The sequence below is a fragment of the Elaeis guineensis genome, chromosome 13, assembly GCF_000442705.2.
Source record: "Elaeis guineensis isolate ETL-2024a chromosome 13, EG11, whole genome shotgun sequence".
Lineage (NCBI taxonomy): Eukaryota > Viridiplantae > Streptophyta > Magnoliopsida > Arecales > Arecaceae > Elaeis > Elaeis guineensis.
The window spans coordinates 68313778-68385866 of NC_026005.2; the positions used below are offsets into that span (position 1 = coordinate 68313778).

A 72089-nucleotide genomic window follows, 5' to 3' on the forward strand; every position below is an offset into this window, starting at 1 on the left:
TGGGTCGTACAACTACTCCCAAGCTTCTCTCTCGCGTATCTCCTCCATCTGAACTTTGTTTGGATTGTTCTTAGGCTCGTTGGACTCCGTTTGTTGTCCTAGATCTCATTTTTAGATTATTATGGATCAAATCTCGAAGTATTCTTTCAACAATCTTTATCTCGACTCGATATTCGACCTCCTCCTAGCTCTAAGAACTTCTGGATCTTCTCACCCATTATCCTGGGACAAATACCCACTGATCATGGATGGACAAACATGAAAGTCGAGCCAGGCCGCTCGATCTCATCTCCATTGTATGATGTTCTCCTCCTGATCCAAGACCTGCTCGGAGTAGCCTCCTGCAGCAATAAGAACCTCACCTTGCGATATCGCCTCTCATCCTCCCGAGTTTTGCATCTTGTGCTCAATCCATCTCCACTTGAAACTCCACCTCGCTCTGGGCTCCCCCTGACTCCTGAAGCTCCACCTCGCATTGGGCTCTCTGTTAGGTAGTAATATTTTCTCATCTTTTTCTTTCCCTCCCATATCATCCTATCACCGTGCAAAATTTTCAGGATTCCTCCATCAGCTCTCCACCTTTAGTCGATCGAATGCAATATGCTCAGTGAGTTAAGATTCTATTTAAAATCGGATATGTATCAAACCTCCTCCAATCTCCTTACTATACTATCATGTGTCCTCCAGCTAATCATATCGATATCTCTGGTCGCACAGGAACAGTGCCCTCACACTCTCTAAGGAGTCAAACAGCTTCTCTCTACAACATACACGATAGGTGTATGCAAAATCTAAAATCTACTGTGGGAAAGAAGTAGATATCTCATCAGATATCACTAGGACATCATCCTCTGACTCGCTACTAGCCGTCGCTGCAGTAGCCCTCGTCCAATCTTTTTGTTGTGGGCAATCTTTGACATGATGCCCCAACTCGTCGCACCAGTAGCATCTGATTTTGCTCAAGTCCCTCTCTATAGACTTGGACCATCCATCTTACGATCTCTTGCCACTCTGTCTGCCACCACCTGCTCCTTCAGAAACTGTCAAAGCTGAGCTACCGTCGTCTGAGCTCAAAGCTAGGTTCTCCCACCTGAGAATCTCATTCTGGAGAATTATTATAGTGACCTCATCCATCTTGATGGTGCTCTTCCCCACTAGAAGAGTAGTCACCAATGATTCATACGAAGGAGGAAGCAACGCTAGAAAGATCAGTGTCCTGGTCTTTTCCTCAACCTTCTCATCTATACTCAAAAGATCGACAAAAATTTTTGAAAGTAGCTAAGATGATCCTGCATGCTTTGTCTCTCATCCAACCACAGTTGGTAGAACTACCTTCAGAAGAACAGAGTGTTGGTGAGAGACTACGTCATGTACAACTTCTTGAGCTTTGACCACAACATCGTCAAGAAAATTTCTCTAAGTATATGAATCACCACCTCATCCATCACGTACAAGCAGACGATACTCACCGTCTGCATCTGTAGCCACTCCCAGATCTTTTTTTCCTCCATGGTGGCCGGCTTCTTCTCATACAAAGGAATGCTGATCAACCTATTGCCCAGCTATGCAACCCAAGAGGGGGGGTGAATTGGGTTTCTAAAAATTTTAAGCTTAACTAATGACTTATGAAAAAAGTTTGTCAATAGCTAAATGAATGAGGAGAATAACCTAAGTTCAAGATTAATTGCCTAAAGCAAGAATGCAAGGAAATAATGAAGAGTTAAAGAGAAGCAATTATGCACACCACAAACACAAGGATTTATAGTGGTTCGGTGCCAACCTTGCACCTACATCCACTCCCCAAGCTCCTACTTGGGAATTCCAATCCACTAAACTTGTATTCAACCCGAATACAACATCGGAAGCTCCGACACTAGCTATCCCAAGCTAGTCCACTTATTTTCCGGGTACAAGCCAACCCAATACACTCCGATTTCAGGTTCGGATCAACCTTCCCTTATTTTGGAACCCCTCCAAAACAAAAACAATCACTCAAAAAGAGTAAAACAGTTTATAGCACAAATAAGTACAAGAAAAGCTCCTTTAATGAGCGAATATAACTTTAACTACACTTTACTCAGGAGAAGAAGCCCCTTTTTGGATTTCCTCAAAGTGGATGAAGAATTGATTGAACGCTTGAGGAGTTAGTGAGCTTAGATTGATGGCTTCTTGAAGGCTTTAAATGAGCTCTTGATTAGGGCTGAAAAGTTGGCTTGAGAAACCCTTTCTCTTTTGAATGCTCTTGAATGCTCTCTTGAATGCTCTACTTTTTCTTTTCAATCTCTTTCTTTCTCTTCTTAATCTCTTCTTTGTTTCCCACCTTTTGAATCCTTTTATAGCTTTAAGAAATAGAGGAAAACATTCTAGGAAGAAAAAAAGCCGTTAGAGCACATTAAATGAGCATTAAAAGCACTTAAAACGGGTTAAAAACTAACCGTTGCGGACAAATCCCGTCGCAGGGGTCGACTCATGCCTCAGGGGTCGACTCATGAGTCGACCTCTGTTGCAACAACCAGAAAACAGGTTTCTGTGACTTTTGGCCTAAAACCGCAGGAGTCGACTCATGAGTCGACTCATGCCTTGAGAGTCGACTCATGAGTCGACTCACAGGCCGTGCCAAGCCAAAAATACAGCGTGCCAAACTGCTCATTGTGCCATGAGCTGACTCATGAGTCGACTCATGGAATTCAAACATGCATAACTTCAAAAATACAAGTCCAAAAATAATGAAATTTTCGCCAATAGATTACAAATCTTTTGTTCTACCAAATGATACTATTAAATAAGGATTTTGGTAAAATTATGATTTTGCCCCTGAAGAGCACAAAGATTTTTTCAAATAAAAAATATTGGTACCCCTTCAATCTGCTTTGTAATCATCAAAATCAATCTAGGAGCAACACAACCCATGTTGGATGAGCATATTCTTCACCCTCACTTGCCATAAAGAAAAATTACTCTTTCTATCGAACTGATTGATCTCCATCTTGATTGTGCTTGTCTTTTCCATCTTCAATTTTGATTACCATTGCTGCAACCTGCACTTTGGGACCACCTAGCTCTGGTACTACTTATTGTGCAAGGATCTGATACCACTCCTTGTAGCAGAAAAGAAAAAAAATAAAATAAAGACTATAATTAAATACGTGGATCAGCCAAAAGGTCATCTCCATGGAGCATGCAAGCTTCATTATGACAAAAAAATTTACAAAAGGAAATCACACCCTCAACCCTTGTACACTAATCCCTCTCTCTCAACAAAAAGCTCTCCCTCACAAAGCTCTCTCTCTAGGAGATCTCTTGAATTCCTAAAACGATCATTATTCACTGCTTGATAGTCTGCTTGAAGCCTCTGCTTCTGCTCTCTGTCGGAGCTTACCTTCAGGGTCTACCATTGTTGCTACTGTCGAACTTGCTGCTATTGCATCTAGGCCTCTGTCGAACCACACCACTACCCTGTTGCATCCACAGGGTTGTTTATAGCCCTAAATCTAAGCCCAAATCGGAGATTGGCACTGATTAAACCTCAAAAAACCTCCCTAATTGTTCGATCAAGATCGCAATCCCCTTCGGACCGTCCGATGTGCATCGTTCCATGAGAAACCCTATAGACCGCAAGAAACCCCATGGGGAATGGTGCCAGTCCACCATAGACTGTGTAAAACCTAGGAAAAATGGGTGCTCAGTCCACATGCCCTCCCGTGCACCGTCGGTCCACTGTGGACCGCAGTATATGGGCCTGCACGCTCGTTGGGCTACCTCCGCATGTGCTCGTGTGTGCCTGCGCTTCCCCTGGGCTGGTTCGGATGCCCATGTGCCTGTGGCTGGCCGCCCACGTGCTCCCGCTCCACCACCGGCCTACACCGACCCGTGGGCCCCTCCGACGGCCTGTGGGTCGTACAACGACTTCTGGATTTCTCTCATACGTATCTCCTCCATCCGAACTCCGTTTTGGCTGTTCTTGGACTCATTGGATTCCGTTCATAATCTTGGATCTTGTTCTGGACTTATTGTGGACAGAATCTCGAGGTATTTTTCTAACAGACCTAAATATACATCAAACCAGCAGTAGAAATAGAGACGACCAAAGGACGAACAGGGTACCAAGCAAGATCTATAAGAGCTTCTTTAGGTCCTTCTAGGATTTTAACAAGATACCCAGCCCTGTCCCATATGTATAATTTATGCTCTCCTTTGCTAGCAGAAGCACCAATAACCCACTCACAATCACCACTAAAAACATGGTGCTTTCCATTGTATCTTCGTCACCGCGTCTTTTTTTGGCAGAAAGGATGAAACTGTATTAAGCTTAGAGTTGAAAATATGATACAAGAAAACCCTGAAACCCAAAATAGATATACAACTTCAAAAGAAAGAAGACAACTTTACACCAAAAAGCTATCCCGATGCAGGAAATATAACGAAACAAGAGTACAAGGCCAACAGCATGAATACATTATAAAATGCAACCAGCAACTGTAACTGGAGCCATCCCGATGCAGCGAAGATAAAAAAACAGAGTACACAACCAACAGCAGGAGAACATTATAAAATGTAACCAGAACCTGGAACTGAGAGAATCGTTATATATTGATCTTATTGTTGCAGAAGACCTGAAAAGTGGAACCCGGCACAAGTAGTCATCCCCTTGATACATGATATAGGGATTTATGTGCTGGAACCCCAGATTCCATTCCATCAAATATTCAGAATTTATTTGCTGCGTCTCAGAGTGGAAGAAGTCATCAAGCATGCCTGCAACATCAGAAGTAAAGTACCAAAAGAAATTTGTTTGCTATAGAAATAGTTGGAAGGAACATCTAGCAACCACTATAAACAGGCTGTGCCGGATAGGGAACCTTATGTGCCACAGTTTGAACCAGAAGGAAGAGTGAAATTTGAGCCAGGAGAAAGAAATGAACCTCCCATATATGCATACAGAGCTCACCAGCTGATAGTAATACCATGAAGCCATTAACCAATTATGAAACAGAGAAAATATTTCATAAAAAAGTACTAAATCAGCTTTAGGTGAACAATGAATGAAGAACACATTAGCCTCCTCCCGTAAAGAAAGCAAACTACTGATCAGTTGAGCAGCAATAATTATGTGAATTAAAAGAAACAAAAGAACCATGAGGTAGGTATCTAAAAAAAACTAACTGTGTCTTTCATAGATAACCCCAATAGCATCCGCATGCAATATAGCGCCCAACTGAGCTGATAAAGGATCAAGTTGAGAAAATTGCAAACCTCCCAAAATGGATCTGGAGGCCAACCAATCAGCTGCTTGGTTAGCCTCTCTAAAGATACGTGAGATGTTCCAAGGATGTGAAGTAGCTTTCCAAGTCAGAACATCCCTCAGTATGGGTCATAAAGAGTTCTCTTGAGAATTGGAAGGGGCAATCCAGTTAATAACTACGGAAGAATCACCCTCTATCCACAGTTTATCAGCATGCAAAGAGAATAAAGCTTCATGAATATGCATCCAAATACCAACCATTTCAGCAAATGGGACAGAACACGGTGGCAAGTGGTAACCAGCCGTTTAATGAGATGGCCTTGCCAATCTCTAATAATAAAGGCATAGCTGCACCCTCATTCGACACAGCGTCATCAAATTTAACTTCAACACTCCTAAGGGAGGGGGCTGCCAAGCAACAGGGATAAAGACAGCTGTCTTTGGGTCACAGGATATAGGCAGTTCCAGTTTCTTAATGGAGCTGAAGCTGTGGTGAGAATATTGGGGGCAAAATTATGGCGCATCACCATCAACTGACGCATAACATCATGTGGAGTGGTCGGAACATTCTCAAAATGCGAACATTGCGAGCATTCCATATAAGCCAAATTAACAAAACACATTAAGAGAGGTAACCCCTGCTGTAATAACCCAGATATAAAAAATAAAAATAAAAAATAAAAAAGAAAGAAACGAAGAAGACTCCTGTTGGGAGTCTTCTTCCACCTGAGTCACCGGAGGAGAAGTTGGAATCCGAGGGAGATTCGATCTCTCCTCCACTCTATAAGACCCCCCTCTTCCCCTCCTAAACAACCCATGGTGATCACCGATCTCTCTCTCTCCTTTCTCCTTGTCTTCTCCAGTTGAAGTCAAGGCTTCCCGTACTTGTGCTCGCCGAAAATTGGAGCTGACGACGTTGCCGGAGCTGGAGGTAAGCCCCTCCCCTTCTTCCTCTCCCTCTTCCCTTTCTCTCCTGGCCCAAGACCTCACCGCCGGCCATCGATTTTGCTGGAAATAAATTCCAAAGAAGATCCCCTATTTTTCGGAGAAAAAAAAAACAGAAAAAGAAGAAGAGAGCCGCCGGCCGAACCCCATCGCCGGCCGTTGTCGGATCTCCGGCCAAGCCGCCGGAGCCCGAGCCACTGAGGGGGGGACCTCACGGTCTTCCCCTGTTTCAGCCAAGGGAGGCCGCGGGAAGAAAAGAAGAAGGAGAAAAGAAAAAGGAAAAAGAAAAAAGAAAAGAAAAAGGAAAAAGAAAAAAAAGAAAAAAAAAGAGAAAGAAAAATAAAATAAAAAGAAGAAGAAGAAAAAAAAATTTTCTCTCTCTAGATTTTTTCTCTCTCTTTATGGATTTTATCTCTCTAGTGTCTTTCTCTCTCTCTGATTTCATCACGGACCCTAGGATAAAATTGAGATGAAAATAAGATGATCCGAGATTGCTTTGAAATTTGTGTGGTAGATCTGATCCCAGTCTTATTCTATTTGAAATTTGTAACACTTGATTTATGTTAAGTCACCCTGATAGGACCTCTGATGATCTTGACCATGATTGCCTCATCGGAAGAATACGAAGATTTCTCTCACCACTTTCTCTCTCTACTTTCTCTCTCTAAAATTTTCTCTCTTCATGGATTTTCTCTCTCTAGAAGTCTTATAGATCAGTGAAGGATTTAGATACTTAGATAAATCTTAATTTTGATTTAATCCTGAGAGAAGTCCTCGATCTGTGTTATTAGGATCGATTATCGGTAATTTTCTCCATATATGATCTTTATATTTGATCAGGGTTATGAAGAGATGATTGTCTGTAAATGATATCGAGTGAAATATTTTGTTAAAGAAATTCATAAGTCAAAGAAGAATATTGATTTCTGTGCTCGGATCAGTCACTGGTAAAGGTAAGAATCCCTGTACATGATCATCATTATATATGTTATTTTACCGTTGGTTTTATCTCATTGATTTTGCATCGTTGGATTTGAGATCGATGAATTTGTTATATCTGAGATACTATTATTTATTTATGTGATTTTGAGCATGAGTATGTTATATCAATTCATATGTATCAGCGATTGATAGCATGATTATATGGGTATGACATATTTATTATACTGCAAAATTTGAATTGATTAATGAAGTCAAATATTATAGTTTCATGAAAAATAAAGAGAAAGAGAAATATGATTTGGACTGGCCTTGTCATGTGGAATAGCCTGCCAGGAGCTTATACCTGGGACAGCCCCCACAGGCTTATGTATGGAAGAATCTGATCCGAGAAAGATCATGAATGATTTGATCCGAGAAAGATCATGGCCACTTTGATCCGAGAAAAATCATGAATATTTCGATCCGAGGAAGATCACAGAAATCGATCTGAATAAAAGATCATCGCATGATCCTGGTAGTCCAAAGCCAAAGCCAAAGCCAAAGCTAAAGCTAAAGCCAAAAAGAAAGGTTTAAAGATGATGTGATAATAGAAAAAAATAGAAAGATAAGACATGAAACAATCGTTGAATAAAATTATTTCTCTTATTAACATATGATGATGCATCTCTTTTGATGAAACAGATAATCTATAAATATTTGCAGTATTTTGGACAGTGAACATCGACTTTTACGTGTTATTGCCTATCATTATTTTCAGATAATATTATTATATTGGTGTGATATGAAAATTCTTACTGGGCTGTAAAGCTCACACCCCTTCATTTTTTTTTCTTCTCAGAGTTACAAGATATCCATGGTTGGCTATGGTATGGATTTGTGAGTGAGCGGATGCATAGATAGAGTACCGTTGATACCTGATCAGAGGAGTGAAGGAATGTTAATTGTAATTATGCAAGTTTTATGAATTATTATTGAAATTAAATATTATGGTTGATAAGGTTGTAATGATTTAATTTGGCCTTGCATATTCTTTAGGGCTTGCTCTAAGGAGTGTGCGGCCATCACGTATCCGACCCGGGTGTTGGGTTCGGGGCGTGACAGAATGGTATCAGAGCTTAGGTTATGATCATTGGAGATTACGATATAAATGATTAGGATATGATAGAATAATATCATAGCTCAGGTTTAAGATCACCAGAGATTATGAAGAGATATTAAAACTTTATATAAGATCTGTAGGATGTGACAGAGTGGCATCTGAGCTTAGAGGTTAGGTTACGTTTAATTGGAGATAATGATACAAGTAATTAGGATATGACAGAACAGTATTAGAGCCCAAGTTTAAGGTCACTAGGGATTGTCATATAAATGATATCAAAACTTGAGATTATAATCGATAGAGTCAGAGTTTAAGGCTATAATCATTAAGGATGTAGTAGAATGATATTATAGTTCAGGTTATGAGCATTAGAAAATATGATTTAAATGGTATTTAAGCTTAAGATTATAATTATTTGAAATTATGACTTTAGTGATATTTAAACCTAGGTTATGATCATAAGGAACATGATTGACATAAAAGAAAGGAATCAATATTTGGATTTTGAAACAATAAATACCATGATGAAACTTTATATATAAGTGGTATATGATGTCTATAATAAAATTGATGAGTACATATTAGATTTCAATTAGCAAGGTTGACCTAAGTATGAAAAGAGTTGACCTTGGAATAAAGTGGGAGGTGTTGATAAGTTATGTTAAGTATACTAGATGATTTAGAAATGTAAAACTTATATAATTGAAGATCATGATACTTTTTTTAATTTCGATGATAATTGATTGAGCATTATGAATTTTGGACTTATCAAAAGAAAGTTAATTAGGGTATGGTCTAAGAAGAAATTATATCATATGAGAGAGAAATATTTTTGAACACTGAACCCATAAGAGGTCATATATGAAACTCAATCTTAGATGAAAAATATACTTAAATTTTATTATGAGAATATGAGATACACATTTTGGTGAAATCTTTGGTTACTCAAAATATCATATTCTGAATAGGATTCCTTGATCTTTCAAGTTGCATTGAATTTCAAGTCAAAAGTTTATTTTTCTAAGTGGATCAAAAGTATTTTGATATTGTTGTTAAATTAAAGAAGAAAATTGATTTTGTCAGAGTATGATATATAGGTTATGATGAAATCTTTAATAATTCGTATTACTATCTTTGGATTACATTTTAATTTTTCTTGTGATTGTTGAAGATGGTGAAGTGTATTAATTATTCAAGTCAAAGTTTGGATTATTTTTTTAAATTGAACTAAGACATTTTGTTAGTGTTAAATTTTGAATAACTTATACAAGGGACAAGATTTTGTATGGATTTATTGATTAATATTAAGGGTTGTGATGAAGGGAGCTCTATAAGAAATAATCAAGTTGATTCTACTTAAGGATGTTGGCTTGAGTTCTTCTAGTTTGTTCAGTTAAAATTAATTCTTTTAAAAAGAAAGATTGATTTAGAAATCATCTAAATGATTGTAAGGTAAATCTAAGGTTAACTCCGATTGATTCTAGATATGTTGGATTCTTGAAGAATGATGAAACTTATACAATAATTTCAAACATAGAAAGTGGATCAAGATTTAATATGCTATACCCAAAGGTAGTAAAGATAAAGAAACTTAAAATTTTACCGTAAGTCTTATATGAAATTTGAAGATTGGATCTATCATGGATTGATCTAACATATAAGGATATTTTTATCTTTGATAGATTTATATAATTTGATAAATTAATATCAGAGTGTACAACAAAGCATGGTGGATTAAATTGATTATAAATATTAATCTTTTAAATCAAAAGATATTAGATGAAATACATTAGTTGCAAATAAAGAAATATTTTATTGATAATGAAAGGATGCTACAGATTTTGATCTAATCCGATCATAGCCGGATAATCTTGTCAGTAGATTGCTTCATTGTAGATAATGCCAAAAAATTTTAGATATCTCAAGTTTATTAACAGTTTGATAGTTCTGATATTAGTTCAAACTTAGAATGTCCTGACATACATCTCATATATATATATTTTTTAAATTTAATATTGTTACTTGAACTGATATAGAAGATTGAGATTTTTCTTAAGATGAGAGTCTACATATAAAATTTATTGGAAGGTCAAGAGAAGAAAGAAATCGATGATTGTGAAGAGTGACCGATGTTTGATCTTTATTTATTTTCTATCAAGGGTAGCCTAAGATAATTATGAATTTTGAGTGAAATGTATTAGACAAATAACGGTGGTATATTAATACAAGTCTAAAATGTTACGGATCTTCGAAAAAGTTGAGAAATCAATAAGAGAAGATGAATTTGAAATTTCAAATAATTTTGTTATAACAAGATCATGAGAAATAAAAGACATTATTGTAAGTTTGAGAATGACATGAAGAATGTATACTTTGAAATATATCTTAAACAACATAACCTAATTTCGAGGATGAAATTATTTTAAGGAGGGGAGAATGTAATAACCCAGATATAAAAAAAAATAAATAAAAAAAAAGAAATGAAGAAGACTCCTGTTGGGAGTCTTCTTCCACCTGAGTCACCGGAGGAGAAGTTGGAATCCGAGGGGGATTCGACCTCTCCTCCACTCTATAAGACCCCCTCTTCCCCTCCTAAACAACCCATGGTGATCACCGATCTCTCTCTCTCCTTTCTCCTTGTCTTCTCCAGTTGAAGTCAAGGCTTCCCGTACTTGTGCTCGTCGGAAATTGGAGCTGACGACATTGCCGGAGCTCGAGGTAAGCCCCTCCCCTTCTTCCTCTCCCTCTTCCCTTTCTCTCCTGGCCCAAGACCTTACCGCCGGCCATCGATTTTGCTGGAAATAAATTCCAAAGAAGATCCCCTGTTTTTCGGAGAAAAAAAAACAGAAAAAGAAGAAGAGAGCTGCCGGCCGAACCCCATCGCCGGTCGTTGTCGGATCTCCGACCAAGCCATCGGAGCCCGAGCCACCTAGGGGGGGACCTCACGGTCTTCCCCTGTTTCAGCCAAGGGAGGCCGCGGGAAGAAAAGAAGAAGGAAGAAGAAGAAAAGAAGAAGAAGAAGAAAAGAAAAAGGAAAAAGAAAAAAGAAAAGAAAAAGGAAAAAGAAAAAGAAAAGAAAAAAAAAAGGGAAAAAGAGAAAGAGAAAAATAAAAATAAAATAAAATAAAAAGAAGAAGAAGAAAGAAAAATTTTCTCTCTCTCCTCTCTCAACCTTCTCTCTACATTTTCTCTCTCTAGATTTTTTCTCTCTCTTTATGGATTTTATCTCTCTAGTGTCTTTCTCTCTCTCTGATTTCATCACGGACCCTAAGATAAAATTGAGATGAAAATAAGATGATCCGAGATTGCTCTGAAATTTGTGCGGTAGATCTGATCCCAGTCCGATTCTATTTGAAATTTGTAACACTTGATTTATGTTAAGTCACCCTGATAGGACCTCTGATGATCTTGACCATGATTGCCTCATCGGAAGAATATGAAGATTTCTCTCTCCACTTTCTCTCTCTACTTTCTCTCTTTAGAATTTTCTCTCTCTTCATGGATTTTCTCTCTCTAGAAGTCTTATGGATCAGTGGAGGATTTAGATACTTAGATAAATCTTAATTTTGATTTAATCCTAAGAGAGGTCCTCGATCTGTGTTATTAGGATCGATTATCGATAATTTTCTCCATATATGATCTTTATATTTGATTAGGGTTATGAAGAGATGATTGTCTGCAAATGATATCGAGTGAAATATTTTGTTAAAAAAATTCATAAGTCAAAAAAGAACATTGATTTCTGTGCTCGGATCAGTCACTGGTAAAGGTAAGAATCCCTGTACATGATCATTGTTGGTGCAAAAATTTGCTTGCGCCGGAGAAGCTGGAGTTGAGGAAGCCGCGGTCGCCGTCGGGACCTGCAAAGGAAGTCCAAACTGGAGGTGGGGTTGCTCCGGCAAGACCCTCTGACGCTCAAGTCAGTTCTCTGCCTCAACAAGAATGGAGTGCTCGAACGGAGAATTTAGCAGAGTTTTTGAGATAAGAAATGAGCTTATAGAATAACGTATCTGGGTCCCCCTTTTATAGGCGAAGGAAGCAACGGATTGATGGCGACGTTTGTAACCGTCTGGCAGCGGACTGCCCAAGGTCAGGCGGAGTTTGCTGCGAAGCGTAGTGGAACGGACCCGTGGCTATCGCTGGGGCGTGCCACGTGGAGTCTGCCGCACGAAGTGGGGCGGTGTTTGTCGTCGTGACTTGCCAGTGGATGGGAGAATCGCGCAGTATCCGTTGCATGAGGTGGAGCAGGATCGTGGCCGTTTATCGTGGCTGGTCAGGTAGTAATGGAGCTGCGCGGGATCCGTCATAGGGAGTGGAGCAGTGCTGCGATCGTTACTGCGGCCTGTCAGGGGGTGGTGGGGCTGCGCGGAATCCGCCGCAGGAAATGTAGCAGAATCGTGGCCGCGATTGTGGCCTGGGAGTGCTGATCTGTCGGCTGAAGTTCGGCAGTGGTCAGAGTCCGGCCACCGTAGAGGTCCAGACGAAGACCGTCTGCAGCCGTTGGAGTCGGGGACGAAGCTCGGCTCCCGTAGGAGTCCGGGGGAAGTTTTCCTGCAGTCAAGGTTAAAGGCGAAGTCTGGCTCCCGTAGGAGTCCGGGCGGGGCTTACCAGCAGTTGACGTTGAGGACGGAGCCCGGCTCCCGTAAGAGTCCGGGCGGAGCTGTCCTGTAGTCGATGTCGGCGGCGGAGCCCGGCTCCCGTAGGAGTCCGGGCGGAGTCTGCTTGTGGCTGAAGTTGTTGATGTCGAGGATGAAGCCCGGCTCCCATAAGAGCCCGAGCTAAGTCTCCCTGCAATTAAAGTCAGAGGGGAGGTCCGGCTCCCGTAGGAGTCCGAACGAGGCCTACCAGCGGTTGAAGCTGAGGACGGAGCCCGGCTCCCGTGGGAGTCCGGGCGGAGCTGTCCTGTAGTCGATGTCGGCGGCGGAGCCCGGCTCCCGTAGGAGTCCGGGCGGAGCTGTCCTGTAGTCGATGTCGGTGGCGGAGCCCGGCTCCCATAGGAGTCCGGGTGGAGCTGTCCTGTAGTCGATGTCGGCGGCGGAGCCCGGCTACCGTAGGAGCCCGGGCGGAGCTGTCCTGTAGTCGATGTCGGCGGCGGAGCCCGGCTCCCGTAGGAGTCCGGGCGGAGCTATCCTGTAGTCGATGTCGGCGGCGGAGCCCGGCTCCCGTAGGAGTCCGGGTGGAGTCTGCTTGTGGCTGAAGTTGTTGATGTCGAGGATGAAGCCCGGCTCCCATAAGAGCCCGAGCCAAGTCTCCCTGTAATTAAAGTCAGAGGGGAGGTCCGGCTCCCGTAGGAGTCCGGACGAGGCCTACCAGCGGTTGAAGCTGAGGACGGAGCCCGGCTCCCGTGGGAGTCCGGGCGGAGCTGTCCTGTAGTCAATGTCGGCGGCGGAGCCCGGCTCCCGTAGGAGTCCGGGCGGAGCTGTCCTGTAGTCGATGTCGGCGACGGAGCCCGACTCCCGTAGGAGCCCGGGCGGAGCTGTCCTGTAGTCGATGTCGGCAGTGGAGCCTGGCTCCCGTAGGAGTCCGGGCGGAGCTGTCCTGTAGTCGATGTCGGCGGCGGAGCACGGCTCCCGTAGGAGTCCGGGCGGAGTCTGCTTGTGGCTGAAGTTGTTGGCGTCGAGGATGAAGGAGCCCGGCTTCCGTAGGAGCCCGGGCTAAGTTGTCATGTAGTCGATTCCACTGAGGACTTCGGCTGTGGGTATTTTATACCCAACACCAGTCCCCCTACTTCCGAGTTTAAATTTCAAACGAAGGAAGTACACAGAGAGAGAGATGGGCACATCCGAAACCGTCCCTTCGAATCCTGCGCACTGCCACCTCCGGATATTTTGGCATTAAATGTGCGCGTGCCGGAGTCTTTTCGAATTGGAGCGGTACGAGGGGACGCTTCGAAATTCCTGCAGGTACACTGGCCTAGGTATGGCGCAATTATGATCCTGCCAACCGTCAGCCGCTTTAGCCGTCTGTCAGGGGGGGTGGGACACGTGTCGGATGCGGACTGGCTCGGGGAATTCGCGATCATTATGGCGTCGGATCCCAGGGTCTATTTAAACCTGTCCTTCTTCCTTTAGGTGTCCTACTCCATTCCTGAGTTTTCACTGGTGTCTGTCTTCTCTTCGAGAGCCCTGCTTTAGTGAGCGTCTTCTCGAGCCGTAGGCGCCTCCCGTTTTTCGTCCCTCACAGTTCCGAGAGTTCTTCTGCTTCAAACCCCCAGGTCCCTGTCTCTGTGGACGAACCCGCGTCCGGGGCTGGGCCCCGCCCGGTTTTCGCATCGGGCGCAATTCCATGTTCCTCGACTCCGGAGGAACTCCTTCTGATAAGGGTTCAGTATGGGGTTCCTCTGGAGTACGACCTAGAGCTACCTGGCCCCTCTGACCGGGCCAGCACTCCTCCTCCTGATCATTTTTGTTTGTATCAAGAAGCGTTTCGAGCCGGACTCCGGCTTCCGCATCCTGCCTTTGTCGCTGCCTTCTTCCGCTTCTTCGACATCTCTCTCGCTTCCGTGGCCCCGAATTCTTTTAGGTTTTTGATAGGGTTTCTCTCCCTCTGTCACGTAGTCGAGGTTCAGCCGTCTCTTTCCTTGTTTAGGTATTTTTATACCTTCAAACGCCATCCTTCGACGAAGGACTGGTGGTATTTCTCCCCCCAGTTTGGTAAGAAGGGGTTGCTGAAAGGCGCCCCTTCTTCGATTCACAATTGGAAGAGAAAATACCTTTTCGTCCACTGCCCGTCCCTGGAACTGGGCCTGCCCCCTTGGGGTTCTCTGAGGGATTCCGTCCGTCGGGCTCCCAGCGTGGGGGAGGACGACCTCCAGGCCGCCCAGAAGCTTCTAACTTATCCCGCTCCTTCCCTTCCTAATCATCTGAGGGAGCAGCTTCTTTTCAACATCGGCCTGAGCCCCCAGGATCCAGCGAGTATTCATCTTATCTTTTCTTTTCTTGCCTTCCTCTTCTTCTTCTCTTTACTTCTTTTTCCTTCCCACTCTCTTCTTTTTCTTTCTCTTTTTCTTTTTTTTTTTTTTTTGACTCTTGATTGACCGGTGTTGCTTCTTTTTCCCCTTTTTCTTCTTTCTTCTCTTTCTTTTCTTTCTTTTTCTTCTCTTTTTTTTTTTTTTTTTTTTAGCAATGGACGTCGAAGCAACGCGGATGCTCGCCAGGGGCATGAGAGCTCAAAAGAGAAAGGGCGCGGCGGCCTCCGGATCGACGAAGAGGGCCAGGGCGGAGGAGACGAGCTTGGCTGCGCCCGTCCAGGCGGCCCCGGCCATCGACATTCCTTCAGATGCCGAGCCAGTGGCTCCCCGGGCCTCCTCGAGGAGCCCGCCGACTGGGGCCCCCGCTCTGGGGGTTCGCCCCACGGAGGCGCCCGCCGTGGGGAGGAGGAGGAAATCGGTGGCTCGCAGGGTGAGTAGCCATCGAGCTGCTGTAAACGAGTCCGTCTGCTCTGAGGAGGGATCGGAGAATCCCTTCAACGATAGAGACTTGATCAGGCGGTTGATCGACGGCTGCATCCTGTCCGACATCGTGGGGAGGATCGACCGCGCCGATCCTGAGCAGCGGGCTTGGGACTCTTTGGGGTCCTTTCTCGAGGTAAATGGATCTTTATTTAAACGGTCACTCGACCTCTGTCGTAATTCTCTATCCATCCTTGCAGATTGGGCACCAGCTCTTTGCCTATATCGAGGCGGTGAGCCGCATGAGAAGGGACATCCTTCAGGCGGAGGAACGCTGCCAAGCCGAGGTTGCCCGCCTTCAAGCGAAGTCGGCTGAAGTAGCCGCCCTCCAGGAGGCCCTGGAAAGAGAGAAGCGGGCCCGGGAGGAGGAGAGGGAGATCTTGGAGGAGTCGGCGAGGAAGGCGGAGGCCGAGGTCGCCCATTTGGTCGAGCAAACTCCGGTCCTGGTCTCGGAGGCCAGGGCCCTTGCGGTGGAGGAATTCAAGGCCTCCGCGGAGATGAGAAACCTGAATGTCCAGTTCGGCCAGGAGGCGTTCACCAAGGGGTTCGAGCTCTGCCAGGAGAAGGTGGCCAGCAAATTCCCCGAGCTCGACCTCGGCTTCCTCGAGGAGTCCGAAGACGAGGCCGGCCCCTCGTCTGCCGCCACCGTGGTCGCACCCCCCGCGTCGGGTTCTCCACCTCCCGCCCCTGAGGTCTGAGACCTCTGATCTTGTGCCCTTATTTTGTCGCAATATTTCCTTTCTGTTTGTCTTCATAATTATTCAATCAATAAAGTCGAATTTCTTGTTGTGGATGGCTTCTCCTTCCCCCTCCTCCTTCTTTCCGCTTTTCTCCTTGCAATGAGTCGTTCCCTGATGCTCTTGCCTTTCGATGGCAGTGCCCTGCAGAAGCACTCCCCTTGCCCCTGGGGGTCCCGCTGAAATCGACAATCCAGCGGTTGAAAAAGGAGGTCCTCCACCTGACGAAGAAGTTGAAGAAGTCGGAAGGCGAGCTCCGCAAATCGAGAGAAGGCCATTCTGAAGCCGCCGCTGAGGCCGCCCACTTTCGGGGTCTCCATGTGAAGGCGATCATGGATTACAGTCGGAGGAAGGCGAACTTCGCAAAGGAACTCGAGGAGTGCAAGAAGAGCACCAGCGACCGTATTTGGGCTCAAGAAGCCAGGATCAGCGCCCTTAAGGTGGAACTGTCGGCTGCGAAGAGGAAGATCGGCCAGCTGGAAGGAAATTCATTCCGGCTCTTGACCCGGGTCGATGATGAACAGAGATGGTCGCAGAAGGTCTCCGACCTTCAGAAGCAGCTTCAAGATGCCGAGATGAGCCATGACGTGCAGCGGGCTAGCTGGCGCAGGCAGGTGGAAGAGTACAAAGGGAGATTCTGGACGGCGGCCGATGAAGTCGTTCGTCTTCAGAGGCAGCTGGCTAACAGGGCGCAGCTTACTTTCGCCCAAGATTCTGAAGAGCTTCAAGCACTGAGAGGCACTGTTGAGGGGATCTCTGTCTCCCTCAGGGAGAAGACAGCCGAGTTGCAACAAGTGAAGATCCAACTGGCACTTGAGCGGCGGGCCGTCGCGGATGCGGAGGCGGAGTCCGAAGTTTTGAGGAAGAGGCATCGAGAGGCGGAGGCTGAGAGCCAGCGACTCCGTCGGGCGGTCCAGGACGTGCTGCAGAAGAGGGAAGAGCTAGAAGGAGAAATAGAGAATTTGAGGCAGTCCTGTTTGAGGGATGGAGTAGATAACTCTAGGTCAAAGGGAGCAGGGCCTCCTTAGAGCTCTTTTGTCTTTCTGTCTTATCATGTAGTTACTTCCTTTCTGTCGTTTTGTCCTTCTTTCCTTGGCCATCCTGGCCTTGTAGTGTGTATATCGGAAATGGAATAAAAAGAGCGTTTTGCCTTACCTCATCTATGCGTTGCACTGGTATTGTTGTCTGCTGAACTTTTCTTGTCGTTTGACTTGTCTGATGTAGACGTCATCGGGGGGGGCTTTTTCCCTTCATCCGATCTTATTAGGCGGTCGGGTTTCGCCACCGTTAACCCCCGCTGCAGAAGTCGTGGATGGAGCCCGGCTCCTGTAGGAGTCCGGGTGAAGACTTCCTTGTAGGCGGAACCCGGCTCCCGTAGGAGTCCGGGTGAAGTCTTCCTTGTAGGCGGAACCCGGCTCCCGTAGGAGTCTGGGTGAAGTCTTCCTTGTAGGTGGAACCCAGCTCCCGTAGGAGTCCGGGTGAAGTCTTCCTTGTAGGCGGAATCCGGCTCCCGTAGGAGTCCGGATGAAGTCTTCCTTGTAGGCAGAACCCGGCTCCCGTAGGAGTCCGGGTGAAGTCTTCCTTGTAGGTGGAACCCGGCTCCCGTAGGAGTCCGGGTGAAATTTTCCTTATAGGCGGAACCCGGCTCCCGTGGGAGTCCGGGCCTTCCATTTTGCTCGAGTCAGTGGGAGGTTCTCCTCTCGTTACCAGCCTGGTTGCGGGGGCGCGTTAGGGCGCTGTATGGCCTCTCCCCCCATCCGGTCTAAAAGAATCGGGCCTTCGACTTTGCTCATGTCAGGATGAGGTTTTTCTCCTGTTCCTGACATGGCTGTGGGGGCACATTTGGGCGCTGTAAGGCCTCTCCCCCCATCCGGTCTAAAAGAACCGGGCCTTTGACTTTGCTCATGTCAGGACGAGGTTCTCCTCCTGTTCCTGACATGACTGTGGGGGCACATTTGGGCGTTGTAAGGCCTCTCCCCCCATCTGGTCTAAAAGAACCGGACCTTTGACTTTGCTCATGTCAGGACGAGGTTCTCCTCCTGTTCCTGACATGGCTGTGGGGGCGCATTAGGGCGTTGTAAGGCCTCTCCCCCCATCCGGTCTAAAAGAATCGGGCCTTTGACTTTGCTCATGTCAGGACGAGGTTCTCCTCCTGTTCCTGACATGGCTGTATTTTTGGAGGGATCATATCCAGTCACAATAGATCCACGCCAGGTGGGAAGAGCACGTTAAGTAGAAAGGAAATTAGATTCAAGGTGGAATCGGAAGTGATACATTTACAGTTTTCTCGCTCCTCCTTGAGGCCCTCCGGTGATGGAGTCGATGGTCCCGATGGGGGGCCGGTCCCCGGGCTGTTCCTCCCTTCTCTGTGGTTCAGGCTGTGGGAGGGCTCTTGGCCGGTCTCCTCTACCCTCAGGCCTGCGGTGGATGAATCTGTCGAGCCGACCTCGCCGAATGAGCTCCTCGATCTCATCCTGGAGCTGGATGCATTCCTCTGTGTCATGGCCGTGGTCGCGGTGGTAGAGGCAGAACTTGTTAGGGTTGCGCTTCCCGGGGTGTGTGCGCATCCTCTCCGGCCTAGGGAGCTGCTCCCTGACCTCCATTAATACCTGGGCCTTCGAGGCGTTGAGGGGGGCGTAGTTACGGAATCTCCTTGGTGGGGAACCCCGTCGAACCCCGCGGTCCGGGCTTCTCTGCCTGTGCGCCCGGGGTGGAGTACGGGCGTGCTTATGTCCAGGAGGGGATCGGGAACGCGGCCGGGCTTCCTTTGGCCTTTTCTCAACTGCGGGCTTACTCGAATCTCCCGCTTGACGCTCCCTTGCTGTCTCTTCGTCCTTCATTTTGAAGGCTTCTTTCGCTCGGGCATATCCTTCAGCCCGAGCCAGTAAATCGGCAAAATCCCTGGGGTACTTCTTCTCCAGGGAGAACAAAAGATCATTCTTCTGAATGCCACCTTTCAGGGCGGCCATGGCAACTGATTGGTCCAAGTTTCGGACCTCCAACGCCGCGATGTTAAAGCAGTTGACGTAGGCCCGTATGGACTCCCCTTCCCTCTGCTTGATGTTGATGAGGGACTCTGAACCCTTCCGAGGATGCCGGCTGCTGACAAAATGGGCCACAAATTGATGGCTCATTTGATCGAAGAAAAAGATGGTACCCGGCTTCAGAGCCGAGTACCAGTTCCTCGCTGCTCCCTTCAAAGTAGACGGGAAAGCCCGGCATAAGATGGCGTCAGGAGCACCGTGAAGCAGCATCATCGTCCGGAAGGCCTCCAGATGATCAACCGGGTCCGAAGTCCCATCGTAGCTTTCGAACTGGGGAAGCTTGAAGTTTGGCGGGATCGGTTCCTGCATGATCATTTGAGAGAAGGGAGGGTCAGTGCAAATATCCTCACCATAAGCGGGGGGCGCGTGGCGGAGTTCTTCAATCCGCCGGTTCATCTCCTAGAGCCTCCGGTCTAGGAAATCCTCTCGACTTCGAGTCTCGAGGGTCCTTTGGCAGAACGGGGGCAGGGATCTTCCAGGGGTGGAGTCGTGATCCGATTGAGGGCTCTCTACCCTCGGATTGGTTTTCCCGGGAAGGACGGGGTGGCTGGCCCAGGTGGCCCGCCCCGCCGCCGGGTTCTGGCATTCCGGAGATGCCCCTTCCGGATGCGCCGACGCCTGCGGTTGCTGCTGCTGCATTGCTTGTACAGCTTCGACGAGGCCTCTGACCTGCTGTGCCAGCAAGTCAAATTGCTCCGCGCCGACCGCCGCCGCTGGAGGAGGAGGAGGAGGCTGAGAAACAGGAGGGGAGGCCAGAGCCTGAGACCTGGCCGCGGAGGCCGTGGACCGTCGTGTGGACGCCTTGCGTGGAGGCATCGAGTGTGGATCCTGCGGGGGAAAACAAGGAGTGGGTGTCGGAGAGACGATCGGAGGTGGCTCCGTTGAACACTCCTTTAAGAACAAGGATACTGTGGAGGTTCGTGCCCCTCCTTCTAGCGCCAATCCTGTTGGTTCAAAAATCTGCTTGCGCCGGAGAAGCTGGAGTTGAGGAAGCCGCGGTCGCCGCCGGGACCTGCAAAGGAAGTCCAAACCGGAGGTGGGGTTGCTCCGGCAAGACCCTCCGACGCTCAAGTCAGTTCTCTGCCTCAACAAGAATGGAGTGCTCGAACAGAGAATTTAGCAGAGTTTTTGAGATAAGAAATGAGCTTATATAATAACGTATCTGGGTCCCCCTTTTATAGGCGGAGGAAGCAACAGATTGATGGCGACGTTTGTAACCGTCTGGCAGTGGACTGCCCAAGGTTAGGTGGAGTTTGCTGCGAAGCGTAGTGGAACGGACCCGTGGCTATCGCTGGGGCGTGCCACGTGGAGTCTGCCGCACGAAGTGGGGCGGCGTTTGTCGTCGTGACTTGCCAGTGGATGGGAGAATCGCGCAGTATCCATTGCAGGAGGTGGAGCAGGATCGTGGCCGTTTATCGTGGCTGGTCAGGTAGTAATGGAGCCGCGCGGGATCCATCATAGGGAGTGGAGCAGTGCTGCGATCGTTACTGCGGCCTGTCAGGGGTGGTGGGGCTGCGCAGAATCTGCCGCAGGAAATGTAGCAGAATCGTGGCCGCGATTGTGGCCTGGGAGTGCTGATCTGTCGGCTGAAGTTCGGCAGTGGTCAGAGTCCGACCACCGTAGAGGTCCGGACGAAGACCGTCTGCAGCCGTTGGAGTCGGGGACGAAGCTCGGCTCCCGTAGGAGTCCGGGGGAAATTTTCCTGCAGTCAAGGTTAAAGGCGAAGTCCGGCTCCCGTAGGAGTCCGGGCGGGGCTTACCAGCAGTTGACGTTGAGGACGGAGCCCGACTCCCGTAGGAGTCCGGGCGGAGCTGTCCTGTAGTCGATGTCGGCGGCGGAGCCCGGCTCCCGTAGGAGTCCGGGCGGAGTCTGCTTGTGGCTGAAGTTGTTGATGTCGAGGATGAAGCCCGGCTCCCATAAGAGCCCGAGCTAAGTCTCCCTGCAATTAAAGTCAGAGGGGAGGTCCGGCTCCCGTAGGAGTCTGGACGAGGCCTACCAGCGGTTGAAGCTGAGGACGGAGCCCGGCATCCGTGGGAGTCCGGGCGGAGCTGTCCTGTAGTCGATGTCGGCGGCGGAGCCCGGCTCCCGTAGGAGTCCGGGCGGAGCTGTCCTGTAGTCGATGTCGGCGACGGAGTCCGGCTCCCGTAGGAGTCCGGGCGGAGCTGTCCTGTAGTCGATGTCGGCGGCGGAGCCCGACTCCAGTAGGAGCCCGGGCGGAGCTGTCCTGTAGTCGATGTCGGCGGTGTAGCCCGGCTCCCGTAGGAGTCCGGGCGGAGCTGTCCTGTAGTCGATGTCGGCGGCGGAGCCCGGCTCCCGTAGGAGTCCGGGCGGAGTCTGCTTGTGGCTGAAGTTGTTGATGTCGAGGATGAAGCCCGGCTCCCATAAGAGCCCGAGCCAAGTCTCCCTGCAATTAATGTCAGAGGGGAGGTCCGGCTCCCGTAGGAGTCCGGACGAGGCCTACCAGCGGTTGATGCTGAGGACGGAGCCCGGCTCCCGTGGAAGTCCGGGCGGAGCTGTCCTGTAGTCGATGTCGGCGGCGGAGCCCGGCTCCCGTAGGAGTCCGGGCGGAGCTGTCCTGTAGTCGATGTCGGCGGCGGAGCCCGGCTCCCGTAGGAGCCCGGGCGGAGCTGTCCTGTAGTCGATGTCGACGGTGGAGCCCGACTCCCGTAGGAGTCCGGGCGGAGCTGTCCTGTAGTCGATGTCGGCAGCGGAGCCCGGCTCCCGTAGGAGTCCGGGCGGAGTCTGCTTGTGGCTGAAGTTGTTGGCGTCGAGGATGAAGGAGCCCGGCTTCCGTAGGAGCCCGGGCTAAGTTGTCATGTAGTCGATTCCACTGAGGACTTCGGCTGTGGGTATTTTATACCCAACACCAGTCCTCCTACTTCCGAGTTTGAATTTCAAACGAAGGAAGTACACAGAGAGAGAGATGGACACATCCGAAACCGTCCCTTCGAATCCCGCGCACTGCCGCCTCCGGATATTTTGGCATTAAATGTGCGTGTGCCGGAGTCTTTTCGAATTGGAGTGGTACGAGGGGACGCTTCGATATTCCTGCAGGTACACTAGCCTAGGTACGGTGCAATTATGATCCTGCCAACCGTCAGCCGCTTTTAGCCGTCTGTCAGGGGGAGTGGGACACGTGTCGGATGCGAACTGGCTCGGGGAATTCGCGATCATTATGGCACCGGATCCCAGGGTCTATTTAAACCCGTCCTTCCTCCTTTAGGTGTCCTACTCCATTCCTGAGTTTTCGCTAGTGTCTGTCTTCTCTTCGAGAGCCCTGCTTTAGTGAGCGTCTTCTCGAGCCGTAGGCGCCTCCCGTTTTTCGTCCCTCAGGTTCCTCAGAGTAATATAGGTTAGTGCCAACCTTCCTCTCACCGCCTAGGGGCTTCTTTTCTTATCATTACTTTTGTGCATCCCTCTGAGTTAGCCTTCGGCCTTTCATTCCCCTTTCGGTCCGTCTTTTAGGGTTCTTTAGATCCCCCCTTCGAAACTACTCAAAATATCCTCTGGCTCTTCTGCTCCCGGCAGTTCCGAGAGTTCTTCTGCTTCAAACCCCCAGGTCCCTGTCTCTGTGGACGAACCCGCATCCGGGGCTGGGCCCCGCCCGATTTCGCACTGGGTGCAATTCCATGTTCCTCGACTCCGAAGGAACTCCTTCTGATAAGGGTTTAGTATGGGGTTCCTCCGGAGTACGACCTAGAGCTACCTGGCCCATCTGACCAGGCCAGCACTCCTCCTCCTGGTCGTTTTTGTTTGTATCAAGAAGCGTTTCGCATCGGACTCCGGCTTCCGCTTCCTACCTTTGTCGCCGCCTTCTTCCGCTTCTTGGATATCTTTCTCGCTTCCGTGGCCCCGAATTCTTTTAGGTTTTTGATAGGATTTCTCTCCCTCTGCCACGTAGTCGAGGTTCAGTCGTCCCTTTCCTTGTTTAGGCATTTTTATACCTTCAAACGCCATCCTTCGGCGAAGGACTGGTGGTACTTCTCCCCCCAGTTTGGTAAGAAGGGGTTGCTGAAAGGCGCCCCTTCTTCGATTCACAATTGGAAGGGGAAATACCTTTTCGTCCACTGCCCGTCCCTGGAACAGGGCCTGCCCCCTTGGGGTTCTCTGAGGGATTCCGTCCGTCAGGCTCCCAGCCTGGGGGAGGACGACCTCCAGGCCGCCCAGAAGCTTCTAACTTATCCCGCTCCTTCCCTTCCTAATCTTCTGAGGGAGCAGCTTCTTTTCAACATCGGCCTGAGCCCCCAGGATCCAGCGAGTATTCATCTTATCTTTTCTTTTCTTGCCTTCCTCTTCTTCTTCTCTTTACTTCTTTTTCCTTCCCACTCTCTTCTTTTTCTTTCTCTTTTTTCTTTTTTTTTTTTTTTTTTTGACTCTTGATTGACTGGTGTTGCTTCTTTTTCCCCTTTTTCTTCTTTCTTCTCTTTCTTTTCTTTCTTTTTCTTCTCTTTTTTTTTTTTTTTTTTTTTAGCAATGGATGCCGAAGCAACGCGGATGCTCGCCAGGGGCATGAGAGCTCAAAAGAGAAAGGGCGCGGCGGCCTCCGGATCGGCGAAGAGGGCCAGGGCGGAGGAGACGAGCTTGGCTGCGCCCGTCCAGGTGGCCCCGGCCATCGACATTCCTTCAGATGCCGAGCCAGTGGCTCCCCGGGCCTCCTCGAGGAGCCCGCCGACTGGGGCCCCCGCTCTGGGGGTTCGCCCCATGGAGGCGCCCGCCACGGGGAGGAGGAGGAAATCGGTGGCTCACAGGGCGAGTAGCCACCGAGCTGCTGTAGACGAGTCCGTCTGCTCTGAGGAGGGATCGGAGAATCCCTTCAATGATAGGACTTGATCAGGCGGTTGATCGACGGTTGCATCCTGTCCGACATCGTGGGGAGGATCGACCGCGCCGATCCTGAGCAGTGGGCTTGGGACTCTTTGGGGTCCTTTCTCGAGGTAAACGGATCTTTATTTAAACGGTCACTCGGCCTCTGTCGTAATTCTCTATCCATCCTTGCAGATTGGGCACCAGCTCTTTGCCTATATCGAGGCGGTGAGCCGCATGAGAAGGGACATCCTCCAGGCGGAGGAACGCTGCCAAGCCGAGGTTGCCCGCCTCCAAGCGAAGTCGGCTGAAGTAGCCGCCCTCCAGGAGGCCCTGGAAAGAGAGAAGCGGGCCCGGGAGGAGGAGAGGGAGATCTTGGAGGAGTCGGCGAGGAAGGCGGAGGCCGAGGTCGCCCATTTGGTCGAGCAAACTTCGGTCCTGGTCTCGGAGGCCAGGGCCCTTGCGGTGGAGGAATTCAAGGCCTCCGCAGAGATGAGAAACCTGAATGTCCAGTTCGGCCAGGAGGCGTTCACCAAGGGGTTCGAGCTCTGCCAGGAGAAGGTGGCCAGCAAATTCCCCGAGCTCGACCTCGGCTTCCTCGAGGAGTCCGAAGACGAGGCCGGCCCCTCGTCTGCCGCCACCGTGGTCGCACCCCCCGCGCCGGGTTCTCCACCTCCCGCCCCTGAGGTCTGAGACCTCTGATCTTGTGCCCTTATTTTGTCGCAATATTCTCTTTCTGTTTGTCTTCATAATTATTCAATCAATAAAGTCGAATTTCTTGTTGTGGATGGCTTCTCCTTAAGCGGGGGGTGCGTGGCGGAGTTCTTCAATCCGTCGGTTCATCTCCTGGAGCCTCCGGTCCAGGAAATCCTCTCGACTTCGAGTCTCGAGGGTCCTTCGGCAGAACGGGGGCAGGGATCTTCCAGGGGTGGAGTCGTGATCCAATTGAGGGCTCTCTACCCTCGGATTTATTTTCCCGGGAAGGACGGGGCGGCTGGCCCAGGTGGCCCACCCCGCCGCCGGGTTCTGGCATTCCGGAGATGCCCCTTCTGGATGCGCCGACGCCTGCGGTTGCTGCTGCTGCATTGCTTGTACAGCTTCGACGAGGCCTCTGACCTGCTGTGCCAGCAAGTCAAATTGCTCCACGCCGACCGCCGCCGCTGGAGGAGGAGGAGGAGGCTGAGAAACAGGAGGGGAGGCCGGAGCCTGAGACCTGGCCGCGGAGGCCGTGGACCGTCGTGTGGACGCCTTGCGTGGAGGCATCGAGTGTGGATCCCGCGGGGAAAAATAAGGAGTGGATGTCGGAGAGACGATCGGAGGTGGCTCCGTTGAACACTCCTTTAAGAACAAGGGTACTGCGGAGGTTCGTGCCCCTCCTTCTAGCGTCAATCCTGTTGGTGCAAAAATCTGCTTGCGTCGGAGAAGCTGGAGTTGAGGAAGCCGCGGTCGCCGCCGGGACCTGCAAAGGAAGTCCAAACCGGAGGTGGGGTTGCTCCGGCAAGACCCTCCGACGCTCAAGTCAGTTCTCTGCCTCAACAAGAATGGAGTGCTCGAACGGAGAATTTAGCAGAGTTTTTGAGATAAGAAATGAGCTTGTAGAATAACGTATCTGGGTCCTCCTTTCATAGGCGGAGGAAGCAACGGATTGATGGCGACGTTTGTAACCATCTGGCAGCGGACTGCCCAAGGTCAGGCGGAGTTTGCTGTGAAGCGTAATGGAACGGACCCGTGGCTATCGCTGGGGCATGCCACGTGGAGTCTGCCGCACGAAGTGGGGTGGCGTTTGTCGTCGTGACTTGCCAGTGGATGGGAAAATCGCGCAGTATCCGTTGCAGGAGGTGGAGCAGGATCGTGGCCGTTTATCGTGGCTGGTCAGGTAGTAATGGAGCCGTGCGGGATCCATCATAGGGAGTGGAGCAGTGCTGCGATCGTTACTGCGGCCTGTCAGGGGGTGGTGGGGCTGCGCGGAATCCGCCACAAGAAATGTAGCAGAATCGTGGCCGCGATTGTGGCCTGGGAGTGCTGATCTGTCGGCTGAAGTTCGGCAGTGGTCAGAGTCCGGCCACCGTAGAGGTCCGGACGAAGACCGTCTGCAGCCGTTGGAGTCGGGGACGAAGCTCAGCTCCCGTAGGAGTCCGGGCGAAGTTTTCCTGCAGTCAAGGTTAAAGGCGAAGTCCGACTCCCGTAGGAGTCCGGGCGGGGCTTACCAGCAGTTGACGTTGAGGACGGAGCCCGGCTCCCGTAGGAGTCCGGGCGGAGCTGTCCTGTAGTCGATGTCGGCGGTGGAGCCTGGCTCCCGTAGGAGTCCGGGCGGAGTCTGCTTGTGGCTGAAGTTGTTGATGTCGAGGATGAAGCCCGGCTCCCATAAGAGCCCAAGCTAAGTCTCCCTGCAATTAAAGTCAGAGGGGAGGTCCGGCTCCCGTAGGAGTCCGGACGCTGTGATATGGCTCTCTCTTGCACTGTACGGAGTCCGGAACTGACTTTTGACCCTTTCTTTGCCCCTTGGTTCGCTAGCTGACTTGCCTGCGCGCTGTCCTGTAGTCGATGTCGGCGGCGGAGCCCGGCTCCCGTAGGAGTCCAGGCGGAGCTGTCCTGTAGTCGATGTCGGCGGTGGAGCCTGGCTCCCGTAGGAGCCCAGGCGGAGCAGTCCTGTAGTCGATGTCGGCGGTGGAGCCCGGCTCCCGTAGGAGTCCGGGTGGAGCTGTCCTGTAGTCGATGTCGGCGGCGGAGCCCGGCTCCCGTAGGAGTCCGGGCGGAGTCTGCTTGTGGCTGAAGTTGTTGATGTCGAGGATGAAGCCCGGCTCCCATAAGAGCCCGAGCCAAGTCTCCCTGCAATTAAAGTCAGAGGGGAGGTCCGGCTCCCGTAGGAGTCCGGACGAGGCCTACCAGCGGTTGAAGCTGAGGATGGAGCCCGGCTCCCGTGGGAGTCCGGGCGGAGCTGTCCTGTAGTCGATGTCGGCGGCGGAGCCCGGCTCCCGTAGGAGTCCGGACGGAGCTGTCCTGTAGTCGATGTCGGCGGCGGAGCCCGGCTCCCGTAGGAGCCCGGGCGGAGCTGTCCTGTAGTCGATGTCGGTGTCGGAGCCGGGCTCCCGTAGGAGTCCGGGCGGAGCTGTCCTGTAGTCGATGTCGGCGGCGGAGCCCGGCTCCCGTAGGAGTCCGGGCGGAGTCTGCTTGTAGCTGAAGTTGTTGGCGTCGAGGATGAAGGAGCCCGGCTTCCGTAGGAGCTCGGGCTAAGTTGTCATGTAGTCGATTCCACTGAGGACTTCGGCTGTGGGTATTTTATACCCAACAATCATCATTATATATGTTATTTTACCGTTGGTTTTATCTCATTGATTTTGCATCGTTGGATTTGAGATCGATGAATTTGTTATATCTGAGACACTGTTATTTATTTATGTGATTTTGAGCATGAGTATGTTATATCAATTCATATGTATCAGCGATTGATGGCATGATTATATGGGTATGACATATTTATTACACTGCAAAATTTGAATTGATTAATGAAGTCAAATATTATAGTTTCATGAAAAATAAAGAGAAAGAGAAATATGGTTTGGACTGGCTTTGTCATGTGGAATAGCCTGCCAGGAGCTTATGCCTGGGACAGCCCCCACAGGCTTATGTGTGGAAGAATCTGATCCGAGAAAGATCATGAATGATTTGATCCGAGAAAGATCATGGCCACTTTGATCCGAGAAAGATCATGAATATTTCGATCCGAGGAAGATCACAGAAATCGATCCGAATAAAAGATCATCGCATGATCCTGGTAGTCCAAAGCCAAAGCCAAAGCCAAAGCTAAAGCTAAAGCCAAAAGAAAGGATTAAAGATGATGTGATAATAGAAGAAAATAGAAAGATAAGACATGAAACAATCGTTGAATAAAATTGTTTCTCTTATTAACATATGATGATGCATCTCTTTTGATGAAACAGATAATCTATAAATATTTACAGTATTTTGGACAGTGAACATCGACTTTTACGTGTTATTGCCTATCATTATTTTCAGATTATATTATTATATTGGTGTGATATGGGAATTCTTACTGGGCTGTAAAGCTCACACCCCGTCATTTTTTTTTCTTCTCAGAGTTACAAGATATCCATGGTTGGCTATGGTATGGATTTGTGAGTGAGCGGATGCATAGATAGAGTACCGTTGATACCTGATCAGAGGAGTGAAGGAATGTTAATTGTAATTATGTAAGTTTTATGAATTATTATTGAAATTAAATATTATGGTTGATAAGGTTGTAATGATTTAATTTGGCCTTGCATATTCTTTAGGGCTTGCTCTAAGGAGTGCGCGACAATCACGTATCCGATCCGGATGTTGGGTTCGAGGCGTGACACCTGTTCTATGACGTTTGAGACAATTGATTAAACAGCTTAGTCAAAGAAGTAAATTGAGGTTGAATAATAAATATATCAGCAAACAGACTCCAACAAGTATGAGCAAACGGCAGTGAAAGAAGACATGTTCACAATCCTCTAATGGAGAAGAACCATAGTCACAAACCTACGTATCAGAGGATAAAATACCCTTGTTCACCAATAGATGTTTACAAGGAAGTTTGCGATGAAACAGCTGCCAACAGAAAGTTTTAACCCTTTGGGGTACCATTAGCTTCCATATTGATGAGCAATTTGAATTTAGAGTAGAAGGATAGGCATTATATAGGCTTGCCATAACATCACTACAGGATACCTGAGAAGATCTGGAAGCATGCCAACCAAGCTGATCAGACAACTACCCAAAAGCAACAGGGATGCTTTTAATAATGGTCATCATATCAGGCCCCACCAAAGTAGCTAATAAGTTGTCATTCCAACCCGATTCAATGGAGAATAGAATATCCAGTTTTATACCTTCTCAATCAGCATCCATACTAATGAAAGTTGGCCAGGCACAAAAAGGGAGAGGTTGGATCCAAGGATTGTAAAAGGCATGAATGGATCTGCCATTACGTGTAGACCAAATGAACTGATAATGAATGCAATGAACCATTTTAGCCGTAGCCGACCAAATTGGAGAACATTCGGAGTTAAATTTATATTTGGCACCAACCAATTTAGCCCAGGAGGGATTGAGAACAACTTAGGCAGCTAATTTTTTAAAAATAAAAATTAAACAGTGAAACCGATAAATTATTTATCAATTTTATTATTTAAAATATTTTTTAAAAAATTAAAATGAATAAAATTGACAATACAAAATTGACAGCCGTATTGCAGATTTTATTTTTTTAATTTTTTTAAAAAAATTATTAAATAATAAAATCGATAAATAATTTACCGACTTCATTTAATTTTTAATTTTTTTAAAAAAATATAAAATAGGAACGACGCGTCCATGATGCTGCACGTATGGACTGCACTTTCTGATGGCCACGATAGTTAGCCGGAGGTCGTCCGATGGCTCCGCTGATTCCTTCGATGAGAATCTAGACTTTTAAAATCCCCACATGAATATTAAATCAAGTAAAAAAAATGCACGTGCTGAGCACGTGAGGTGGAAAGAGGAGGACTCCCGGAGGAGCCCTTCTCCTCTTCGAGTCTGATCGGGAATGGGGTTCTAGGGTGGATAAAACTTTGATGAAACCCTGGAGCTCTAGTCTATAAATCCCCCTCCCATCCTCCTCAATGCCTCGCCCCAATCCCTGCCACCCGCCGGTGAAATCGTGGATTATTGGGGGTTATTTCTGTCAAGAAATCTCCGACGAGCCACCGTCAAACCATTTCTGGATTTAAGGTAGTGATCTTCCTTCTTTCTTCCTCCTGTTTTCTCGAACCCCATGAAGTTTTTAATGGCCGGATCAAACCGTCGGCCGTTGGATTTCTTAGGGACCAAACCTCCCCTATTCTTGCTTGTGATTTTCCTCCCACCGGACTGTTTATCGTTGCCAGAGACGGTCTTCTTTTGGTCATCGAGGGCCGAAGCCACCCTAGCCGCAGCCACCCGAGGTGCTGCCGGAGACGGCCACAGCTATGGGAGGTGGCCGGCCTTTTCCCTTCCCCTGTTTCAACGAAGAAGAAGAGAAGAATAAACCAGGAAAAGAAAAAAAAAAAAAAAAAGAGAATAGTGAAGAAAAGAAAAGAGAGAAGAAAAATCAGAAAAAGAAAAAGAAAAGAGAGAGAATTTCTCTCTCTTCCGTCCCTTCTCTCTCTATTCTCTCTCCATTTTTAATTTCTATCAATTTTTATCTCTATTTTCTCTCTAATTTCTCTCTCTAAAATTCTCTTTCTAGATTTCTTCTCTCTCTTCATGATTATCTCTTTAGGAGTCTTTCGGACCAGTGGAGGATTCAAATATTTAGACAAATTTAGATTTTGGTTGATTCTAGAGGAGATCTTGAACTTGTGATATTTAGAGATATTTTTATAATTTTTTTATCTTTAATTGCACATGATTTTAGGATTTTTAGGTTTGTCCGTAATTATGTAAAGATGCAACTAGTTGTACAAGAAGATGTCAAGAGAAACATTTTGATTTCAAATTCGTAGATCGAAGAGTTCATCGATTATTATGTTTGAGTCAATCACGGATAGAGATAAAAATTTTTGGACATTAATCATCAATTTATAAAAATTATTTTATACATCTATGATTTTAATTTATGTGGTTTTTGACATTTACATGCTATATACTTATTTGTTAAATATATCTACGATTTTGGTTGGAATTATGTATGACATATTATTGATATTGACTTAGATAGATTCTACTAATTATGCACATCAAATTTTGCAAAAGAGTGTGATTGTGAATTACAATATCTAACAAACTTGTAATTGAGTTGTGTGACGGTACGTGGGATTGTAGTACTCTGGGCTAGCCACTTTATTAGTACCTCATCACGGATCTGAAATATGATCATGGTACTTATGAGTTGAGTACTTATAGTCTTCTGGTTAGCCACTTTATTAGTGTCTTGTCGTGGGCTTTAAACATAGCCGTAGTAGTTTAAGATCGAGCACTTATGGTTCTTTAGACTAGCCACTTTATCAGACCCTGCCACGGACTTAAAATGTGGTGTGATAATTTAGAGTTGAGCACCTATAGACTTTTGGGCTAGTTACTTTCTTGATGCCTACCACGGGCTCGAAACGTGGTTGTGGTAGTCCATAGGACTAGCCACTTTGTTATCCTTTGCACAGTGGTTGTGGTAGTCCACAAGACTAACCACTTTTGTTGCCTTATCACAGGCTTGATACGTGATCATGGTAGTCTATAGCCGAGCACCTTGATATGAATGGATTCGATGTATGTGGATTGAGATAATTATATGATGTGAATTATTGCACCAAAAAATATATTTGCTATGCATGTTTTATAAATTGTGGTATCTTTTGGCATGTGATTGATATATGTAATAATCATTAATATTTTCTCATTTACTATTATTATATTGGTGTTGGTGTGTGGAAATTTTTACTGGGCTTAAAAGCTCACCCTCCTCTATTTTTTTTTCTTAGAGTTGCGGAATGTTCATGATTGGCTATAGTTTAAATTCGCAGGTGAGCAAAAGAATAGATAGAGCGTCACTGAAATTTGAACAGATGATTGTAAGAGATTTTATAGGCCTTATATATTTTTTAGAGTTTGTCCTAAGAAGTATGTGGCCATCACGTGCCTGATCTGAGTGTTGGGTTCGGGACATGACACCTTCTCCTCTCTCTTTTTCTTTTTTCCTCTCTCTCTCTTTTTTTTCTCCCGGTTCGGGCCCGGTTGGCTTCATTGGTTTGCTTCGATCGGGTATGGTATGGAACAATATCATACCACTGGCCGGCCGATACGGCTGCCAGTATGGATTCGGAAAATGCTATTAAATGCTAGAAATGTTATCTAGCCTTCAGATCAACTAGCATATATGTAACTGTAAGTGCAATTATTTTGTAAATTTCACTTCCATGCCTTCACCACCCAACCAGATCCTGAGTAGCTGGATGAACAGCTTGAGAACCCACCTGGATGTCTCCTAAAACTAGGCGTGGCATCCCATAAAACAATAAGTGTGGTTTCCAATTCCAGCACTTAAGCTAGCATTCCATCAACCATTACTAGAGTGAGAATTCTGTGGCTGTAGATCTCACCAAAACCACAGGGTTGGTCGAGGCAGTCCTGCAGAGCGGGCAATCTGAATGTTCGTATCAAGATAAACTGTGATAAAATTGTAACCATAGGAGCAAAATATGCTAGAACGAGATTCTCGGGTTAAAATGATAATGAAGTCTGAGCTACCCGCTTGCCATAATTCAAATACAAACCTCCAAAACTAACATGCTCAGTTAGCAGCTAAAAGCAAACTGCAGTCGTTCAAGGTTATATTACATATAAGAATGGTGAGATGGCTGCCAACGACTGCCTGTATTGCTTCCATGGATGAAGAAGATGGGATTCCAGTGCCCATATAATTTCCAGGGCCGTGTAGCTCCCATAATTTGATGAAGCATTAGAAGATGCAGGAGGGACTTTCTCGTGTGGGTGATGGTATGGCCTCTGAGCATTCATCGATTGACCATAGGATGCATATGATGGTGGTTCATAAGGGGGAGGCGCACTGCAAAGATACTCCTCAGGTATCTTTTTGCAACACCAGCAAACTATACCCTCTCAAACATTTGTACATTTGTCCCCGAAGTTTTCTTTAAAATAGTCCATATTCACGTATATTTTACAAAAATATCGGATATACTGACCTGTACGTCTCTGGTGCTTGCGTCCCCATTCTTTTCAGAATTTTTCGAGTCCTCTGAGTATGGTTCCATAAATGCATAGGTGGAAAGCTCTCCATAGGCTGGAAAACGTGCCAAATGAACAGCATCAATCTGTCTCCCTCTGTTAACCAAATCTTTAACCACACCTAGATAAAGACAATGCGCTCATAATCAACAAACAAGAAAAATATAGAGCATTTCGCTAGCTAATCTCTTAATTTCAATTCGTGACATTCTGTAGTCAACCTTTGATTGCTCTAAACAAGTATCCTTAGATTGACTCTATGCCCGTATCTAGGAGGCACCTAACAAAAGAAATGGTGATAAGTCATTGGAACTCTTATGGTCAGTTTGTAGGATACCAACCTGGCATGGCATTTTTTGTGTTAATCCAAGAAAATGGCAGAGCTGAGGTGTTAGCCGGAGATGAGAGACAGCAATGACGAGCTTGCAAAGTTTTTCTTTATCAAACTCTGGTGCAATGTTAAATGTTGCAAGAAGCTGTACGAATGGTTGTGCTTACAATGGATATCCATTAGAAGCATCTATGTCCACCCCAGCAAACTTGGGCTTCCATCCATCAGCAACTGCCTTGGCCCACAGCTTAATTTCAGAGCTAACAAGGTGATCAACGCCTGGCTCAATGACCCCCAAGTGGGGGTCGCAGATTACATCAAGACCAGACAGCTTCTGCGCAGTTCTTTAACGTCATCCCACTGGATCTTGTTTTGCAAATACAACTCTCCTTGGGATTCCAGTTCTTCTGATGCTTTTTCCAAGATGTTCCAGCATAGATGTTGCCAATTCAATACCACAATAACCCTTTTGGTATCCGCCATAGCTATTCTGCAACTGTCAATGAAACAACCTCCATGACATGTCATCCGTGGTGAGCAACAGGGGAAAAAATTATATAGTAACTAAATACTACAAAACCAATTATTTTCACGAGAAAGATTAAGACGGACTTAAAGAAGATGCAGGTGCATGAGAGGAGGTGAAAACACCTTAAGCAGGATAATTAACTCCTAACAACTGCATAAAAACATGACGCCATAGAAGTTCTGGTTCAACATCATTTAAGTTCACAAGAATCTAAGACGATGATATTATGTTTCTTAAAGGGAAGAGGGAGTTAGGTTGACATAGAGAACGAGATATGCTTAAAAATCCCAAGTCAACCAGCTCCATAGACACATTACAACATTTCAAAGTCAGCATGCACTAACAATTAGCTTTGCTTTCGAGGATCCTCCAGTCTTTTGCCGGCAATACCAACCCTACTGAAATTTCTTGTAACTCAGTGACCATAAGCAAACTCCACCAGTTCTGAAGCCTAAAACGTGGAGTGCATCAAGACTATTGAGGTCGAACACCGATCTCATGCTTATGAGAAGGGAAAAAGGTATCATAAATAGTTCTCTATTTTTTTTCAGAAGACGAGCTCTAAAAATGATAAGAATCAACTAAACCAGCGTTCCTCCTTCCCATGTTTAAAACAAAATGGAAAAACAAAATCACCAACCATCACTCAAAGAAAAAGGAAAATGTATAAGAGCTGGTTTTTATGTAACAAAGGTTGTAGAGTCACATTTGCTTCTAAATCAACTTTTTGGAAGTCTGAGATTTTGCAACAAAATGTAAAAGTAAATGCAACAGTCTTCCTTGAGATTTTAAGATGCGATATAAATATTCATTATAGCTCAGTTTGAATAAATAAGATGTCTAATCTATGCAATTCCCACCAGTCAATAAATAAATTAGTAATTGCAACAAGTGGCTTGAGAACACAGATTTGACCCAATCCAGACTTGGCTTAGATTCTAAATTTGTACCCATGGTACGAATCCCAAACCTAGACTGATATATTAAATCACATAAGATATGGCCCTTTTGTCTTTGGACCATTTTGATGGTAATGGAGGCTGTAACCAGCCACCAAACAAATTTATTTAGACTCAGAACATATTACAGCACCTGAAAGAGGTTCAGGCAAAGGATTACAAGAGTATAACACTCAATTGTCCTGGTTCAAAAGTAGTGAAAAACAAAAAAACAGAGGAAGGAAAACAGCAAAAAAGGTCAAAATATGAAACACATGACTCTCTTACAGAAGGTTGATTAGGTTCCTTACAACAACCCAAGTCTTTCCAAACTCTGGCAAAATTGCAGGTTTACACAACACCGACCAATCATTCAATAAGTTTAAAGCAGTTGAGGCAACGCTGTCAATAGAGGACCTTTTATAAAGAAAAAGACGAGCATTACTCTCTTTCCAATAGGACCATGCAACTGCTGGTAAGAACATGAGGATAATAGGCTGAGTTTTTTTCCAAAATTCTTAAGGATCCATTCCTGACATAGGAACTTAAAAGAAGATTGTGGATGAAGAACTCGGAAGGCAGAGCAGATTGCTTTCCAAATATTCGAGAAGAGGCTGCAATTGGAAAAGATGTGGTCAATGGACTCCGGTGTAGTGCCACAAATCAAACAACCTCTTAAATTCTGTCCCAGTTTTTTGCCAACAACTTCTTTGGGATTCAGTTTATTTTTCCAACAAAGCCACATGAAGTATTTGATTTTTAAGGGTGCAAATAAATTCCAAAGAAAGGAGGCAAACTTGCATTTCACACCAGTGGAGTTGAGGAAATGATACATTGAAAAGGTTGTGAAATTGCCTGAACTCTCAGCTTTCTAACATATCCTGTCCCTATCTGAGTTGAAAGTAATCATATTTAACAAGTGGATGAGCTGCTGAAATTCAACATGGGCTTGAGACGATGGATCTGAAGGTGATCTAATTTTCCATCTATGGGCGTGCTGGCAAAAAAATTGCATCGCGTGCCATTTTTGCGACGACATTGAGAGTGTAGTGCAGGGAATAAGATTTGAAGTGGTGCATCACAAATCCAGTTGTCCTTCCAGAAAAGAGTTTCTTTCCCATTTCCAACTATGTTTTGAATCTTATTCCAGAAGGCCGGTAAAGCTTTTACAACATCACGCCAAAGATTTGAACAACGTCAAATAGGCCTCCAACTGCAAGAGAGTCTAAACTTTTTATGATAAGCCAATTGCACCTGTTTTTTCCAAAGACCAGATTCATTTGATAATATCCTCCAACCTCACTTGGTAAGGAGGGAGGTATTTAGTTGAGTGATATCTTTTACCCCCAGACCTCCTTCTTCCTTCAACATGTCCCCAGACCTCCTTCTTCCTTCAGCATGCACACTGTTTTCCAATTACTTTACAAGATAGGCCGCTGGTAGAAGAAGCTCCACTCTATAAAAAGGATCGGCAATAAGAATCAATCCTTTTGGTAACCCAAGCAGGTAATCTAAACAATGATATATAGAACAATGGCAGTGAAATGAGAATGGAATTTACCAATGTTAGGTGCTCTACAAAAGAAAGAAAATTAGCTTTCCAAGTGGCCAATCTAGATTCAATGCGTTGTATCAGAACCATCCAGTCTGCTTTAGAGAGTCTTTTACTTCCCAATGGAAGGCCAAGATATGTGATTGGTGAAGGATGTCACAGATTCGGAGACATGCATACAGAAATCAGAGTATACAGATTTTTAACTTTTAAAGATCTGAATGCAGCAAAATAAAAATTTGATCTCGATTAAACAATTTAATCTATCTAATATGCATGAAGTAGATCTAATGTATATGCAATAAGATCGATCACATACTTTTAAGATGCTAAAATTTAAATTAGATTTAAATAAAATAGAAAACCTGAGATCAGATCTCGATGCATTTGCACGGTAGCCTTTCACTATAACCTAATGATCGTGATAATTTGATGAGGTCCTCGATGAGCCGTATACATATCCAGCCTCTATGGATATCCACACGAAACCTTCGATCCGATCAGAGGTTCTTTGCTTCACCGGGGTGCTAGCGCCCTTGCAAAAGCTACACCATGATGGTTGATGTAGATTTTCTCCGTCTCTCTCAGACTCAGTCAGAGATGATGAAGAAGGAAGAAAAAGGTAGACTCTCTCTTTTCTTCCTTAGATCTCACATCACATATAGATCAACCCTCCCAAAAATCCATGCCATGAAAGAAGGAGCCCTAGAGAGGATATGCGCCTCTCTCAATCTCATGCCCAAGAGGAGACACTCTCTTCTATTTTTCATGCCACAAAGAATAAATGGCATCGCCCAATCTCACGCACAAGAGCTCACAGATACCCCAACCCCTTTTTCTGTTTTCATGGTGAAAACTGCAGATCTCTTCGCCAAATTAATTCCTTCATTTAAATAGGCGCACAAAAAAGAATTTGACATAAGGCTGAAATCCTTATCTAATAAGGATTGGAGGGGGCGTCCAACTATTGTGCATATTATTTTTCACGGAAGAAAGAGGTGAGGTGCGGTTCTTTTCCATGTTAATAATAAGGGAGAAGGGGCGGTGATTTATGAGTAGGGTTCCTTTTGGCAAAAAGGAGACACATGGGTAGTTAGAGATTCTTGATTCAATGTAACTAATTCTTGATCCCAATCCTAACTAACTTACAAATTAGTTATAACCAATTAACTAATTAGGTCCAAATCCAATTAGGTCATAATCTAATTAGAAAATTAATTGAATCAAATCCTCATCAAACTAAGGATTGATTTCTTGGATATAAGGTTATCTCATAATCCAATAAGACTTGATCTAATCAAATCTAAATTAAATCAAATTGAATCTAATTCAATTTGATTTAATTTTAACTACATTGCTAAATCAAATTAAGGTAAATTTCAATCTTATTACAAATTAATCTCTCTTTTAATTAGGTTATCTAATAACCTAATTTGGGTTTGATCAAATCGAACCCAAACCAATCCTAATTAAATCCAATTTAACTAGACTTGATCCTAGCCTTAATGCTAAATCAAATTGAGCCAATTAGTAATCTAATTGCTAATTAATCCTTCTACAACTCACTAACTCTTAACGAATTACTTTATTATAACTCTTGCACTGGATTAATCATCAATCACATTGATGATTAGACTCAATAACGATTCATAACCAATAATCAATCATTTGATTGGATAAAGATCTCTTTTGTATGTGATCCCATAGGCTCTATTCTATTTGATAGTGAGATATATTGTGATCTCCATCACAATATCATTGAAACTTCTTTCAATGGATTGGAATGATTCCAACTCTGTCCATCAAGCATCATTGATCATCAAGATGATGCTCGATAAGTCTCATAATCTATCAATGATACCTAGCGATATATGGTGGTAACCTAATAGAATGGAATATTAAACCTCTAGGTGCAATTACCATGTGATTTGATCCTTCGATCGTGAGTGCGGACGAGATGGAGATCATGGATAACTCGTCAAACCTCATTGCTTGTCATATATAATATTCAATCGACTCGAGTTTATAAGTGAAATTCTATGGAAAGTCTTTTCCATCATTCACTCTGCCATGGTCATGATCTTCTAAACTGGGTCTCATGAACATAGGACTACTCCTTATCTATCAAGATTGATAGATCCTATCTAGGTGCATATCCTACTCTTATAATGAATCTACTACAGCCAACGTCTACTACAAAAATCTATAGGCTAGGGATCATATTTATGTGTAGTCAAACTACAGTAACCCCACTGTGAGCAGTCGAGGCACTGCAGGTCTGAGGACTACTCACACCGCTACAGCATTGAGTACGTCACTATTGAGTGGATAGACATTCATATGACTATTCGTGTTGGTCACGCTCGGTATCATTGATCTCTAACAATCATCTGTACTCTCGCTCCAGTGTACCCACACTGTAGACTTGATACTTGTCTATCCTGAAGAAAGCGATCTGTGTATCAATCTAATCAGATCAATCACCATCCTCGTGATGATTTATCGATCGAAAGTATTTAAGAATGAATCATCAATGACACATGTCTTAAATTTTCAACTATTGAAAATATGTATCATCGTCCTATTAATTCTTTAGATGATTTATGGATATATGATTCAATATGAATAAAAATTAACCCAATTTATTTTATTCAATTACAATACTATGCCACTAGAAAATTTACATGTATCGACCAACTTGACTTCTAAGGCATACATCTAATAATCTCTCACTTATACTAAAGCTAATTGACCATCAACCTAAGCCTCATCTTCTCAAGATGAGCCTCAGTCTTCTACTAGCCCAACAGCTTAGTCAACAGATCCACCATGTTCTCTGTGGGGTCTAACTCTCTGCACCTCGATACTCGAGATATTCACGAAGCATCATTCTATATGCTTAGACTTCTGACGAGACCTTGGTTCCTTATCCAGAGCTATGACATCAATGTTATCGCAGTAAAGTTATATGATATCTCATGTCATCACTCCGAATTGCACGACAAAGTGCATAAACCAAAAAACTTTCTTGGCACCCTTAGAAACGGTGATAAACTCTACCTTCATGGTGGAATTTTTAGTGATCGATTGTTTAGAACTTTTCTAATATACCGCACCACCATAACACATGTTGATGTAGACCTTCTACCATCAATCTGTGTTTTCCTAAACCCTAAATTTTCTTCCTCCAAAGATCAAGAACATATCCTTAGTGCTTCTCAAGTATATAAGGATATTCTTCATAGATATTCAGTGCTCTCAATCTGGATTCGATTGATATCTGCTTGTGATACTCATAGCAAGAGTTATATCAAGTCGAATACATAGCATAGCGTACATGAGGCTCCATAGAAGAAGCATAAGGGATCTAGCTTATGCGCTCAATCTCCTCAGGTGTGCAAAGGCACATCATCTTGGAGAAATGAACTCCATACCTAAAGGGAATAATTCCACTTTTTGGAGTTCTTCTTGCTGAACCCCTTCAGCACGACTTCTATGTGTATTTTTGTGATAAACAAAATATCCTTTTAGATTTATCTCTATAGACCTTTATTCTTAGAATATAGAACACTTTTCATAGATCTTTCATGGAGAATTCATTCAACATCCAGACCTTAACTTAGGACATCATGGGAACAACATTCCCAATAAGGAAGACAATATCTACGTACAATATGAAAAATGTCAAACATTCCCACTGACCTACTTAAAGACTCATGATTTTTCTTCATTCTTGATGAAATCAAATATTTTGATTACATCATTGAAATGATTACACCACCTCATAATAGTTTTAGAGATCATCTCCATGTTCCTTATCTTTTATAAGGAACAGTTCCTCTATATCCTCCGTAAGCATATTCATATACCTTTCAGAAGAATACGAGATATAACTAGATCTACAAAATGGATGAGGCACACCATCTACTGGCTCATAATGAGTTCTCTGGGCTCTATGACTCATTATCGCTTTTAAGAGACTTTTTCTTCGAGCTAAAATTGCCTCCCATTGTTTCTATCATGGATAAACTATTTTTCTAGAAGATGGCGTGTCCGGTCACAATCACATTATGATCTTCTAAAAGACAAAATTAGTATCCCAAAATCTTTTTGGATACTCTATGAGCTCTCATAGACCTAACCTCTATCTTGTCCATCTACTGTCGATTGACATGGGGTCGGACATCTCCGAATCTTGTGATGATCAAGACTCAGTTTCTTACTATGTCATATCTCATATGATGTGGTAAGAATGGATTTAAAAGAAACCTAATTCACTATGTAATTCATGATAAGCTAAGCATGTCCCCTAAATAAATAACAAAAAGATCAATGAAGCTCATTATGGATCGAATCATATTCAATAGGGTCCGACTTCTCCATTTTGAAAATCTGTTGACTTGGAGCATTCTAGGTGGAGTCCATTACGAGACCATGCCAATTTTTTTTTAGATAATCGAAAATTTTCTTAGGCCTTGATCTGATCAAAATATCTTTAGGGTTCTTCTGATTTGCTTCTCTACTTCATATCTGTAATCTTTGAATATTTTAATGGCTTCAGATCAGTGAATTTCACACATACTTGTACCATGGACTATCAATGACAAGGATAATTAAGTAGAGATAACCTCCTCTGGCTGCCACATTAAATGGGGCACACACACATCAATGTTGTGCATCAGAAAAAGTATCTCAATGATTTTTTTCCCATGTCCCACAAGGGCAAGGTACCACATATACTTGAGATTAATCTCATAACTAGATATCTCAGATTCAACGGTGCTCACTTTCTGCTCGGATACATTCACATCAACATATAAATGATGGAGACTGTTAATCATAAAGCTACATATAATCATTTTATTTTTAAAATAAATGGTATCATAATTTTTATTAAAACTATCGAGCAGATCTGACATACCTTCTAAAGATGTGTCCCTTTTTATTTTTCTTTTAGGATTTTCAGATTTTCTTAACAGTTTCTCCACTCCATGCAAGAACTGTACCCCTTGAATTCTTCAAGATCTCTTAGTGGTCACTAACATGTCTAATTACTTGGCCAAGGTGCAATCTATCTTATTCATATGGTAGTTTACTATAAACTATCCATACGAACTTGTAAGACATTGTCGGATCAAATCTGCCTGCAATTCCTAATAGATGGTCATGTCAAGCTTCTCAAGCTTATCTATATCTTTGATCATTGTGAAACAATACTCATGGATAAACTGTCTTTGATTCATCTTAGCATCGAAGAGCCTCTCAAACACTTCATAATGCACAGATGACTCTTCTCACTATACAACCCTTGTATGTGAGTTAACATAGCCTAAGTAGTCTATATGACCAGGTGTTGCAACTCATTTGACTTAGATGCTAATTTGTTACATCTGACCTTGTTACGATCATCCATCCAATTTTAGCACTTCCCATTGGTCAGCAATCGGACTGTTTGGTAACACTAGGATTTCTTGGTCCATGACATAGCTAAGCTTCTCGGATCTTAAAATAATTTTTAAGTTCCTAAGCCAATCCTTATAATTGGGTCTGGTTAGTTGATTGTTTTCTAAAAACAGAAATAGGGTTGGAGGCAGAGAAATCCTGACAGAGAGAAGAAGATTCTAGTTAGATTTTTGTAATTGATTTATTTAGTTTGTTTTAAAAATTTTATTTTTAAAAATAAACTATCTTCCACTATTTTTTCAGATCCTAACAGTCCTCAAGTTAGGAAGCACAAACCCTTTTGCGAGTTAGTGTTCCTAGTAGTTACTGCGATTCCATCGATTGCCACACTATCTCACCTGACAGATCTTGGTAAATGTATCAACCAATGAGTGGACAACTCTTGCCCAATGCTTCTCAAGCAAATTGAGCAGACTTGGTCTCTAAGTCTTGAAATTTCATCTGACAGATCTTGACCTTATTCATTAGTTAAGTCAGATCCATCATTGAGCGTGAGTGAAACCATCATTTGACCCTCATCCAACATATCTTGGGCCCAACCTCATCTCCACCCCATATATAGAGTCGTTGCTTCTTCCTTGATGCAACTGAACCACTGTATCCAGCTAAGAACAATCAACATCGAAGAGGGCATGGCACTCTAAAATGATGGAAGATCTCTCGATTTAATATTATTGAAGAGGTTTTTAATTTAGGTCTCTTAGGTTTAATTGTTTACTATATCTCATACAGATCCACAATTAAATTGGATCTACTAAAGAGATCCTAATTTAGTCTCACCAAATCAGTCCCATGGTGCAACACAAATTGAAGTGAACTCAACCTTAAGCACCACAAAATCAAAATTGATTTCCAAAATAATCAGGTAAGATAAGATGTGTGGAAAGTTTCCCGCTGCCTGTGACAACGATTCTAATTAAATAACCACTATCTATGTTCTTATCTTAGGCACCAAATTGGTCCATCAATTCGAGATTGAGTTGGCTTTAGTTCTCTACTATGAATTGCAATCACAATTATTTTCAATTTGAGTTCACGATACATCCTTCATTAAGGATTGTAGCGATTCGGTGCGACCACTATATGTATCAATGAACCATATAAAACCCACAAACCCGATTAACTTAATTTTAGATCTTTAATTCTCAATTTTAGATCTTTAATTAAGTGCATTATGAAATCAAATTTGGTTTAGATGTCAAAACTATTTCATATCTCAATATCTAATCATGTATCTCGTACATAAATTTCAGATCCTTAACATTTTTTATCTAAGGTTTTGTACAAAAGTAAGTTCTTTTTTTTTTACAGTTCTTCCTCTTGATTCATATAAGCACCCCTTCCACCATAGTCCTCTATGGCAGGACGGCCTTTATTATGATTCTTGAAGAGTACTAGGCTACTAAGAAATCAATCTACATCTACATATATCATATATGCATAGAAAGACATATATCATACATCTCATGTATAAATAGGATCATCATTACATGTTTTAAATTAAATCTAATCTAATTATTAAATCTGATTTTCAGATCTAATTATACATCTCATGCATCATATAGATCTAACATACATCTCATGTATCAACTAAAAATCAGATCATAAACATGTAATTCAGATTTAATCTAATTACATCTCATGCAACATAGATTTAATATGATCCTTTGAGAAAATATATCTCATGCAAATTTTTAAACCTAATTAAACATGCATCTCATGCAAATTTTTAGATCTATAAATCTGATTATCAGATCTTAAAAATGCATGTGAAATGATAACCTAGCTCTGATACCACTTGAAGGATGTCGCACATCCAGAGATATGCATGCAGAAATCAGAGTATACAGATTTTTAATTTTTAAAGATCTAAATGCAGTGGAATAAAAATTTTATCTAGATTCAATAATTTAATATATTTAATATGCATGAAGTAGATCTAATCTACATGCAATAGAATCAATCACATGCTTTTAAGATGCTGAAATTTAAATCAGATTTAAATAAAATAAAAAATTTGAGATTAGATCTCGATATTTTTGCACGGATAGCCTTTCACCATAATCTGATGATCATGATAATTTGATGAGATTTTTGATTAGCTGCACACATGTCCAATCTTTACAAATATCCATAGAAAGCCTTCGATCCGATCAGAAGTCCGTCTTCACCGGGGTGCTAGCACTCTTGCAGAAGCTACCTCATGATGGTTGATGTAGAATTTCTCCATCTCTCTCAAACTCTCTCAAAGACGAAGAAGAGCAAAAGAAGGAAGGGGAGGAGGAAGAAGAAGGTAGACTCTCTCTTTTCTTCCTTAGATCTCACATCACATGTAGATCAGCCCCTCCAAAAATCCATGCCATATAGGAAGAAGCCCCAGAGAGGATGTGCACCTCTCTCAATCTCACACCCAAGACGAGATACTCTCCTCTAGTTTTCATGCCACAAACAATAGATGGTGTCACTCTATCTCATGCACAAGAGCTCATGGATACCCTAGCCCTTTTTTTTGTTTTCATCGTGAAAAGATCAGATCTTTGTGCCAACTAAATTCCTTCCTTTAAATAGGCATACAAAAAGGAATTTGAGATAAGATTGAAATCCTTATTTGATAAGGATTAAGGGGGCATCCAACTCTTGGATGCCTCCTTTTGTGCATATTATTTTTCATGGAAGAAAGGGGTGAGGTGCGGCTCTTTTCCACATTAATAATAAGGAAGAAGGGGCGGTGATTTATGGGTAGGCTTGGCTTCCTTTTGGCACAAGGAGAAAAGGGAGACACATAGGTAGTTAGGGATTCTTGATCTAATCCTAACTAATTCTTGATCCCAATCCTAACCAACTTAGAAATTAATTATAACCAATTAACTAATTAGGTTCAAATCCAATTAGGCTCTAATCCAATTACAGAATTAATTGAATCAAATCCTCATTAAACTAAGGATTGATTTTTTGGATATAGGTTATCTCATAATCCAATAGGGCTTGATCCAATCAAATCCAAATTAAATCTAATTAAATTTAATTTAATTAGATTTAATTTTAACCCCATTGCTTAATCAAATTGAGTCAAATTGCAATCTTATTACAAATTAATCTCTCTTTAATTAGGTTATCTCATAACCCAATTTGAATTTGATCAAATTGAACCCAAATTAATCCTAATTGAATCTAATTCAACTAGATTTGATTCTAGCTTCAATGCTCAATTAAATTGAGCTAATTAGCAATCTAATTACTAATTAATCTTTCTACAACTTACTAACTTTTAGTAAATTGCTTTATTATAACTATTGCACTGGATTAATTATCAATCACATGACGATTAGATTCAATAGCGATTCATAATCACTAATCAACCATCTGATCGAACAAAGATCTTTTTTATGTATGACTTCGTAGATTTTATTCTGTTTGGTAGTGAGATATACTGTGATCTCCATCATAATATCATCGAAACTCTTTTCAATGGATTGGAATGATTCTAATTCTGCTCATCAAGCATCATCAATCATCAAGACAATGCTTAATGAGTCTCACAATCCACCAGTGATAGTTAGCATTATGTAGTGACAATCCAGCAAAATAGAATATTGAACCTCTAGGTATACTTATCGTATGATTTGATACTTCTATCGTAAGTTCTGACAAAACGGAGATCATGAATAACTTGTCAAATCTCATCGCTTGTCATATGTAATATTCAATCAACTTAAGTTCATAAGTGAAATCTTATGGAAATATTTTCCTATCGTTCACTCAGCTATGGCCATGGTCTTCTGAATTGAGTCTCATAAATAACATAAGATTACTCCTCATCTATCAAGGTTAATAGATCCCATCTAAGTGCACACCCGACTCCTACAGTGAATCTACTACAGCCAATATCCACTGCAAAGATCCATTTAGCTAGAGACCATATTTATATGTAGTCAAACTACAGTAATTCCACTGTGAGAAGCCAAAGCACCATAGGTCTGAAGACTACTCACACCACTGCAGCATCAAGTACGTCACTGACGAGTGGATATATATCCATGTGATTACTCATATTAGTCACACTTGGTATCATATTCTCTAACAATCATCTACATTCTCGCTCTAGTGTCCCCATACTGTAGACTTGAGACTCATCTATTCTGAGAAAAATGATCCGTGCACCAATCTAACCGGATTAATCACCATCCTCGTGATGATCCATCGATTGGGAGTATTTAAAAATTAACTATCAATGACACATGTCTCAAATTCTCACATCTTGAAAATATATGTCATCATCCTATTAATTCTTTGGACAATTCATAGACACATGACTCAACATGAATAAAAATTAATCCGATTTATTTTATTCAATTATAAAACTATGCCACTAGAAAGATTACATGTGTGGCCAACTTGATTTTTAGGGCATTCATTTAACAATTGGAAGAGCCAAGACTTTGCAATTCAACCTTTGTCTTTGGACATGGCTCAATCTATTAAGCCAAAAAAGCAAACAGTTTAGTAGTGAGCTATACCCATACACATAGACCTAACCTAAACGGGCTCATTAGGTCAACCTACATAAACAAACATGTCCTTCCACTTTCCATTAGCTTTATGAGGGTGAGCTTGAGTGCAATGGTACAGTTGCTCTATCATAATCCAGACATCATAGGTTCAACACATGTAAACATTCTTTTCAAATGCAGTGGTAAGACTACATGCATATAACCCTCATGCACTGATCTGACTTTTTTTCCTCTTAACACTCACTTTAGACTAGGATAGCAAAACTATAAAAGAGCTAGCAAATACCCAGCCACATTGCATCCCTAAACCAAATTATGAATGAGATGGATTTGGGTCAAGATTCCAGACCTAAAGCTAAAATTTTTATACATTCCTGTTTTGCCTAGACTTCAAAGAAATCCATTTGGACAACTAAATCTAATAAAATCTCCGTCTCTATCTCACCCATCCATCCATTCCATCTTCCTCAAAAAAAACACCATTCTCCCTAGGTTTCACAAAACACAATCTAAAAGTTTTGCATAACAATATAGAATGTATCAAACACAAAAATATTTTGTTAACTAAATCTTACATTTTGTCTTATAGACACAACACATTTAGATTCAGAGACCTTTTTTTTTTTTGTTTCTTTAATTGCATTGCCATATACCCAAATGCACTATGAAAATAGAAAATTAAAACAAAAAGCAAGCCAATATTACATTTCAGCAAAGAACTAAAACTTCACTTTTCATGGTCATGCTACAGTTAAAAAAAAAGTAACACAATCAAAGAAATAGAAAATTCACTTTTCCATGCTACTGCTATGATTAAGAATTATATTTAAGCAAAAAAAAAAAAACCTCACATTACCTGTTACTCTGCTAATTTATTAAAAATTCATAAGCAAACCTAATTTAACAGGTGTCCATATCACAAGCAATTGCACGTCCGACAAAAATCTCAATAGATGAAGCAAGCTGCAAAAAGATTTTCATTAGGACATCAAATCATCAGCTGAATGGATAGAATAACAGCAAACTTTGATTCCTATCCCAAACTTCATCAAAGAAAGATGGAACTGAGCTTATGGGGAAAAAACAGTCAATAAGTTGATGCCTTCAGAGGAAACCTAATTTTAAAAAAAATAGTTTGAAATCCGAGAGAAAAGAAGAGAAAATTCATACCTTCGGTAATGAAAGAATTGAGGCAAACAGGAGAAATCCTAGATGGATCAGAGCAGCAAGAAGCCGGGGTTGAAGTGCCCAGTTCAAACTCAAGTGGACGACCCACTAGCGAGTGGAGATTATCTAATGTGTAATGGACTACAAACCTAATGTGTTAGTTCCACGTTAGATTGGATTCAATAAACAGGTCAGGTAAGAAACTGTCACCCACAATCCAAGCCTCCAAGTCTTAGTGAAAGCAAGATTTGAACATAAGTTATATCCAACTGCATGTAAACTTTACCAACCTGATATGCTGTCGTTTTCGCTATTTCAAGAAAAAGCTGTAAAAGAGGTGCACGTACCTTTCAAATTTTAATATATGGTTATTAAATTGTATATACAATAAGATATGCTTGAAGGATGGAGATCACAGTCATTCATACTATGTGTCACATGTATTATACTTTCCAAACTCTTGAAAAACATACCTTTCAAAGTTGGTAGAACTAAAACTAGCATATGCTTTAATTTAAGATTAAAAAGATAATTTCAAACATTGATAAACTTTCATATGGTGACAACAAAACCATTCAACAATCATTTCATGAAAAGCTGAAAATATATGACGTTGAAAGGTAATTGCAAATTCCTGAGAGTCATTCATATATGTTGTCCATGCCTTCATCTTCGATGCGGGATGGAGGGGAGCCCAAGCTTGTGATCGATGCGATGACATGATTATGCGGCCATGCCACTAGTATGTAATTGAAAAGAAGCACGGCAATAGTAGATCCTGGAATCTTGAATCTAAAGGACTTCCATTACTAACATACCGTCTTCTCGAAGCGGAGCAGTGACTACTGCACTACACTAGAAACTACGATCTATAAGATAAATTACGGTAAAAGGAAGATAACTAAAAATACAATAGAATTGTTGGTCATTTGATGGGTCAAGGGTCATAATTCAGCTCCAATCATTCATTCCACCTGTCACTTAAGGGTCTTATGCAGCTCCAGAAAGCTGCTTGCTTCTCATATTAACACCTGTCATTAATTGTTTCCAACTTTCTTCTGGAGGTTACAACAGTCAGCTCCAATCATTCGTTCCACCTTCCGTGTCCTATTTCCTCAGTAGCCTCTCACAGCCATATTCATGTTGCAACTTTTTCACCAGGCCAATGGTTTAACCTACACGAGTCATAAGATCTGATTGGCCTAAGTCTTGTACTTGGTATTTTGGATAGGCCACCTTCACTTTGCCTGTACTCTTTCTCAATCTGCACTTCCAGTGTTCCCTTGGGCTGATTTGGCCAATGCTCTTTTAAATACCATTCCGCCTGCTGAATGTTACATGGCAGTTTAATCAGTTAAGTTTCAAATCATGTCCTCCAGTTCATCCGGCCTACCCACGTGGCTCCTCTCTAACAGATCTTATTATAGGTTAGAATGTGGTGTAAACACATACTGCGACCATAGTCGTAGTTAATATACAAAAATTGTGAAATGAAAAGTTAACAATTAGCCCCTTACTGCTTCTCTAATTATTCTTACACTTACTTGTGGCCCATAAAATCACATGTTATCTTATTTTTAATAAAAATTAAATTAATAGATTATGAACGCCAGAAGGATGGAATCTTTGGCCTTGTGGTTAACAATCGCATGTGGACAGAATAGGGACAGGGAGAGGCAGGGAGAGAAAATAAGGGACGGCAAAAGTGGGATACGGAAACGGAGACGGTTATATATACCGCGTGCGTGGGCGCATCAGGGGAGTGGTGTTGTATTTGGAGACTTGGCATTACATGGTAGAACAGACCTACTTTCACATAATTATTTATGCACCTAACTTCATGAGTAAGCGTTAAAGATATCCTCACCAGTAAAATGAAAATTTAAAATTAAAAATTAAAAAAAAAAATCTTCATCAGGAAGCCTTATAAAATGCTAGATGGTTATACAACTAAACAAAAATTAGCTTTTATAGAATCATATAAAATATGCTTAGTTTGGATAAGTCTAGATTCATATCAATGATAGATGGTGTATGGCTAGTTTGATATAACTCTTGCATTATACTTAAAAATAGTAAGATACTAACTGAAAACAAGTTGGAAAAAAGACGGAGAACCACAGATCCTATAATTGTCTAGATTTTCAAAAATGCACCATCCATTAGAACGTAGAATCTAGTTGCTAAACAAAAGATGTGACTATTAGGGCGAATCTCAATTCTCAAAATGGCATAATTATTCTTGAACGTCGATTTCTGAAATTAGTTGTAAATAATCGTTAAAATTTGTACCTAGCTCAAGATAATTTAACAATTCCAGATTTTTTTTTTTTTTTTTTAAATCTGGAGAATGTTGTAAGCTGTGACTCTCTTGACCATAACGGAAGTTGAGTGCCTTGCCCCCTTTTTTGGTATAGAATGACTTGCCATTTAGCATGTCATTCAGGTCCCACGCTGCAGCTTGGGGTACGAATTTTGTGAGGCTGCAACGATAGGCCTCAGTCCACCACTCCAATCAAATTTCATAATGCCCGATTGCAGGGTTTGGCTTTCCCTAGCGAAGCTTCCAAACAGAACATTAACTTGTGAACATTCATGTGAGACCAAATATTATATGACAAATCTCCATGACTGTGACCAGATTTTCTCTTGATGGGAATCAGTATTGGATCTTTAGAATTTTGTAAGCAAATAGGGGTTTGCTAGGTTCAGCGAGAAAGAACTTCAATTTTACTGTGCAATTTTCATCACTGACTGCAGCACACAAAAAGGAGAAATGGCAGAAAATATGGAATTGGAATCAATTAGAATTATCTATAGATCCACATCGGTTACATAATCCTCGAGTACAAAGCCATTCGCGTCAAGCCCGTCCCCATGTTTGTTTTTGGATTTCGACGACTTGGCCAAGGGCTTGATTTTCGTTGACGATTTCCGACCCTTCTCTGCCTGCAACTCCAATCCCTTGGCCGATGGCTCCCTCTTCCTCTTTAAGCTCGTGGTTCCCACCACCTCCTCTGCAGTCGAATTACCCACCACCGCAAAAGAACAAACCCATTTAGACTGCTAGATTCTGAGAAAGATTTTAAATCAGGTACAACCATGTTCCATTTCATGTCCAAAGAAATTAGAACACTTTTCCAACCTAAAGGTTAATCGCATTACCTTCTAATGGACATGGAGTAGGAAGCATAGCCTGACCATTCTGTGCTGCGTCAATTGAAAATGGGGAGCCAGAATGATTGCTATCCTCCAACTTCGATGAGCTTCCGAGGCGTTTGTCTTGTGGTTCAGGAATGTCTGGCAAAGGGATCGCAGGCAAGAAAGACAGCTCATCCTGTGATGCTTCAGAATCACTAAAAGCTGAATCTTTATCTGTGGTCACAATATCAACTTCCTCATCTTGATTGATGTCCAATTCTTTCCCCTGCATACAAGCATTTTAGATAAATTCAAATATGTAAGAAGAAAGGCACCCGATTGGGAACGTTATTCTTACCTTCTCTGACTCAGGCATCAAATCAAATTCATCTTCTCTTTCGACATTGTTAGGATTTCACGCCTCGAGATTCAGCCCACATTAAGCCCACAGCGAGGTTCGCGGCGAAAAATGGAGTCCAACGAGACCAAGATCACCTGAATCGGAGCTCGGATGGAGAAGATACGAGCTTTCGAAGATGGCACGAAAATTGAGGCGGCGGAGGACCGGCGGCGGACGGCAGCAGCGCGGCCGCAGGCGGCGGCGCGCGGGACGCGCGTCCCAGGCCCGCGTGGGACGCGGGACCCAGGCCCGCGCGGGACGCGCGACCCAGGCCTGCGCTGGACGCGCGTCCCAGGCCCAGGCCCGCGCGGGACGCGCGACCCAGCGGCCTGCTGGCCCATCCCCGGTCCACCGTGGACCGAGTGGTCCACGGAGCGGTCTGTGCACCGCGTGGGCGTTTCCCATGCGTTTCTCGCGGTCCACGGCCTTATTTCGTGGACCGGAGCGCGATCTAAGGGTCGAGGACGCTCCCAGTCTTGATCCAATGGTCCGGAGGGGTTTTTGGCTTTGTTTAGGATTCCTAATCCTTCTCTAATCAGGTTTAAAGCCTGTTTAAACCTATAAAAAGGCTGTGAGGTAACAGAGAGGTGTGGTTTTTCGGTTTCTCGCAGCCGTACGAACCGAGAGGAGAGAGAGAGGCATGAGGCGCTGTGAGAGAAGGAGCAGGAGGCTCCTGGACAGCGGTCGCCAGGCTCTTCAGGGGTTCAGGGGGGTCTCCAAGAGAGAGAGAGCTTTTGTGAGGGGAACTTCATGTGAGAGAGAATTGGGTGTACAAGGGTTGAGGGTGAGGTCTCCTCTTGTAAAATTTTCTTTTCATAGTGAAGTTTGCATGCCCCGTGGAGGCGAGCCCTTTTGTGGCTGATCCACGTATTTTGATTGTTTTTCCTTTTGTTTTGTTTCTTCTTTCTTCCTGCTGCATCGCGTGGTACTGAAAGGATCTTGGGAGGTGGTGTCCTGGACAGACATCCACCCAACAGACATATTCTTCATTCTCCTCGAGTTCTTTGAAGTCAGGAGCAAATGCACTCCAATTTTCTGTGTCGTCTTTGGCCCAAATATACACCAAACCAGCAACAGAAACAGAGACGACCAAAGGACGAACAGGGCGCCGGGCAAGATCCATAAGAGCTTCTTTAGGTCCTTTAGGATTTTAACAAGATAACCAGCCCTGTTCCACATGTACAATGGTGCTTTCCACTGTATCTTCGTCACCGCATCCTGAAACTCCCGAAATAAAAGCAGGCACTTTGAGCCCACTACTTTCAACTTCTCAATCCCTTGAAATTCATTATCAAGGCTGCTCATTGCTTCAAGTTCCTTTGCAACGAAGAAGGTTTTCATAGACTCTGATGACTCGGTCGTTTGAATTTGTAAGCAGATACTGCCCATTCCTACTAAAACCAATATCCCTGACCACAGAAACCCCAGAAATAGGAATTATTGCATGTACCCCGATGTTCTTTAAATCTACAATGAATATCTCGCCTTTGGAGTTCCCCACATATATTAAATCCCCATACTTGACTTGATAAAAGTTGCTGCAGGGTGGAGAACCATCAGAAAATTTATTGCGTGGATGTGCAGCAGTAGTGCCATTTGCTGCATCGGACACTGAAACTGACAGAATGGTGGAGCTACCAGTGTTCAAATCAACAAGAATAGGTGCAGAAGAGAGGGGACAAGCTAGGCAGACTGGTGGACTACAAGTCCCCAGATGGAGACGTGCAAGAAGAGTAGTTTGCTCAAGATCACACGAGCAATCTTCTCCCCATTCCAACGTGTTAATGACTCGTCGGACTAAATCGTTGGCCCGTTACTCGCAAGAGTTCTGGTGAGACACTCACATGAAAAGATTATCATCCCCAGTTTAGTGTCTCCTCATGCGAGTTAGTTGGAGAGTTGGCACTTCTCTCTTAGGTCCGCACCACTGCAAGCAGCCCGTATCATGCCTTCTGCTAATAGCGAGGATGGGGGCTTTGCAGCAACAAAGGATTAATATAAAATAGGGTAGTCATGAGATTCTAAAGCAAGGGAATTTTTCCAAAAAAAAAAAAAAGAAAAATTTCTGCATTCGCTAGATAAATAAATATGATGGAAGAAGTTCTATCATCCTGAGGTGACGGATAATAATGCAAAAATCTTGTTGCTTAACCCTATATTTGATTGAGATCATGAGGAAGTAGATGGATGAGGTTGAAAGGATGAGTGGCCTCCATCTATTGTTTTGTTCAAAAAGTTGTAGAGGAGACGATGAAAAAGAGAGGATGGAGCATTGAGGGATAGATTCTTTCGTTCACAAAATTTTTCCTCTCTAATGTTTTTAGCCAAACTATAACACCTTTTCACTTTTTCATTCATATATATATATAGATATATATATATATATATATATATATATATATATATATATATATATATATATATATATATATATATATATATATATATATATATATATTAATGATATACAATTAAATCTTATTACTAATTATTTTAATTTTAATACATAATTTTCATAATTATAATTAAATAATTAGAATTATCTTTTATTTCTCTATTTATATTTACTATTTTTAATTAACTATTTATATAATATTAATTAACTATTTAAATAAATTATATATTAATTAATTATATAATTAATTTCTTAATAATAAATTTATTAAATTATTTATTAAATTAAATAAAATTTAATTAAATTTTATATAATTATAAATTATAAAAATTATAAGTTAATATATTATTTTACTTCTTTAGTATAAATAGGTATTATAAATTGATAACAATAATATATTTTATCAAAAGATAATTTAATATAAACATTATCCATCCTTTCCTTCCTTCTATACTAAATGGAGGAGGAAATCATTTCTATTTATCCTTCAATATTTTAATAAATATATAAGAAGATAGATGGAAGATCCATCCATTATCTTCCTCATCTATCCAACTTTTCTCTAATCCATCTTTTGTACTAAATGGAGGGTAAGAGTCTCTTTTGAAGTTCATATGTGAAGCTCCTATAAAAAAAAAATTTTTGGAGGTCAAAGTGATGCATTCAAAGCCATTAAGTCTACGCACAACAATAAACTCATCATATCATCTTATTCTTACCATTTGTACCCCACGAGTATGCTCATCCTTAGAGCATCAAGCGGGATCTTGTCTGCAGGGGACCTAATAATCCATCCTCATTGAAAAAGTTTTTTGGCTCATAGAGGGCCTTGCATGTATGTCTTATTCTTAAGTCCTTCCTTCAAATCTTTATATACGATTGATCTATGAAAAAATTATCTATAGGTCCCTAGATGGATCCGAAATTATTTTTAAATTTTTGGACTTTTCAAGTTGAATAAAAATTTTTTAAAATACTAAGAAGTTATTTTTAGGTCCCTTCCGTCCACACAGATTGGTTACACAGATCCATGTTCAGGTTACAAGGATTTATATTCAAGTTACACAGGTTTATGTTCAGATTACACAGGTTACCTAGTTTCAATATCTGGTTATACACATTCATGTTCAGGTTATACAGGTAAATACCTTAATTATACAAAAATAACTCTTTAACATTTCAGAGACTTTTTATTCAATTTAAAAAGTCCAGAGACTTAAAAATAATTTCAAATCCATCTAGGGATCTATATATAATTTTTTCTTGATCTATCGAATAAAACAACCATGATCTCCATCCATAACCATTTCGAATCATAACAAACATGAACCTGCATCCTATCAGTCACTCATATTCAAATTCTCAACAAGAAACATCAAGAAATAATCCCCATGAAACATAACTGTTCATTTGATTAATTTACATATTGAAAAAAAAAAAGCACTAAGGATTTAATGTCCGATTATTCATGCTCTTCAAAATATTTTCACTGGTATTAATTCTAAACGTTTGTAAATTTAATTGTAAATGTATTAATAAAATTTGTTCTGAATACTCAAGTAGCATAAGTAGCTATTCAAGTTCTTAGAAGGAAATTCTCTCAGTTTTTAACCTCTCATACCTTAGAAACATAGCTTAACTTTCTGTTCACTAAGGTTCTGAAAACTGAGAGGGATATGAATTATGCAAGAAACTAGAACAATCAATATAACCTACACAGTATGCAGGAGACTAGATGGGCATCTGCATGGTTTATGATAAGGAGAAAAAGGGGAGGATGCAGAAGGTAAGGACAAGGAGAAGGTGAAGGAGGAGTGGCTGTGAAAATAGAGGAGGAAGGAGACTAGGAATAGGAGGGAGGAATGCTTGAAGAATGATAAGAGGAACCAGAAGAGGCAGAAGATGGGAGGAGAAGATTAGAGGCCCAAAAAAAATATATAGATAGAGTGCCTCATTGCAGTAAGCTGCTATTGTACTCCACCATGGCACCAACATTTGATATAGTTCATTGTTTGTCATCCATGGCTAAAAGTCAGCTTTTGGTCCATAGTCCTCTTCCGAATGGTATCTCCCCCTCAGCCTTCCGATATTTTATCTATGGCTGGAAGATGAAGGATTAAGGACAAAGCAGCATTTAAAACATACTTACCTGCCCCACTAAGACCAAATTATACTCCACTTTACCCACCTAAACCACATCTAAGCCCAACTTTCATAATGCCTAGGCCGCATATGCAGGTTGGTGGGCCTGTACTGGCATCTAAACCAGAGCTATCCAGACCAGCTGCATGTTGGGGCCACCTGGATGCTTTGTGGAGGGCAGCCAGGAATACATACACCAATGCAGCCACGTATGAGGCCACAAAAATTGCTTTTTGAACAGTGTTTGCTCTTTTTCTTTTTTCGGTAAAAGAAGCACTTAGCAGGAAAAAGCATCTTCATCTTGATGTAAGCTAAAATATGGATGAAAATTAGTTTATGTATCTAATTCTAATAGTATATTCTAGTATTTCTTTTTCCCTTTTTTGCTATGCAGAGGATTAATCAGATCTTCCGTGCATTTGTGATATAGATAGATAATATGTGACTCTTGAGAAGGTTATGCATCACCTGTTGTTCACAAGACTAATGATCGATGAAACTATCATTTGGAAGAAAAAAGATAATTGAACTTCACAAGAGCGTTATGCATATGAGCATTGTTATTTTTTGTGATGGCACTTGTTGATGCAAAAATCCACCTGCATCGGAGAGGCTGGAGTCGAGGGAGTCGCGGTCGCCACCGGGACCTGCAAAAGAAGTCTAAACCGGAGGTGGGGTTGCTCCGGCAAGACCCTCCGACGCTCAAGTCAGCTCTCTACCTCAACAAGAATGGAGTGCTCGAACAGAAATTTTAGCAGAGTTTCTAGGTAAAAACGAGAGCTTAGAGAATAACATATCTGGGGTCCCCTTTTATAGATGGGGGGAGCAGCGGATTGATAGCGACTGTTTATGATCGCCTCATCGTGGGTCGTACGGGGCCAGGAGGAATTTATCATGAAGAGTAATGGGGTGGAGTCGTGGCTGTCACCATGGCTCGCCACGTGGAATCAGTTGCGGGGAGTGGAGCGGCGTCCGTTGTCGCGACTCGCCAGGGAGTGGTGGAACCGCACAGGATCCGCCGCAGGGAGTGGAGCAGAATTGTGGCCGTTAATGCGGCCTGCCAGGGAGTAATGGAGCCGCGTAAGATCCGCCGCAGGGAGCGGAGCAGAGTCGTGACCGTTAATACGGCCTGCCAGGGGGTCCAGACTTGTCAGCTGAAGTTCGGTTAGAGTCTGATTTCCACGGAAGCCCGGATGGGGATCATTTATCGAGGAACCTCGGCCGAGACCTTCAGCAGGAATTCAGGGCGGAAGTCCGGCTCCCGTGGGAGCCTGGACAAATCCTACCTGTAGCTGGAGTCGGAGGCGAAGTTCGGCTCCCGTAGGAGCTCGGACGAGGTCTTCCCACAGTCGGAGTTGGGGACGAAGTCCGGCTCTCGTAGGAGTCCGGACGAAGTTTGTCTGCAGTTGGAGTTGGAGACGGAGTTCGACTCCCGTAGGAGTCCGGACGAAGTTTACCTGTAGTTGAAGTTGGAGACGGAGTTCGGCTCCCGTAGGAGTCCGGACGAAATTTACCTGTAGTTGAAGTTGGAGACGGAGTTCGACTCCCGTAGGAGTCCGGACGAAGTTTACTTACAGTAGAAGTTGGAGACGGAGTTCGGCTCCCGTAGGAGTCCGGACGAAGTTTGCCTGCAGCCGAAGTTGGAGACGAAGTCCGACTCCCGTAGGAGTCCGGATGAAGTTTGTCTGCAGTTGGAGTTGGAGACGGAGCCCGGCTCCCGTAGGAGTCCGGATGAAGTTTGCCTGCAGTCGAAGTTGGAGACGGAGTCCGGCTCCCGTAGGAGTCCGGACAAAGTTTGTCTGCAGTTGGAGTTGGAGATGGAGCCCGGCTCCCGTAGGAGTCCGGACGAAGTTTGCCTGCAGCCGAAGTTGGAGACGGAGTCCAGCTCCCGCAGGAGTCTGGACGAAGTTTGCCTGCAGCCGAAGTTGGGGACGAAGTCCGGCCCCCGTAGGAGTCCGGACGAAGTTTTCCTGTAGAATCCCCGAGGGGTCACTCCTGACACAAACTTCGACTGGGGGGGTTTTACAACCAATACCAGTCCTCCTACTTTCGAGTTCGAGTTTCGATCGGAGGAAGTACAGAAAATTTTTACAGCCGAAGTCGTTTCTTCGAATTCTGCACACGACCGCCCTCGAAAATCTTGGCATTTAATGCGCGCATGCTGGAGCCTTTTTCCGATTAGGACGACCTGAAGAGTCCTTTCGGAACTCCCACCAGGATGTAATCCTAAGCGTCGCGCCATAACAGTCCGCGAACGATCAACCCTATGCCGCGGTGAGTGGGACACGTGGTTGGTACTGGTTGGCCTAGGGATACCTGCCACCATAACTGCGCCAGGCCCCGTTACTTATTTAAGCCCCCATCTTTCCTTCAGGGGCTTCACTTCGCCTGAGGGTCGACGTCTTTCTTCTGCCTGAGAGCTTAGCCACTCAGCCACTCCATCGGTGCCCTTCCCGACTCCGAGCATCCTTCGCGCCGGTCTTTGCCATCTCCGTCGGCTCTCTGCCGTCTTCAGACCCCGAGTCTCTCCGAGGGGTTCTCCTGCCGGGGCCTCTGCCCCGGAGGCCAACCTCAAGAGGATGCCACGGACCAGGAAGAGTGCGAAGAGGAGAACAACGGTCTGCGAGTTCTCCGGTTGTCAAACTGTCGCTGGGGGTTCTCATCGCCTTAAAGGGGGCTCGAGGGAGAATTCTTTCAACAACAGGGGTTTAATAACGGGGACAACCGGTGAGGACGTTCCGCCAGAGAATTTTGGAGTAGCTGAATGGGGCAACACCAGTCAAGGGGGCAGAGTTGTTGTCACAAGCTGTGACGGGATTCTTGATGTCGTCGGAGCCGAGGGACCAGAAGCGGTCGGCACCGATGGTGGGGCAGTAGAACCTGTTGCGGGGATGGTGGAAGTAGCGCATGCCGACCTTGTCGGAACACCTAGGATGGAGGTTGTCGTGGAGCACACGGTGGTGGCGCCTATCTCCGGCGCCATCGCTGCCTCCGGGATAACTCCGGTTCTTCTTAAAACAGGTCGTCGTCACCGCTGCCGTTGCCTTTGCTGCCCCCTGAATTCTATCCCATCCTTTTCCCCCTAGGGTTGGGATTTCGGAGATGGAGCGGAACGAGGCGGGGGGCGAGAGCCGAGAGGCTTATCACACGTACTGGAAAATGCTGCTGGGAAGGACAGAACCGGGAAGAGAAGTCTACAGCTTGAAGTGGCCTCCGGTGTATCCCTTTCGAGTCTTGTAATAATGTTTTCCTTTTCTGGCCCTCCGGGTCTTGTATCGTACATCTTGTTAATCAAAAAATGAGAAGAAGATTTTGTTACTTCGTCCGCACTTTGCGTCGAATTGTTGTCTGCCTAACTTCTTTCCTTTACCATTGTTATTGTTGTATTCCCTTCTCTCTTTTTCTCTTCTTTTTTTTTCTTCTCTCTTTTTTTTTTTTGACGTCGTCCGTAGGTTATCGGTTGTTGCCACGTCGGCTCGTCTTTTAGTTATCCTTCCCCTCAACCTTAAGGGCTCTATAATGTTTATTTGATTAATAATATGAGAAGAGAATTTTTTGCTACCTCTTTTACTCATGTGTTGAATTGTCGCTTGCCGAGCTTCTTTTCGGCCTTTGCGTCGTTCGGAGGTATCCGATTGCCATCGAATCGATCCATCTTTTTTGTCCGTGGCTGCAAATTTGTCTGGGGCCGCTCGGGTTTGGTGCCCCCCATCAGGGCTCGAGCTCGGAGGTCGAGCTTCCGTCATCCTGAGGAAGTCATCTCATCTCGGGCTTGCATCGAAAGCTTCCTTGAAAGCTGGGGTTCTTGATAAGAACCCCAATCCTTGCTGAGACAGGGTTCTCTGCATCTTTGACGCTGTTTGTTTTTCATTCGTCGCTGATGTAGTCCATCGCTTTCCTTTTTAACTCCTCTCCCCTTTTTCTTTTTCGAGTGAGATTTTTCCCTCCACTCTTGGTGGGGCTGCAGGAGTCCGGCTCCCATAGGTGGAGTCGGGGCGAAGTCCGGCTCCCGTGCGAGTCCGAACGGAGTCTACCTGCAATTGAAGTCAGAGGCGAAATCCGGCTCCCGTAGGAGTCCGGATGGAGCTTACCAGCGGTCGAAGTCGGGGATGAAGTCCGGCTCCCGTAGGAGTTCGGACGGAGTCTTCTTGCGATCAAAGTCGAGGGCGAAGTCTGACTCCCGTAGGAGTCGAGACAGAGTCTTATTGCAAAGGGGCCGCTGGGAAGGTCCCCCTTTTTCTCATCTGGTCTTGAATGACCAGACCTTAATTGATGTCGGGGCGAGGTTCTTCCCCTATTTCCGTCGTAACAGGTTTCAGCTCTGGTTAGGATGAGGTTCTCCTCCTGTCTCTAATGCGGCTGTAGGGGCACATATGGGCGTTGCTGGGCCCTTCCCCCCATCCGATCTAGGTGTAACCGGACTTTCAATTTTGCTCAAGTTAGGGCGAGGTTCTCCTCCTGTCCCTAACAGGGCTATGGAGGCGCATATGGGCGTTGCAGGGCCTCTCCCTCCATCCGATCTAAAGAGAATCGGGCCTTCGACTTTGCTCAAGTTAGGACGAGGTTCTCCTCCTGTCCCTAACAGGGCTGCGGGGCCGCATACGGGCGTTGCAGGGCCTCTCCCCCCATCCGGTCTAAAGAGAATCGGGCCTTCGAATTTGCTCAAGTTAGGGCGAGGTTCTCCTCCTGTCCCTAACAGGGCTGTGGGGGCGCATATGGGCGTTGCAGGGCCTCTCCCTCCATCCAGTCTAAAGAGAACCGGGCCTTCGACTTTGCTCAAGTTAGGGCGAGATTCTCATCCTGCCCTAACAGGGCTGTGGGGGCACATATGGACGTTGCAGGGCCTCTCCCCCATCCGGTCTAAAGAGAATCGGACCTTCGACTTTGTCGAAATGAAGTTCCCCTCCTGCTTCCGACACAGTTTGTTTTGACTGCCCTATCGATATAAGCTAGTGCCAAGAGGGGAGACATATAGATATGCAACTTTTATTTAAAACAAAGTTATCGGTAATACATTCGTAAGTTTTTTGAGCTCCATGGTCGCGGGAGGTCTGCTCCTCCGAGCTCCTTGAGGTAATAAGTTCTGGGCTGGACTACTTCTTTGACCTCATACGGGCCTTCCCAGTTTGGGGCGAGCTTCTCTCGATCCTGAGGTTGCGAGATAGTGGCTCATCGAAACACTAGATCTCCTGCTCTAAAGGCTTTATTCTTGACCTGAAAATTATAATAGCGGGCGACTTTCTGTCTGTAGGCTGCCATCCGAACTTGAGCTACCTCCCGCTTTTCTTCCAGCAAGTCAAGTTGGCTTTAAGACCTTGCGAATTATGATGTTCGTTGAATGCCACGACCCGTGCCGATGGGAGTTTAAATTGGGATGACGGTCTCCGTTCCGAAGGCTAAAGCAAAGGGGGTCTCCCCCGTGGACAGTCTTTGGGTAGTTCGATACGCCCACAGCACATGATAAAGTTCGTCTGCCCAAATTTCCTTCGCCTTTTCAAGCCTTGTCTTGATCCCCTGCAGCAGGGTTCTGTTGGTCACTTCAGCTTCGCCGTTCGTCTGAGGATGGGCTACTGATGTGAAGTTATGGGAGATGTTTAGATCTTCACAGAATTCGGCGAATCTTGCTCCCGCGAATTGCCGCCCATTATCAGTGATTAGGATCCTTGGCAGACCGAACCTACATACGATTGACTTCCAGACGAAATCTTGCACTTTTGCTTCTGTGATTTTTGCCAGTGGTTCGGCTTCAACCCATTTGGTGAAGTAGTCAATCGCTACCAGGAGGAACTTCCTCTGCCCCGACGCCACGGGAAAGGATCCAAGGATGTCCATCCCCCATTGCGCAAAAGGCCATGGGGCACTCAAGGGTGTAAGCTCGGTGGCGGGTTGTCTCTGGATGTTGGCATATCTCTGGCATCGATCACACTTTCTGACGTATTCAATCGAGTCATGATGCATCGTCGGCCAGTAATATCCTTGGCGGAGCAACTTGTGGGATAAAGATCTAGCCCCCAGATGGCTTCCGCAGATTCCTTCATGCACCTCCCACAAGGTGTAGTCAGCTTCCGAAGGCCGGAGACATTTCAAAAGGGGCAAAGAGTATGATCTCTTGTACAACTTGCCCTCATAAAGGATGTATCGGGAGGCTTATTTCTGAGCTTCCAGCCTCTTTTGCATCCTGGGGGAGAACCCCGTCTCTGAGATAGGTTATCAGTGGGTCGATCCAGTTGGGCTCGTGGTCAATTTTCATCACGGGCCGCGATTCTTCGTACTCGGACACTTTAGAACTTCAAAGAGAACACCCTTGGGCAATTCGGCCAGAGCCAGCGTTGCCGCTTGGAGAGAAGGTCGGCCCTGGTATTTTCCAACCTCGAATCTGCCTGATGTTGAAGCTGCTGAAGGCAGGGACGAGCTCCTTTACCTTTTCAAGATATTTAGCCATGCTGTCCTCCGCGCTTCGTAGTTTTCGTTGACTTGTCCCACTACTAGTTGAGAGTCGCTGTGGACCTGGAGCCGATCTATCCCAGCTCTTTGGCGATCCTCAGTCCTGCGATCAGAGCTTCATATTCTGCTCCATTGTTTGTTGCGGAGAACTCGAAGCGCAGAGCGTACTCCGCGATGACTCCCTCTGGACTGATCAAGATCAGGCCCGCGCCTGCACCTGACATGTTGGAAGACCCATCCATGTAGAGGGCCCAAAAGCAACCAGAGGGATCTGCTTCTTCTTTGGGGGAGTTCGGTCGGGACTTCAGGCCGTCAATTTCGCATTGTTCAGGTTCGGCCTCCTTTGGGATAGTACACTCCACTATGAAATCTGCCAATATCTGGGCCTTCACTGCTGGCCTGGGTCGATAGTTGATGTCGAATTCTGTGAGCTCGATCGCCCATTTTGCCATCCTCCCGAAGGCATCCATCCGGTGTAGAATCGCCTTGATCGATTGGTCGGTGAGCAGCATTACGGTGTGCCCTTGAAAGTAGGGTCGGAGCCTCCGGCTGCAATCAACAAGGCGTAAGTCAGTTTTTCTAATTTAGTATACCTGATCTCGGCGTCTCTCAATGCGCGGCTGACGTAGTAGATCGATCGTTGGACTTTTGCTTCTTCTTTGACAAGGACTGCCGCGAGAGCCATGGGAGAGACCGCCAGGTATAAAAAAGTTCCTCTCCAGGCTCTGGCTTTGCCAACAGCGGAGGTGAGCCGAGGTAGCTCCTTAGTTCTTCGAATGTCTGTTGGCACTCAGGGGTCCAACTGAAGTTCTTCGGCTACTTGAGGGTTTGGAAGAAGGGTAAGCACCGTTCGGCTGACATTGCGACGAAGCGATTCAGGGCTGCTATCCTCCCTGTAAGGCGCTGAACCTCTTTTATCGACTTTGGGGCGGCCATCTCCTGGATGGTGCGAATTTTCTTCGGATTGGCCTCAATTCCGTGCCCCGATACCATGAAGCCCAGGAACTTTCCTGAGGTTACTCCGAAAGCACATTTAGTCGGGTTCAGCTTCATTTTATATTTTCGGAGGGCGCTGAAGGTCTCCTCGAGGTTGGCGATGTGGTTCATGAAAGATTTGCTTTTTACGAGCATGTCGTCCACGTAGACCTCCATGTTGTGGCCGATCTGCTCTTGAAGATTTTGTTCACCAACTGCTGGTAGGTTGCGCCTGCATTTTTTAGGCCGAAAGGCATGACCCTGTAACAGTAAAGGCCACGGTTAGTAATGAAAGCAGTCTTTTCTTCGTCTTCCGGTGCTATCCTGATTTGATTATAGCCAGAGAATGCATCCATGAAGGTGAGGAGCTCATGGTCCGAGGTCGCATCCATCAGTTGATCAATTCTGGGCAGGGGGTAGCTGTCCTTTGGACAGGCTTTATTCAGCTTTTTGAAGTCTATGCACATCCTCCACTTGCCGTTTGCCTTTTTGACTAGGACAACGTTGGAAATCCAATCAGGATAATTGACTTCTCTAATGAATCCGACTTTCAGGAGTTTGTCCACTTCCTCGGCTATCGCCTTCTGCCTCTCTGGTGCATGACCTCGGATTTTTTCTTTCGTCGGTCGATGCTTTGGATCGATGGCTAGACGGTGCTCCATGACTTCCGCATCGATCTCCGGCATGTCTGTCGGAACCCAAACGAAGACGTCCGCATTCTTTCGTAGAAAATCGATGAGACGCGTCCGCACCTCTTCCCCCAGGTTGGAGCCGATCATCGCCACATGCTCCGCATTCCCGTCGTTCAAAGGGATCGGTACCAGATCTTCGATTGGGCCGCCCCTCTCTTCAGTGAGGTCATCGCGAGCATCCAACCCATCAACTGGACAGGGGTCGGATTGGTCGCTTCTTTGCAAGGCTATGTTGTAGCAGTGTCTGGCCAGGGCTTGGTCTCCTCTGACCTCTCTGATCCCCTGGTTGGTAGGGAATTTCAACTTCAAATGGTAAGTTGACACGACGGCTCGGAGAGCATTGAGGCCAGGTCGGCCGAGGATTGCATTGTAGGCCGACGGCGCCTTCACCATCAGGAAATTCACCAGAGCCCTGGATTGTCTTGGATATCGACCCGCAGCTACAGTCAAAGTCATCACTCCCTCCACCGGGACAGCATCGCCGGTAAACCCTACTAGAGGGGAGGTAATCGACCTCAAATGGCTGTCAAGGATGGACATTCTTGAAAAGGCATCGTAGAACAAAATATCGACCGAACTCCATTGTCGACAAGAATGCGGCGGACGTCGTAATTTGCTATATTCAAGGAAACTACAACCGCGTCATTATGAGGGAATTGGACTCCCTGAGCATCTTCTTCAGTAAAGGTTATGGGCTCCTCAATCTTTTGTCACTTGGGGGGTACGACCAGTACGTTGGTTGCTTCCTGTCGAGATCCTCCCGAGATGGTGTTGGCGAAATCCATCGGAGGCCAATTGTCCGACCGCTCCATGCCAGCGACCATTGCCGGAGGATGTGGGGCCTGAAAAATCGGAGGCGAGGCCGGAGCCTGAGATCTGGCCACGGAGGCCGTGGATCACCGTGTGGATGCTTCGCGAGAAGGCATCGGGCGAGGATCCAGTGGGGGAAGGAGTGGATGTCGGAGAAGATGACCAGAGGCGGTCTCGTTGAGCACTCCTTTAAGAACAAGGGTACTGCGAAGGTTCGCCGTCCTCCTTCTAGCGCCAATCCTGTTGATGCAAAAATCCACCTGCGTCGGAGAGGCTGGAGTCGAGGGAGTCGCGGTCGCCGTCGGGACCTGCAAAAGAAGTCTAAACCAGAGGTGGGGTTGCTCCGGCAAGACCCTCCGACGCTCAAGTCAGCTCTTTGCCTCAACAAGAATGGAGTGCTCGAACAAAAATTTTAACAGAGTTTCTAGGTAAAAACGAGAGCTTAGAGAATAACATATCTGGGGTTCCCTTTTATAGACGGGGGGAGCAGCAGATTGATAGCGACTGTTTATGATCGCCTCGTCGTGGGCCGTACGGGGTCAGGAAGAATTTATCATGAAGAGTAATGGGGTGGAGTCGTGGCTGTCACCATGGCTCGCCATGTGGAATCAGTTGCGGGGAGTGGAGCGGCGTCCGTTGTCGCGACTCGCCAGGGAGTGGTGGAACCGCACAGGATCCGCCGTAGGGAGTGGAGCAGAATTGTGGCCGTTAATGCGGCCTGCCATGGAGCAATGGAGCCGCGTAGGATCTGCCGCAGGGAGCGGAGCAGAGTCGTGGCAGTTACTACGGCCTGCCAGGGGGTCCAGACTTGTCGGCTGAAGTTCGGTTGGAGTCTGATTTCCACGGAAGTCCGGATGGGGATCATTTGTCGAGGAACCTCGGCCGAGACCTTCAGCAAGAATTCAGGGCAGAAGTCCGGCTCCCGTGGGAGCCCGGACAAATCCTACCTGTAGCTGGAGTTGGAGGCGAAGTCCGGCTCCCGTAGGAGCTCGGACGAGGTCTTCCCACAGTCGGAGTTGGGGACGAAGTCCGGCTCCCGTAGCAGTCTGGACGAAGTTTGTCTGCAGTTGGAGTTGGAGACGGAGTCCGGCTCCCGTAAGAGTCCGGACGAAGTTTACCTGTAGTTGAAGTTGGAGACGGAGTTCGGCTCCCGTAGGAGTCCGGACGAAGTTTACCTGTAGTTGAAGTTGGAGACGGAGTTCGGCTCCCGTAGGAGTCCGGACGAAGTTTACCTGCAGTAGAAGTTGGAGACGGAGTCCAGCTCCCGTAGGAGTCCGGACGAAGTTTGCCTGCAGCCGAAGTTGGAGACGGAATCCGGCTCCCGTAGGAGTCCGGACGAAGTTTGTCTGCAGTTGGAGTTGGAGACGGAGCCCGGCTCCCGTAGGAGTCCGGACGAAGTTTGCCTGCAGCCGAAGTTGGAGACGGAGTCCGGCTCCTGTAGGAGTCCGGACGAAGTTTGCCTGCAGCCGAAGTTGGAGACGAAGTCCGGCCCCCGTAGGAGTCCGGACGAAGTTTTCCTGTAGAATCTCCGAGGGGTCACTCCTGACACGAACTTCGGCTGGGGAGGTTTTACACCCAACAGCACTTTTTATAAAGAACATCGGTATTACCCTAGAAATCTCATATAGAATTACAGATTTGTAAATAAAGCAAAATCTGAAAAACAATGATTGAAGGAAAAGAACTTTTAAGATACGTAGCTATTAAAACCGGATATTAAAATAGCATCATATCATTTAACAGATATAACAGGTGACATGTAAATATTATTTTTAGATGTTTTCAAGCAGAGATTCTACCTGCAAATTAGAATTTTGAAATACATCTTCAGTTAAGTGAGCAATCATGCCCTGCATATAATTTGTGGTGGTGTTCAATCTTATGCTTGTAAAAGACTCTTTCCATCCGCCAAAAGATGCCAGATGATGACATTACAATTACTGTTGTATTTAAAATAAAATCAGCAGATCTTGCAGCATAGATAGCCTATCTTATCAGGGAATCATTTCCTTTATCTGAAATATTCATCAAATGGATCTGCAAACCATTTATATTTTGACTGTTCTACGTGATTGTTCTTTTTCTTGCACATGCTTTAAGTGCAGATTGAATATGTTTCCTTATGAATCATTTATTCTTTAGGATTGATGTCTAGTTCTTCTTTTGCTGAGTGTTGCTTTGTTATGGCATTTGCTGATGTTAAAGTGAGAGCACCTAAGCTGTTGGGTCTCGTGCCGACTTCAAAAGCTCGTATCTCTTCCATCCGAGCTTCGTTTCGGATGATCTTGATCTCGTTGGACTCCGTTTTTCACCGCGAACCTCGCTGTGGGCTCAATGTGGACTGAATCTCGAGGCATCAAATCCTAACATAAGCTTTTGACTAAATTTATTTAAAGTCCAAAATCAACCTCCATAGGTATGGGGCAAGCCTTGTTAGCTAAGATCCGGGTCTGCTTCTTCTTTTCTTGTCCATCCAGCCAGACAATCATAACATCCTCTTCAGTTTGAGGGCTTGATTTTGTACCCTACTTTTCTCTCCTATGCCACTTAAATCTCACAAATGGCACCAATCCACCTTTTCAAGAGAGAGTAAATACATCTGGTTTTCTTTTTTTTTTTTTGGTTATTGATTGATGGCCTATTCTTGCACTCTGGAATATATATACTCAATTTGCTTGTCTTTCAATTTTGACCATGGTGCTTTGAGATTATGAAACTAATGGTTGTTTAGGTTGCACAATACTAGAGGGTGCACTAAGTTTGGCTCTTTTTTTTTTAAGAGAAAATTGTCAACTGGCTATAATGTGTGTATTAAATTGATGACAGGGGCTATAGGATTTCTACATCTTCATGGTCAACAAATTTAAGCTTTGCCTAGTGCAGGGAGATTGCTTCGTTTATCTCTATGAAGAGTGTAGAGGTTCCCAACTTTGAATGATTACGGATAGTGAAAGAATAGAAAAACACTTGTGCATCTTGTTAAGATTTCTTATGAAATGCCCTAGCCATATCCACATAGCTCACATAATTTGTTCGAACGTGCTATACATTATGGAAGCACATGCATGCATACATAAAAGGATATAAATTATTTTTTCAATTTTCAAGCTTCTTTTCAGGAACTTCCTGCAGCTGTGTTGTAAATTTTGCTCCATCCTTTTCCAAATCCACTTTGTTTGGTTCTCTGTGAGCTTCCTTGCTAAGTAACTTAATGCAGTTCATATTGTAGGGACTCTATGACTTTTCTAAACTATAATCTTGGTCTGCAGATAACTTGTATCCTCTTCATTCTCTAGAGCAATGAGAATATAGTTAGATATTTGTCTCACAACTCTATAGGAAAATATGATTTGCCAGTTTCTAGGTTTAGGAACAGATTAAACTTAGACTTACAAGGCCTAGTCTTTTGTCCCTTCAAGCGAATTTGTAAACTAGGTTTCAATATATATTGTACTGGACCATATGTACACCAGATTGCAAACCCTATCAACATGTAACAACATGGGGATATCATTCATTTCAGTGTACGTTGAGTAGATCTGGTTTTGGGTCTTTTACCAGAGTAGCATCAGCAATATGGGGACGTACTGCAATATCTGATACATTTTTTCGTAAATAAATTTTGTTCTCTAAGTACAGTCTTCAACTTTTCTTGCATAGGAAATCTTTAGTTAGGTCAAAATACTTGATGAGTAATCGAAGCAATTTAGATGTATAACTGTCCTAGAATTGGTACTGTGTTTGGCATGCAGCTTTTGGAAAGCTTTAGTTTATGTAAGCTATAGTAAAGTAATATTAGTATTTAGTGAGGATAGTTTATAGTCCATAAGCTAATTTTTATTGACAGCTCCCTCAATCAATGGTTCAAAATTAACAGCTAGCTGTACACTTTTTAGTTCCAAATTTAGCCCTTACCTTTTTCTAAAATTATTCACGTATTTAATGTTTAAGCTTCCTCCTCTCTTTCCTATTCTTCTCGCATCCACCTCTCTCCTCTCCTCTAAAATTACTCATACCTTTTACAAATAACCTCTGCCCCACAATAATAAAAAAAAATTATTTTATTATGAATTGAAATTTTTAAAATTTATCTACAAAAATAATGCTATGAACAACAATATGATTCCATTAATTCTTAATTCAAACTTAAAAAATATCACATAATTTTTTTTATTATTTTATAATTTATTTATTTTATAATTTAGTAAAGTTGATTTTTATTACATCTATTATATTTAATTGAATTGAATATTTGAAGTGATGTTAAAAATAAATAAAATGAGGTTATGTCTTTTTGTATCATTTTGTGCATGACAGCTTACTGGCATAACTAATTTTTACTAAATACTTAGATTAACACAGTTACAGCTATAGCTCACAACTCAGGCCACAGCTATAGCTCAACACAGCTATAGCTGCAGCCACATGCCAAACACAGCTTTAGTTTATTTAGTATATCTTCACCATATACTAATGGTTCTCTATTATGTAAGGGTAGTATATTTTTTCTATCATAATGATATGCAATTCTCCTTGATTTGGTTGATAGTTTTACATTTTATTTTATTTATATTTTGTGAATAGTCATTTATTTAGCCAAATTAGTGTGCTAACTTCATTTTGCTTACTCAAAGTTGAATATATCCGTATGACTTGTTTTTATTAATAATCCATACTACATTTATTGGAGTATGCTATCTCAGAAATTATGGAGGGAATTTCTTTTTTATCAATCTACCTTACTAAAGGTTTAAATAGGATTAAGATCTTAGAATCATTGAGAAGGATGGGGCTTACCTATAAAAGACCTTCCAACAATAGGAATCCAACCTTTATGATAAATATCCCTTGAAAGATGTTTAATATGATAATAATAAGTTGATTAGTTGGTCAAAAAGCATATGTGATTTATCTGATATAGGAGTCATAACTTCTATCCCATCTCTATAGTGATTAGTGTTCTTATATAGTGGTTGGGAAGAGTTTATTTTTGAATGAGATCCAAGATGATATTTTCCATGAGATGTGACACTACACATATCTCTGAAGGAGCTCACCTATATGAGATATCTGTACATGGCTGTAGATATGAGATATAGAAAATCTTTAGTAACTCTGATGAAAAATCAAGACACATATGCAGGGCCACTAATGCACAAACTAACAATGAAAAAATTCTGTACTATGTATATGGTAGTTGAAGTTTAGATTAAAAAAATATAGTTCAAGACCTGATTCACTCTGCTTTTTTTAGATCGAAACTACTTACACTAAATAAAGTTAAGTCACCTTATCCATTACACAGTATAAGTACTCGTAAATTTGTGTTATTTTATTTTATAATTTTTTTAAAAAAATTGAGTTTTATGGGGGATTGTTGGAGGAAAACTCAAAATTTTCCTATAATAACATCTAAGTATTTTAATTTTATGGTTTAAATTTTTTAATTACCATTATTTTAGTTTCTAACTATTGGGCTTCTAATTATCAATGGTTATGTGTATTTAATCTTGTTTTTATTTTTTTTGATCATTGGATTCTGTATTAAAGGCTTTGATTGTTGGGCTCCATATTAAAGACTTTAATTGGTCAATAAAGCCCAAACGGTAATAAATTAACAGATACAAATGGTCATATTCATTGGCTATGAAATGGTCCCTTTGGATCTAATCCAATAAGCTATTCAAGAGCTTTTTAATCTTTTTTCTCTAACGATTTTCTTTCTTCAATTACAATATTTTATCTTCTTCATCTTTCTGGGTACTAAATAAGTCTTCATCAACCTACTCCACGATCGTGCTCACAGGAAGAGGATACCTATCATATTTTGAGATGGTGCTTTTGAATATTTTCTGCACGAGAGATAAAAATACATTTTAGGATAGTGTCTTGCACACTTCTCGTTTGACTATTTTTATTTTTTATTATTATATTATATTTGGATTATTATCATTCTTCTTAAATCACATTTGAATTTTATATATTGTTTTAACAAAATAAGCTCAAGATTCCACTTTTCTAAATCAGACTTTGTTAAAATCGGAATACATTTTTTGAATTGGAGTTTGAATAGCGAATGATAAGGAAAAAAAAAATTATAGTGCCCGGCTGGAATGGCTCTGCAAATTTCTCATTCCACTAATCTATGCAACACTAACGTGTCTAGGAACTTGTCTATTATGCTAAATACTGGTTTTGTACTCGCTGTTGTTTATTTATTTTTTCTTTTAAGTTTGCTATGTAGGAAAAAATCTTGAAAGAACATTTACTCTTAACTTAATCCCAATATTTCCTATTTTATATTCAGTGATGAGATTTATTTATAATTTTTTTAAAGCAAAATTTGCTGCTAGTGATGAATATATATATATATATATATATATATATATATATATATATATATTGTGTGTGTGTGTGTGTATATACACACACACACATCACACACACACACGTGTGTGTATCTTTCATGTTCAAAAATTTGTATAACCTTTTATTTTCTGAGCCTTTTGCTGATTTTTTATTTCAAAATTTTTCAGCCTTGTCGAATACTTCTTAGTACGAGACTTGTGACCGGTCATACAACTAGAAGGAGGGGGAAAAAAAATGCTGAAACTAACATCTCAAGTATAGTACAGGAGGCTTCTCGCTCCAAAGGAAAATGATCATAGCCAACTCATCTTGCCAAGCATATCATCTAGTGATGGTCTCAACGTTCTCATAGATTTCATCCAGAATTTTGGTTCAACTATTATTCTTCCATGTACTTATCTTGTGCATATATAACATGCATCAAATACCAGTTAGAAATAATATATTTTTAGTTTTATGGCTTCATGAGAGAGCAAATATTTCTACGTAGCTAAGATTTTGATCTTAATCGCTATTTATAGGTAAACAGACTTCAATAGTCTGACTTGACTTGGAAAGACATGGCTTTGTTATTAATGGAGGGATGAGGATCACCGTTAGCTCTTTTTGGAAGAAGAGGATTACCACTAGCTAGTATCAGGCACATGGTGCATGTGAAAGGATTTTCTATATTCATGCTCGAAAAATTAGAAGTAACTATTGCAAGATTTCATTTACACACATTAGGACTTCAGGGCATGAGTCTTTAGAGGATGTGGTTGAGATCCTCTATGAAGTGGAAACCTAAACCCTGTCTTCTTTAAATTGAGAATCTAGACATCTTTGATCAAGGAGGATCATCAGACTTTAATTAGACCACTTTGTCTACTACATCTAGGACACAAATTAGGACATGTAGTTAACCTTTTATCCTTTTATAACACACGTCATGGTCCATATTGCGGGAGTGTTTTGTATTCTCTATCCTTATTGGAAATATTTTAGTCTCTCAATTGGTGTGTTGTGATTTATTACCAGAGGGAGTGGCATCATTGAAAATACCAAGAATAGCACTTTATCTTATATTTATGACAAATTGTTAGATCTTAATTTATACTCTTTTTTTTTTTTTAATCCTATCGATCAAAAACACTTTTCAATACATGATTAGCTGACACCATATAAAAGTTCTGGCTAAAGTATACATTATTATCGTTTTTGTATAAATATATATTGAA

At 43.7% G+C, this 72089-nt stretch overlaps 2 pseudogenes; both read right to left on the bottom strand.

Annotated features, from left to right (window-relative positions):
- LOC140853153 (protein RBL-like) overlaps window positions 1-6242 on the bottom strand; it is a 7945-nt pseudogene extending 1703 nt beyond the window's left edge.
- A 43992-nt stretch (window positions 6243-50234) lies between these two features.
- Window positions 50235-54776, bottom strand: LOC140853154 (protein RBL-like; annotated as a pseudogene).
- Window positions 54777-72089: the final 17313 nt, after the last annotated feature.